This window comes from Canis lupus, chromosome X, assembly GCF_048164855.1.
Source record: "Canis lupus baileyi chromosome X, mCanLup2.hap1, whole genome shotgun sequence".
Taxonomy (NCBI): Eukaryota; Metazoa; Chordata; class Mammalia; order Carnivora; family Canidae; genus Canis; species Canis lupus.
Genome location: NC_132876.1, coordinates 90925149 through 90996207, shown reverse-complemented (window position 1 = coordinate 90996207; position 71059 = coordinate 90925149). Strand labels below are relative to the sequence as shown.

Below are 71059 nucleotides of genomic sequence, written 5' to 3'. Positions count from 1 at the left end.
ACCCCTCATAGGCAAGCACTGTTCAGACACCTGTCACCATGGAGGGAGTGCTTTTGCCTGTCCTAGAATTCTCTATAAATGGAATGACACAGTATGTACTCCTTCGAGCCTGGTTTCTTTCACTCGGTGTACTATTTTGAGGGCTCCCCCATGCCGTCATGTATATCAATAGTTTGTTTCTTTCTATTCCTGAGCAGTATCCCATTGTCTGAATACATTACAACTTATATAATCACCCGTGGATGGAAATTGGGATTGTTTCCAGTTTGGGGCTATTATGGAAAAAAAAAAAAGCTATCATGAACATCTCTCTGCAAGTCTTTGTGTGCACATAAGTCTTCATTTCTCTCGGTCAAATAGGAGTGAGATCGCTGCATGTAACGTAGGTATGTGTTTTGTTTTGTTTTGTTTTTTGGTATGCGTTTAATTGTGTAAGAAACTGCCAGTTTTCCAAAAGGGCTCTATACATCTTGCACCTCTACTATTCTCTGCATATGACTTCTGCCTCATGGTGTGATATGGCTGCTTGAACTCCAGTCATCACATCCTCATTCCAACCCAAAAGAAGGATAGTGGAGGAAATGTGCTTCTCTTGCTTTGATGGCACTCCCTGGAAGCTGCCCACAATACTTCTGCTGACATCCCATTAGCTAGAGCTTTGTACATGGTTACATCTAGCTGCAAGGGAGGCCGGGATATGTAATTTTTACTCTGGAGATTCATAAACCCAGCTAAAAATCAGGGAGTTTATTATTGGGGAAGAAGGGGATCTTGGATGTCGAGTGGCAAGAAGCGGCTTCTGCCAACACAGGTAGCTAGAAATTGGGTAGGGACCACTTCTGTCTTGCTCACAGACGCTTCTCCAGAACCCAGCCAGCCTTGGCTCACAGTATGAGCTGAGTAAATGTTTGTGAACAGGGAGAGGTGGGGGGTGGGGGTGGCCGGGGGGAGGAGGGAAGAAGAGAGAGAAAAAGTAGCCATAGGCAGCCAGCCCTACAACTTGAGAAAGTTCTCTAGGATCATTATGATCGTCTGACAAGAGGGTTGTTTTTAAAAGCCTCTCACAATTCTTCAATTTCTGAAGTTGTTTCAAAACACCTCTTGGATGCAATTAGATGCCATTGTTGAATTGTCAAGAGAGTCCTGCAGTGGCCCAGTAGGTAGGTAAGGTACGTTTTGACTTCTTTGTCGGATGGAGATAGTTGGGAGATTGTTACTCATTGTAGAGGAGGTCATGTGTGTGCCCGCATGCGCGTGCATGTGTGTTGGGGGGGCATGTGCACATGCTTGCACGCGCACAGCAAGGTTTCCTTGCACCTTTTCCTGTCTTTGTCTCACAATCTGTATAGTGATGACCGTGTTGTCATCCAGGGCTTGTGCCTTGGATATTAAAATGAGGACCAAAATCCCTAAGGGGAGGGGGAAAGGGAGCCAGGCGCAAGGTGGTTGCTGAGCAGAGCTGCAGACAGGCAGGCAGCGGGAACTTTTGCAAGAGGGGCTCGGTGTTTCCAGCCCGGTGCCCCTTCAGCAAACGAGGGGGTCACCGGGTTATGTTATTTTACGGTACAAAAGCAGATACGGTCCACTGCCTCCGCTCTACCCTGATAATTTTGTCTTCCTGGCGGGTTTGCCATCAAGGATCTGACATGCCATTAGGTTTTTATCTCTGTTGCCCAAGGAGGGGCAACGGTAAGCGAGGGTCTGCTTTTCATTAAAGTGAGACTGGTTGCACGAGCACTTCTTTGAACAAAACAACCACGGTTCACGACAAGGTTAGGGGAAGGCGGGGCGGAGGGAAGGTTATTAGTTATTACCTCTGCTTCCTTAGCCGGAGTGGGGGCTGCTCTCCTGGGGGGGGGGGGGGGCGCGTGGCTGCTGAGAGCTAATTCTGTGCTCAGGCTGTGATCCCCAGGCCGGCCTAAGAAGTGGCGTCTTCTGTCCCCTGCCCCGTCTTCCAGCTGATTCTGGAACATCAGCTGTTACCCAGGAGGGAGTCGGCTGACACCGAGGAAAGCATTTCGCTCAGCCTGGGCCTGGGTTGGAGCCGCTTTCCTAGAGGTGAGAGGCACAAATTCCCTCTGCCAGGGAGGCTCGCCCCATCCTGCCAGGGACACAGGCCTCCCACCAGCTCGGAGCTGCTGCCAGAGGTTCTCACCCCCAAGAAAAAGCGGTATCTGGGAGGGCCCGTGAGGAAGGGGGGAGGCCGGGGAAGAGGGGGCAGCCCAAACTGACTCTGCCCCTCCTGGAAGTGCCTGGTACATTCTAGGTCTTTCATCTGCATTGCTTTTCTCAGAGCAGAACAAACAAAACAAGCAGAGTCATCCATTCAGTAGCAGGTACTATGGTGGGGAGAAAAATCCTGCAAGGATTTCCATTCTTTCCTTTCAGACGCAGGAGATGATGTTGGTGTGAGGAGGGGTCCCAGCTGTTTGTGCTGCTTTCATGAACAGGCCGACTGACTAGTCATTTCTGATGAGGCCACTTTAGTCACCCCAGGTGCCCCAGGCCACCTTTTTTGGGGTTGTTCCCATCAGCAAAGTTACCCACTGGGCCGGTGATCAGTGTGGCACCTTGGCGTCCCCTGAACTTGTCATCATGGCTTAGGGAGGGTGGGATTGGAGCCCTCCTCCCCGGCCCCTGCCCCCATCCTCTCTCCTCCTCCACACTGCCACCCCACCCACTGCTGGGTGCAATTGAGAAGCACGGAAATCCCAGTAATCCCTGGGATATGCGGCTTACTTCACCCAAGAATTCCGCGAGCTGCGTCCTCTCCCTTGCAAAGTGAATTATAACACGAGCATAGAATATTGATTCCAGGCGTGTGGGATTTTAATCCTCAAGTTCCCATGAAGCGCTCCTGTCCATGGCGAATGGGCCCACCATCTGGGCACGTCCGAGCAACTGAAACAGACGAGCCCCTCCGGCCGCCGTCACTCACAGTCATTTGGGGGACCCCCGAGCGCCCCGCACCTGGCTCACATGCCTCCGCATCCCTTCTCCAGTCCTGCTGCAATTCTGGTTTGTGTTTCTGCGGCGCCCAACAGCAATGGGACGTCTTAAAATCCACCCCCCACCCCCCCACCCCCGCAGGCTGTCAGCAAAGCCCAAGCCAGGCAGCCGCCTTCAAAATGTCACCAGCCATTAACCATGAGCAGGGATGAATTACGCTCGTCGCCACCGCCAGGTGCACGGGGACGTGCAACCCGGGGCCGGGAGGGAGTTTCCAGCCCCGCCGCCCACCCCGCGCTGTCCCAGGAGCGCCAGCCGGGGGTTCCACACACACTGCAGCTCTCTTTGCAATTAGCTTGGGTTTTATCGGGTATTAAACGCCTGTGAGATTCCAGGCCTCGCACCCAGCCCCGTGATCCCAATAATTCCCCTTATTTCCTGGTTGCAGGTGACAGTTGAGAGGCTCGGAGCTGGTGGGTGCGCTGCTCAAGGTCACACGGCTTGCGCGGGGCAGGAACATGCCTGCTACAGGGATCTGCCTCCTATTTCTGACACCATCACACCCAAAAGCGTCTCTGTTGGTCTCCCGCACGGCTTTGACGGCTTGGCCCGGGCATATCACCAGGGGCCCAGCTCTTCATGATGAGAAACAGCTGGAGCCCAGAGAGGTTAAGTGACTGGCACCATAGACACGCAGCCTTGTCGTTGGAGGGACAGCGGGCCTTACACCTGGAATGCCACGGATGTTTATTGAGTGTCCGAGACCTGCCAGGTTGGCGCTGGCTTTGGGGACCCCCAGCAGAATAAGACACGGCCCCTGCCCTCCGGAGACTGACGGTCACGTGGGGCAGTCTGTGACATATGTGGTGAAATGCATTTCTAAGTGTGGAAAATGATCTTGCTGCACACGGTGTGTGAGGAAGGATCCCGGGGCTTGAGTGACAACTCCTTCATGGAGCAGGTGACATTTGAGTGGTACCAAGAGGATGAGGAACAATGAACTGGCAGCGAAGGCACTTCTCGGATGGCGCACTCGCCCGCCCCACGGGCCTTTCTGCGGGGTGGCCACTTGGCCGTATACATCATCGAGGGACCATCAAGCAGCCTGCCCCGGCCTCTAACTCAGCGCTGTCCAACAGAACTTTCTATAATCATGAACATGTTCTAGAGCTGTGCAGCCTAACATGGTGGCCCCCAGCCACATGTGCCTACTGAACACTTGACATGTGGCTGGGGAGCCTGAGGAGCTGAAGTTTTAATTCTCTTTATCTTTAATTTATATTTCAGTGTAAATAGCTACGTGTGACTAGTGGCTCCCACAGAGGCCCACCCCCAGCAAAGAGGTGGGCGTGCAGACTTGACTTTGCCAGGGGATGCCAGACCGACCTGTGAGGGCAGTCACCCGACAGTTCTCTAGCGCCTGCAGACAGAGGGGCAGACGCACGGACCGGGCCCGGCCTTCACTGGTCTGTTCTGACTGGTCAGCGTTCCCTAGGGTCATATGACCTTTGGGACTAGGCCAATTGTCACCATGTCACCTCCTCCTGGCCCTATCCTTTCCTCTGCGAAACTGAAAGACAAGGTGCTATGAGAGACCCAGTCCTCATCTCTGCTCCAGGGTGACCAGCCCCCCAAGACACTCTCCTTGGGGGAATGGGCCCCTTCCATCTGGAGGCCAGCAAGAGGGCTGGATGCCCGTCCATGGTATGAAACCCTCCTATCTGCCCTAGGAGAGGCAAGGTGGGGGTGTGGGGCCCAGCTCTGGCAGGTAACAGGGCTGCACATGGTGCCCCAAGCTCAGGGCTCCAGGAAGGCACCAACTCCGTGTTGACAACAACCCATTGAGCACCCCACCCCACCCCGGAATAAATGCACCTAGCTATGCCCACTCTTTTCCCCTACGTGTTCACTGGGGCAATGTGGAAAACACAGAAACGAGAAGGGAACGGATCCAGAACCTGATTCCTGCTTACCACCTCGACCACTGGTGCCCTGCTCTAACCATCTGTTTTCACAACAGCCTCCTGATCACTCTCCCCGCTCCTGCCCCTGCACCTCTGTAGCCCATTCTCAACAGAGCGGCCAGAGGGATTCTTGAAGCCCTAAGCCCAACCTGGGCACTCCTTCCTCATAACTCTTCAATATCTCCCATCTAGGCACAGAAGCCGACATCCTTACAACAGCCTGTTGTAGCCCATACGGTCTGCCCCACCCTCCCTGGCCTCTCTGACTTCATCTATTACTCTCCCCATCCCCTGCCACAGATCTGCCCCAGCCACGCTGGCTGGGCCTCCATGCTGTTCCTGGAACATGCCTGGTACCACCTGCCTCAGGGCCTTTGCACTGACCATCTCCCCTGCCCGGCACACCCTTCCTTCAGATAATCGCTTTATTCAAGTGCCAACTTCTCAGTGAGGTCTTCCCTGGATGTCTACTTAGATTTGCAATGTCACCCCTCCCCCAACTCCCCATCCATTTCCCCTGATCTCTTTACCTTCCTAGTCTTATCACCATCCGCCATACGAGATTTTATTTACTGGGTTCATTACCTATCTTCCTCCTCTCGAATGTGAGCTCTACGAAGGTGGAGGAGGGGCGGGTTCTGCTGTGTACTCTGCTCCACTTTCCATGTCTAGAATGGTGCCCAGTGCAACATAGACCATCAGTAAATATCTGGGAAATAAAAGAATGAAGGAATAAATGGATGAAAGCTGCCCATATTTCATCACCCAAAAATAACCACTACTAAGGGTTGGCTCTATTTCCTTCCAGACTTTCTTCTACGGAGCCTCCTTTTGAGTGAGTTAAGTAGAAGTGTTGTGGTCTCCAAGAAAGCACTGAAGAGAGAGGAGGGAGACAGCTCCGTCAGGATCTGTCGCTGCCTGTGATTGCCTTGGGGGTGGCCTAGGCCTCATTCTGGATGGTTCAGAAGTCTATCTTTTTAGTTCTCTCAGGGATAATCAGACCCACTCTAACCAGACTCATAAGAACCTAATGAATAAGACCAAGGACCACTTCATTAATCCCTACCCCTCTCCAGTGAGCCTGCCATCAAAGAACACAGAACAGTACACTGGAAATCAGAGATTTTCCCAGAGGAGGTGAGCTTTGTTGATTGCCCACAGGGCTGCATTGAGATTTCAGGGACCTCCAAGCTTTCAAAAGATTATGATGCCCAGCACCATCCTATGTGTTATTTAGAATAAAAGAAATGCTCAAAAAAAAAAAAAAGAAAAGAAAGAAAAAAGAAATGCTCAACTATAAAACAGTGAAATTGCAATGAAAACAACATTCCAATTTTCCCCCTTATGACTTCAGTGCTTTTAAATATAGATATGCATTAAAAATTGAATTACTCCTCTTAACAATCACCTGTGTTCCTCCTGTTTTGTTGGTGGCTTAGACTTATGCTTGGGATTCCTGTGGGACAGTCCAGCTCTGCTTGTCTCCCCAGCATGCTTTTTTTCTACCCAAACAGCAAAAGGACCCTGATTTTTCCTATGGAGACTCCTCCCTCATTTTTAGCCAGCTTCTTCTGTGGGGACAGACTTCCCCTCCACCTCCAGAGACAGGGACAGTGAATTGTGAGGAGAAATTTGGTGGGGTTTCTCAGAAAGCCTCCTGGGCAGTGTGATGTGAAGAAACTTAAAAATCTGGTGCTGGGGAAACATACTATTATCATAAGGGGAGTCCTGCACAAATCGGGGCCATCATGTGGGGTTGGAGCCAACATGACATAATTCAGAGAAAACAGATAAAGAGAAACCAGGTCTTTGGTGCCATGACTCGTGCTACTAGGTCAAACTTTGCCTGAAGTCCACCTTTCTGTTCAATGTTTTTTTTTTTCTTTTCCACTTACGTGAGCCAATAAATTCTGTTTTGGTTTAAGTCAGTTTGAGTTGAATTTTCTGTCACTTAAAACCAAAAGATTTCTAACAGATACACCTTGAAAACAAGAATCATAGCATAGAGAATTGAACAGACTTTAACATCTTTCTAGATGTATTAAGACTGACACATTCTTATAACTTTTCCAAATCTATGACGATTGCTTCCTTTCTGTTAAGAGTCATATCATTTTGGTTGTGTTATAATTAATTAGTCACTTTATAAACTCCATGAGAACCAAAATGTTTGCCTGTTTTGTTTATTGCAGTAACTTAAAATAATGAGGGGCCCTTAGAAGGCACTCCATGTGTATTGGTTGGGTGTCTGAATGAATGAATGAATGAATGAAGAAACAGAGAAGAGACATAGGGCTAGTCTTCAAAATAATAAGATGGAAAATTCACCATATAACTTCAGCAACATACTTATAAACATTCTTTTAAAAAAAAAAGATTTCATTTACTTATTCATGAGAGACACAGAGAGAGAGGCAGAGACAGGGGAAGCAGGTTCCATGCAAGGAGTCCAGTATGAGACTCGATCCCAGGACTCCGGGATCACGCCCTAAACCGAAGGTATATGCTCAACTGCTGAACCACCCAGGTGTCCCACTTATAAACATTCTTAATTCACAGAAGAGAATTAACATTGGCTGTGATCCTTCCTTAGGCTGGGTACAATTTGGGTGTGTTCATAGCCACAGAAGCTTTTTTTTTTTTTTTCAGAAGCTTATTATTACACATGAACTCCCCACCACAAACACACACACACACAATCAAGAGGTGAGTATTAGGGGCACCCAGGTGGCTCAGTGGTTGAGCATTTGCCTTCAGCTCAGGGCGTGATCCCAGGGTCCTGGGATCGAGTCCCACGTCGGGCTCCCTGCGAGAAGCCTGCTTCTCCCTCTGCCTGTGTCTCTGCCTCTCTCTTTGTGGGGTCTCTCATGAATGAAATCTTAAAAAAAAATAAGAAGTGGGTACTATTACTCTCATTTCACAAATGGGGAAACTGAGGCACAGGGCTTTAAGTTACATTCCCAAGATCACAAAGCTATTGCATGTTGGGAAACAGCTCAGTTGAGAGGGGTTCCAACAAGGAAAATACTTACAGGAGTGCGTGAGATGTAATAAGCTCTCAGAAAATTCTGCAGATAACCGAACTCATGTGTACTAGGTAGGTTTTTATTAGATTCTGTTTCCAGAGACCTATACTGTGATCTAGACCCTCAAATGTAAAGGAGACGACCTTCCCTGCACAAATGACACATGGTGGACGGGTGGGAGGAGAACACACAGCAGCGTTACAACTGTGGTGTCATAGTTCATGCAAGCTATGTGTTGGTACAGGAGGGTGTCAGCACGAGCACTCCATATATAAAAGTGTGTGTGTGTGTGTGTGTGTGTGTGTGTGTGTGTTTCACATAGAGCTACAGAACTATTATTTCTGCAACCTGCCCTGATACAATGTAGACACATCACAATGAAGGAAAGTGATAGAGTCTTCTGGTCACATCCAACCACCCAGATGTCTTCGTATCATGGCCATAATTTAATCAGACACCGCAATGCAATACTACTTCTCTGAACAAAAAAAAAAAAAAAGGCAGAAGAGTCTGGGCATTAATGTCTAGGGGAACTCGACATAAACCAAAACAGAAATTTGACCCTTCCACCTTCCACTCCAGAAGTGCTAATCCACACACCTTGGCCATTCTAGTTGCTTTCCTTGGCTCCCACCATGCTCATAGGGGCTTCGATTAGTAAGACTTCAAAGGGCCGTGGGGGTGACACCAAGCTCAGTTCTGTGGGACAGGCCCCACGGGGATCAGAAGGATCCCCCATGACACTTAGCCTTGGCACCCTTGGAAAAGCCTCTCAACTCTCCCCTCACACCCTGATTCAAGGAAAGGGCTGGTGGATGTGGGACGTCTAAGCAACCTCACTGCCTGGCACCAAAGCAGAAGCTTCCAGCCACAGAGATGAGAAAATACAGTGGCTGTGACTTTTCCAAGCAGCGGGGGAGACTGGGATCTGGTTGGAATCATCCTCCAAAGGGCACCTGGAAATCTGACAGCAGCCCCAGGCCTCATCCCACTTTGCAGGGAGAAACAAAAAACCCTGCGGGTGTATGTGTGTGTGTGTCCTCGTGTGCACTCCAGAGCACGTGTGCATGTGTGTATGTGTACCTTTTCTTAGCTCACGCAGGTCACGGGAAACTGAGAAAGCAAACATCTAAGAGAAAGTAAAGATTTCTCTCCTTTGTGTTTTTCCTTCTGCGGAGCCAAGTGCCCCCAGAATGTATCGGGAGAGGCGGGGCCTGGGGCCTTGGGAGGGAGCAGGGTGCTGTTAACACTCCCCTCCTGCCTTTGAAGGTGGCCTCGCCTCTCTGTAAACACAAGTGACTTCTGACTTCTCACGGCTCTAAAAATAATCAGAGTGTGGGGGTTCTAAATCAAGAACAAAGAAGAAACAAAGGGTTAATGAGAGGACACACGTCTGAAGTTTCGTTGGATAAACAGAGAGTCACTTAGGAGCAAAGGCGCCAGGGGCTGGCCTTCGAAGCTGGGAGGTAACAGGCAGAGCTTTCAGTCCTTGAAATGTCTGTGCATTGCTATTCCTTCCTCACATTTTAGAAGGGCACCTCACACTCAGCTCTTTGGACCAGCCCCTTTCAAAACCATGGCAGTGAGAAGTTGGCCCTTCCCCTCACCCTGATCAAAGCCTTACTGTAAAATCTAATTCATACTAACATGTAAAAGGTTGATACGGCCTCAGCAGCCCCAAAAGGTAGCAGCTCCCATTTACTGCAGGGCTCACTTTCTCCAAGCCCGGTGAGGGTTCTCCTTGCATTCTCATGCACCCCTGAGAGGCATCATTACCATGACGGAATTACAGAAGAGGGGATGGAGGATCACCTTAAAGTCCCCACAGCCCAGATCCAGGCAATCAGATCCCAGAATCCAAACCCTCCGCCCTCACTCCTCTGCATTTCAAGCCGGGGTGGAGGGTGGGGGTTCCCTATGAGCTGTGAGACCCATGGTCCACAATGCAGGACAGTCATTTCCCCATGCGTCTTAAAAGATCCATCACCTCAAAAGGGAATAGCTGTCATTGTCCAGTGGTAGTGAACTTTGGGGCTGTCTCCTCCCCCAGCCTGACTCCAGCTCCACAGACAGCTCCAGGCACCTTCAGGAATTCCACACACACCCCCATCTAGCTTTCAGCAGCCCAACGAGTAGGTGCCTGTCGCAGCAAATGTCACGCGTTCGCGATCCTGATGTGGGTGGGCCGTGTGTTGCCGGGTGGGGGAAGTAAGGAGAGAAAGCCTGCGGGGAGAGCCAGGTGTCTCACCACCACTGCGTGCCTCTTTCCTGATGCCACTTACCCAGGAGGTCACGGTTCCTGGTCCGGAGGAGGTTATTTGTTGAATGAATGCAGAAGGGTGTGAATGAATGAATGAACTCCCGAACAAACTGTGTCCTTTAAGATGGTGGTGGTGGTTCCTCAGCCTGCCCCTCGGTGCTGGGAGGCTGGATTCTGATGGCAGAGGTCTGAGGTGGGGCCTGGGGTTGTGTGTGTCTCACCAGCTCCCAGGTGCGGCCGCCCCCACTGCTCTGAGGGCCACAGTGTGGGTAGTAAGCTCCAGGTCTCAAAAGCAGGGACCCTCGTCCTTCCCGGGGACTACTTGAATTAAAGCTCCCCCCTCCTTTTCATCAGTGCATGTGTGTTTGTTTTGACCGTACAGTCCGGTCTGAGGTGCATGGTGCTGTGTGCAGGGACTCCACGTGAGCCGCCTTTTATCCCCGGCTCGTGCAAGGAGTGCATGTCCTGACAAGTAACGAAGCCGAACCTTCAGGATCCTCGCTCCCTTGGGCCCGGTCCCACGTCCTCAGGCACAGAGATCCGTATATTCTCACAGTTGTGCATTTTTGTATCTTTGCAAAAGTAAGGGAAGTATTGTGCATTTGTACAAATCTCAGGCTCTCCGTAAGCCAGACCTCACCCCTGCACTTGCCTTGTTCAATTTCTTAGCGTAGGTAGATCCTTTTCTCCTTCCCATGTCTCTATCAAAAAGGAAAATGAAGGAAAAGATGCCCTCGAGTTTTCAGAAAAATGTGAACGAGCGTAATTCTTGGAGGAAGGGAAAAACGCACCTGCACATTTAAATATGCGAACATCTTGTCCTGATTTATGATTTGTGCTGCCCACCTGGGCCCATGTAGGCATCTGCATTTGCAACCACTAATCCGACCTTTAGTAAAGGAAAACATCCCACCCGTCTCAGCCTCTTTTCCCAGTAAAAGTCTGTGGGCCCATCAGCCTTGGTGTCCTGGAGAAACGGGCTCCTCACCTGTTGAGCCAGGGGGCCGTGACTCTATGACTCGGTTGCACAGAGCTGCCCACCATGTCAGTGAATTGCATTTGCTCTACTGAACGGATTGTCACAGGCGAGCTACGTGGGTGACAAACCTCAGGCGAATCGGCTGCATGTGTGAAGCCACGTGGAGCCTTCTACCAGCTCTACTTACCCTTGGTGGCTCCTTGGAATCACCGGGGGACCTTTAAAGACTATTTTTGCCTGAGTCGGACCCCCAAAGATTCAGATTTTAATTGGTCCAGGGTATAGTCTGGGTTGATGACACTTTCTAAAGCTCTCCCAGGTAATTGCAAGGTGCAGCCAAGGGTGAGCATCATTGCCCTAGATCATCAGATCCAGAAAGGAGCCTCGACCCTGACTATTCACACTGTGGGCCTCAGACCAGCAGCGTCAGCATTACCTGGTGGCCTGCAACCAATACAGAATCCCAGGCCCCACCCCAGACCTACCCATTCAGAATCTGCATTTTTAACAAGACCCCAGGGAGTGGTGCATGCCCGCTAAAGTTTGAAAAACGCTGCCTTAGAAATCAGATTTTGGATCAGCCTCCTCTATTTCGTGATGCAGAAACTGGAGCCCCATCCCACCGAAGCGATCTGGTCAAGGTCCCCAGAAGCATGCTGAAGCCCCAGATCTCCCAGCTTCAACCAGACTTCCTCTTCCTCAGCTGGACTTCATGCCACCCTAGAAGGGCACTGAGAGTCCTCAGAGATCCCAGGTGTGGACAGCCCCAAGTCGAGGACATGGCTCTCGTCTCAGACTTGCAGAAAGCACACAGTTTACTGTAGAAATCTGACTTTTCCTTGCTTGGGGAAAAATATGTCTCGGTAAGATCCATTATGTATTCCGGGTATACGCAATGAGTTTGTCTTGAGACATATTTATGCCTGAGAATATTATGTATTCTCTTTATATACCATGCAAGGTTAAATTTTTTGAAAATTTATATTTGCTTTTTATCACCCAGACATATAAGCGATTTATAGCTAGGCCTGATGGATTGGAATCAGATGGAAAAACCCGGATTAACCCCATGGATCCTGGTGGTCATTGGTCAGTCCTTGCTATTAATGATATTTCCACCTGAGTGAATGCATTAAAGACTTTCCTTTGAAGATAAATATGCAGGTGGGTATCACTTTTGCAATGCAGGCACTTCCTCTTGCTGCTTAAGTTCATCCAGCATTTTTTTTAAAAGACAGACATATTGAAACAGTCATACACTGAATAATTCATGTGGAAAAATTTGGGGGAGAGCTAAATAGAGGTGACTCGTGGTATATTCTTCCTTGCGGGTGGTTAGAAGGTGGAGAGTTTCTGCATTACATAATTGCTATTCCCCACAAACGCAGTGGTTGGAGCAGCTACGGACCCTTCCCATGGCCCCCTTTGCACCAAACCATCAGCCACTCAACCAACTCTTTTAAGATTGTATTTATTTATTTATTTGAAAGAGACAGAGAGAGAGAGAAAGAGAGGGAAGGCATAAGCAGGGAGGAGGGGCAGAGGGAGAGGGAGAAGCAGACTCCCCGCTGAGCAGGGGGCCCGATGTGGGGCTCCACCCCAGGACCCTGGGATCATGACCTGAGCTGAAGGCAGACGTTTAACTGACTGAGCCTCCCAGTTGGTTGAGCCTCAACCAACTCTTGATAGTCTTCTGTGGGCAATAAAAGGCGCTCAGAGGACACTGGCCCAGCCCAGGGGAGGCCGGGGAGCCCTCTGGTAGGAGGAGCTTCCAGATGAACTCAGGACCCCATCACACCTGCAGCGCGTGGGTGCACGTACATGTGCACACAGTTTTCCGCCAAACCCGAGGAGGGTCTTTTTGTGCAAATCCCTGGCCGAGGGTGGTCCTGCACAACTGCTCAGCATTCACCCAGGTGCAAAAGGCAGCCAGAGGATGAATCATTATTATTTTTTTAATCAAGTAACAGACCCAGGTGTAGAAGCTGCCCGGCTTTCTAATATCACTGTGGCTTTGATAAATATGTCCCATTCCTTGATAACTTTTCCAAATCCTTTAATATCCTGCAGCTCAGTCCCTGATGTCTGGCTGTCGCAAAATGTGTGAAGGGAGACCAAATGTCAATAAAATCTCCCTGCCTGCCTCAACCCAGGACATAATCAGCTCCAAGGTAAATAAATGGTAAGTTAGTTATCTGCTCCAGGGAGGGGCTGGCTCTGGGCTTATCTGGCTTGCATTTTGGCCTTCCTGGGGAGCTGACCAAAACATCTTATTCCAGTGTCTTCTGGGGGAAGGTGTTGGATTCCCCCTCCCCCCATTGTTTCTTTTTCTTTCTTTCCTTCCCCTCCGAGGGACAGCGTGCTCCGCTGTTGTGAAGCGGCTGTCCGCTTTCTGCTTCACTCTCCTCAAACTCCATTAAATCACCTTTCATCACATTAAATACAGGTCTTCAGGGTGGTCAGAGAGCTTCGCTCTGAGGGATGATGTTATAATGAGGGCGACGTGTATGAAAAATCATTTTTCAGTTCAATTCCAGGCAGGCCACGGGGAAGCCTGCAGGGGAGGGGCAAGGCGCCCAGCGTTTGTCATCGTAGACAGGAGCCCCATTCCCGAGAACAGGTTTCATTCATTCGTTCGGTCGCTCATTCATTCATTCATCAAACATGGAGAGAGAGCACTACTCCGTGTCAGTCTTTGGGAAGACATCGCTGAACAAAAGAGACAAAAAGAGCCCTTCCCTCATGGAGCTTCCGTAAGTAGAAGCATTTGAAAGCCTCTTGGGGAACTCGCTTACCATGGGGACTCATAGAAAAGCCAAAGGGTGGGGGGCAATCTGAAGAGTTTCCGGAGCCCCTGCCCGTAAATTACTCCCATGCCAATGCCAAAGAGTAGTATTCTTCCAGAAGACACTCTTTCTTTTGAGCTAAATCGTCCTTTTTCCATGAGCAATTGCCCTTGGAAGGGATTAACTGTTATCACTCTCTGGCACCTTAGTGTGAATTTATTTATTGGCTCCTCTTCCTGCCTAGATAGGAGGGCCTCTGGGGCTGCCAAAGACAGGCAAATCCTGAAAAGGCAGCGGGCAAGGGAGACTGAGGACTACTGGGGCCAGCCTTCTTCCTCAGAGGCACCCCTGGAGCCACCTGTTATGAAGGGAGATGCCTCATCCCCATCTGGTCCCACTGAGTAGGGTCCCACTCCACATCCCAGAACCCCTATAAGGGGAGGGGGGTCTTCCCACCAGACACCCCAGAGACTCTAAAGGACCTCTTTAGAGAAGGTCATTGGTCAAATGACATTGAGGTTCTCCAAGTTCAGATCACTTCTAACTGCCCTTCCTAGTGGTGAAGACAGCTCCCCACTGTTCCTCAGCTGTAAGGACTGCCCTGTGCTTGGTTGGTGTCTTTAAACCCTGGCCATGCCATTGTAAAGAACCCCTTTATCAAGTACACACCTTATCTGAGCATGCCATCTGTTTACTGCTCAGACACAGGGGGCAAAAGAAGCAGAGAGATTGAGTCTAGAACTGGGACCTGGACACACATAGAGGAAGAAGGGATGCCTCCAGAACCTGATGTAAGGCAGGTACTATTTCACATGTAGTAGATGTGAGAAGGTCCAGAAAACATAGATTCCCGCCTCACAGCCCTTTCTGACCAGGCCTAGGAATGGGGGTTTCTAACAAGCATCTAAATGACGCTGAAGCATATGGCCTGTGTACCACCATTAACTACGTGTTGATTTAGTAGTTCCTAACTCAGCACGGCTACTCCTTGTACTAAAGTGACAGGCTCCTTTCTGGTTTGTCCAAACTCACTACTATCATGGTCGCTAACAATCTGAGCAATAGATGAAAAGAACGAAACTCCAGAAAGCTAAAGACCTAACAAAAAGAACTATTTGGTTTTCAAACAGAAGTCAGACAAAATGTAAAGGAGCCCAAACTTGCTGGGTTCAGATAAAAACAAACAAACAAACAAACAAAAAAAAAAACAATTCTTCATCCCTCGTCTTTTCTTGCAAAAGAGTCTCAATGTAGTAATTGACATCCAGGCCACCAGTAAAATGGTGCCTCGGGGTAAGATCAGATAGAAGCTAAAGCCATAAGACCCTTTGTTGAGTTCTCGAAGGATTTAACACAATGGCTGGTGGACCCCCTCATGTAGACAGAATGTTTTCTAAGAAGCTTATGGGTGTTGCCCTATAGCCCCGGCTTGCCACCTGAAATAGAGAAGAGCCCATCTCAGAGGAATGTGTGGATGTGGCTTCTGTCTCATGGAGTTCATCTTTAAACTTGATACAGAGGAAGCCCACTAAGCTTTGAATGGAATTACATTGGCTTGGACTGAAAGGGCAGAGATAGTAATAAACAAAAAGAGGTCTCTGAGCCTTCAGCTTCCTCAAGGGGAGAAGCAGACTTGATGGTGCTACTCAGATTTAGACATAAATACTTACGATGGAAAGGGAGAGGCGACTCGGAGGACAGAATCAGAGCTACGGGGAGCCACTCTCAGGGAGAAAGCCATACAGCTCTGACTTTTATGCTCTGGGGGAAGTCAGCTGCCACGGAAGAAATCCAGCTACCCTGTAGGCCAGCATGCTGTGGGCAAGCTCAAGCTAACCACATGAAGAGGCCACGTGTGGGAAAATTGAGGAGCCAAGCCCCCAGTGAGAACCTCGGCCCCAGACCTCCGAACCAAGTCAAGCCATTTTTTGCAGAATTCCGCCTCCTCGAGCAGGTTTTGCTGCTGCCAGGCGGTGCAGAAATGAGCTATTCTGACCAAGCCATGCTTGACTTATAGTATTGTGAGCAAATAATAAACCGTTGTCTTAAGTCACTAAGTTTGGGGATATTTGGTCGTACAGTGATAGGTAATGAACAAATGACCTTAGCATTGTACTTTCGTAAGGAGCCCTTGGGGACTGCTTGTCCTGGAGGCTGGGCCCTGCTAATGTGAATGTCTCCTCATAAATATACACTCACTGTCACAGGCATTGCCATGCACGAGGGCGTTTGAGTTGTTGCCGGAAGAGGGAAGAGCACACAAGGGGAGAAAGAAGGAAGACAAAGCTGGCTCTGACCTCTGATCTCTTGTTGGCCTCTCAGACTGAATAGAGGTATGAACCCAAAGCCAAACTCATCACACAGATAAGAGATGGTGTGAGTCTGGATGAGAGCTGAAGGCCCAGGCTACCAGAACCATCCTGAGAAATTTCAGAGCCTGACCTTTCCCGAGACCCAGAGCAGAGAGAAAGCCATGCTTATCACCCCCATATGTTCTGCTCAGCCTGGGTCCCTCCCACTACCATATGACAGGGATCCCCCATACCCACACCTAACCCTGAAGTACAAGGTGACTTTTTGTCAGCTCTTTTTGAGCTCAGAGAGGTTAAGTGACCTGCCTGAATTCACAGGCAGGTAAGTAGCAGTGGTAGAGGCAGGCTTCGAACCCAGACAGACATACTGACTCTTATCCACTGACCCAAGACCACCTATGGACTCCTTGAGAGAGACTGGTGCCCCTGTTAGTCATCAAGGATTTTTAATTCATTTCATAGGAATTTTATATGAAATTCATATGAATTTCATTCCTATTGTTTATTGCAAAATTCTTTGCGATTTTTACCCTGTCAAAGAATGAATGGTACCAAGACTGGCGCTCCTCACTTTGCCCAAGTGATTTCATGAACTGTCATGGGTCCCTTACCTACTTCAGGATGGTGTTGGCCAGGGGTAGGAAGGAAGGCCCTAGGCCGTACAGTTCCCTCCCTCCCTTGCTGTCCTTACCCGTGGACCACTCACGTTGGCTCTGCCACCAGAGTTGTTCTGTCACTTCTTGCTCCGGGCATAACAAAATACTCCAAAACCTAGCAGCTGACAACAGCAGTGGTGTCATGATGTCATTCTGTGGCCCCGGAATCTGGGCAGGTCTCAGCAAGAATGGTTTGTCTCTGCTCCAGGATGCTTGAAACCCCAGTGGAGAAGGCTTGAAGGCCAGGGGTGACTTTCACCTGTTGGAGGAAGTTCATGGAGCTTAGGCTTCCTCCCAGCGTGGCAGCCTAGGGATCATCAGACTGCCCGCCCCGCTGTTCGGGGCTCTGAGTGCAAGTGATCCGGGGACAAGCTGGAAGTTGTGTGGCCTTTCACAACTCAGCCCTGGAGGTCAGCCCCAGTCTCACTGTGTGCTATTGATTGAAGCAAGCCCCCCACCCCACATTCAAAAACATAGACCCCATCTCTCAATGGAAGGTGTGCTAAGGTCACCTTGTAGGAGATGCTGGCCACCACCTTTGGAAAATACAGTCAGCCGGCTCTCTGACCACAGCGATTCATATCTTCTTGCCTGTCCTCCCATGCCTAATCCAGGCCCCCTCTTCTAGGAAGCCTTTTCTGATCACTACAGTCCACTCTAAGCCCTATCTCCTCTCTGTCAATTCTACCTTTTATCACAGCACAGTGGAGTAGTATGGCTAATATTATGAGGCATGGAACACTTCATGTATGTTAACTCATTAAAGCCACACAGTTAATAAATGGCACAGCCAGAGCTCGAACCCACACAATCAGTCGCAGAGTTTGACTTCTTCCCGCTTCCTAGGCTTCGGGTCCGTGCCTCTGATTTACCGCAGTTGACTGTCCACCAGCTACTGTGAAGCAGTCACACTCCTTGGCGCTGCCCCAGACCCTAGCATGGTGCCAGGCTCACCCACGCTCTTGGTCTAAGGATTTCTAAATGCACGTCCGTCGATGTCAGCCACACTGAACCCCAGAACCTAACACATTTCACAAGTACCAACATGCACATTCGTGCGACTGGCCTGCTGACCCCCACCTGGGCCAGGCCAGGAGGATGCTATTGGCAGAGTTTGTAGAAGAAAATCATTCCACACCAGAGCCCCTAGAGCAGGGCAGGGCACCGGGGGCTGATGGCCAACAGGGATGTGTACCGAGATGGCAAAGGGAACTGTGTCGCTAGATGGAGGAGGAAAAATTAGATCTCAAGATGGTTTTAATTCTGGGCTCTGGGAGTCCTGGGGATGAGAGGGAGAGAGAGAGACAGAGACAGAGACAGAGACAGAGAGACAGAGAGAGAGAGATGATTTAGAAGCTCAGGGTTTTTATGACGGCAAGGCCTCTTTCAGCCGGAGCAGGCAGATTGAGAAATCCGTAAACAGCCAAGGAGCAGGCCCGAGATCGAGCGTGGTCTAATAGGCAGAGCGATAACAGCGTTCAAGCCCAGGGAGGTCCTGAGCCACATGGAAATGATTCCGGGCATGAAAGACTGCGCCCGGGCGCTTTGTATCTGAACAAAAGCATTCCACGGGCATGCAGAAGTGGCTTCAGAAAAAGAACAGGTCTTCCTGACCTGCCATTCTGGCCTATAAATCAATGCATCAGCCTTTTAGCTTGGAGCTGCCTTGGCCCTGTAAGAGCCAGTCTTGGAGGTGAAGTGGGGGGCATTGAGTATTAGCCAGAGTATCAGCAATTGTTGGCTGCTGAGTGCCTGAAAGCATGTCTTCCGTCTGTGTGATTCTGGCCAGTTTGTGTGACTCCAGAGAAGGAAAAGGCAGTGAGGGCAATGGCCTTGACCTTAGGCCATGGAAATGGGCAGAAATGCGGAGGTAGGCAGATAACTTTATCATCCTTAATGGGCCACTTACCTCCTGGGAGAAAGGGTTGAGGAGCCCCCAGTGGCTCGCCTCAGATGGCAGTGTGGGCTGCCAGATACACTGCACCCCGGGGGCTGAGTCCGGGTGCCCCCAGAAGCTGACCCCAAGACACAGAAATGAGTGCAAGTCATTTATTTGGAAAGCAAGAAACACTGGGAGGGGAGCTGGAGAGGAAGACAGGGAAGGGAAGGCAACCTGTAACAGGTGTGTCATGTGTGTCATCGTGCCAGCTGGCACAGTGGGCAAGTGGCGCTTCATCTTGCTGGGGAAACCAGGAAAGAGCAAGAACAGTGCTTCTCAGGGTGTCTGGGTCAAGGACCAGGCTGTTTGGTGTTGTCACCAATCTATTGTAGATTTCTTCTGTTAAAGACAATACAAATGTCACAGCAATGTCAGATTGCTCTCAAACTTCCTCAATGTGGATCCTTCCTTTGAGTACTTATCTGGAAGTGGATGAGTAATAAACGTTTTGCCACTTGTCGCTGGTCCAGGGAGTTACTTGGAGTAACACCGGTAGAGAAACACACCTCCGAGTTACACGTGTAATTCCACCCCACCATGGAGCAAGGCTATTTTTACATCGACTTGGGCTAGTCATTGTTTGAAGGTGCGTGTGAGGGTGGGGGGGTTCTCCACACACATGCGCAGAGTGGCAGGGAGCACTTTCTAGAAAGCCATCAAGTAAAGAGGTACTGGCAGATACTGGCAGTTGAGAGTCGGGTTGAACCCACCAGGGAACAGAGAAGGGCGTCGACAGCGTCTGCTACAGAGGGGCTCACCCTGTCTTTTCCCCCCATCTTGCCCTGGTTGGCAACACTCTGGAGTTTGCGGCAAGAGGAAGGCAGCAGTCGGATGGGAGTGCCCAGAAAGCAGGGAGCTCCAGACCCCCACATGAGGGCTTCACCACAGCTGGCTGTAAGCAGAGAGGCAGCATTGGGGGGGCCCTATTTTAGCCGCTCAGCGCAGCATCAGAATTCAGTGTCACACAAGCAGCCGAGCCACAGTTAAAAGAAAAGAAAACCCAAAGCAACCCCAGCACCCTGTATCAGTTTGGATACACCCCGAAAGGCAGAGGGGTTCTCTTCCCCTGACCCAAGGCTGTTTTGATGTGCTCCTGTGTGGAGCTTGGTTCCCCGTGCCTCTGTTGCTGCAGGCTCGTCTTCTGGGGGACCCCACACCTATTTCTGGTCCCGGGCCCAACTCTTGGTCTGCAAGTTAGAGGCAGGCGGTGACCACAGGCGTGACAGGTGAAACAGGGGACCGAAGTGTCTGTTGCGCTGCCCGGGTGTTGTCAGGGAGAAGCCTGACCAGCCTGGCCGCTCCGCAGTCTGCATGGCTCCTGGGACGGCTCGTTTCAGGGCACACAGGTGGATGAGACTAGGGGGGTGGTAAAGCAGTGAGAGATCAAGAGCGAATCCCTCCGCACTCCAGCTGGGCATTGACCTTCTGCTGGGCCCTCTATGCACACTCCCTTCCAGTTCTGGGGCCAGTGCTGGGGCGTGGGTGACAGTGACTGGGAGCAGTGGCTTAGCAATCATGCCACCTAGGTCTGGATGCTGGATTTCCCGCCACCAAGTGGCATAAGTGCGTGCGTCCCAGCCTCCTCACCTGTCAGCGGGGTTCTGGTTGCCCCCATCGAGCTGTTCATGTACCACATGAGCCGATATCTGTGATGTGCTTAGACCAGGCCGAGGTCTACAGTCAGCGCCCAGAACCCAGGAGTCCTGCGCCCACCTGGGGTAGGCCCCCGGAGCCCCCAGCTCTCCAGGGCAGTGACTGGTAGTGTGTTGCCTGGCCTTCCTGCAGCACAATTTCCCCGTGGTCACGCAGATGGCAGCCAAAGAAAGGAGTGTGACTAAAACTTTCCATTTTTGACTGTGGGCTCAGTGATGACACACAGGCCCCAGACCAAGCGCTTCTGCCAACTGCAGCTGCTGCTTCTATGATTGCCACCTGGGAAACTTCCCGTGCTCACTGCCTGCAAGGCCGGTAGGGTTTTCTCCTCAGGGGACAGACCCCGGGGTCGTGGTCGTGTCTCCTCCTCTCCGGGCTGTGTTACTCCCCCACTGTCTTCACAAGCTCAGCGGTGTAGGGTGCCCAAGGGGATGATGGGATGCAAGCCGTTCCCAGATTAGATAGGTTAAGGGTTAAAGGTTCACAGATCTGCCTTATCCAGCCCAGAGTCACACAATCCAGACCTCCATAATCATTTCCAGTTTCCTAATTAGTTCACCCTTATTTCCAACCACAGTTCAGGTTGCCAGATAAGATGCAGGACACCCAGTTAAATTTGATTTAAAGATAAGCAACGAATTTTATTTAGTATAAATATACTCCCAATAGTGCATAAGACATATTTATACCAAAAAAATGTATCCATTATTTATCCAAAATCCAAATGTGACCGGGCATCTTGTATTTATTTTCAAAATCTGACAACCCCCAACAGGGTCACAGAGAGCTCTCTCAGTATCATCAATAAACCTGGTCCCCTCCCTTGTCAGTTTGGGTGTGTCTTAGTCCATTCGTGTTGCTGTAACAGGATACCAGGGACTGGGTGACTTTTAAACTATAGATATCTATTTCTCACAGTTCACAGAGAAGTCCAAGATCGAGGCGCTGGCAGATTCAGTGTCTGGCGAGAGCCAGCTTCTTGGTTCCTAGACAGTTGAATGCTCATATGCAGGAAGAGGCAAGAGAGCTCTCTGGGATCTCTTTTATGAAAGCACTAATCCCATTCAGGAGGCTCCAGCCTCCTGACCTAATTAGTTCCCAAAGACCCCACTTCCTAATACCATCACACCAAGGGTCGGGTTTTTAGCATATGAATTTGGTGGGGGTGGGGAACGCAAACATCCAATCCATAACAGGTGCTCCCAGAAGGCAATCCCGAGGAAAAACTCAGATGCAGGTGGTGTGATCAAGAGAAGATCCGGGAAGCACAGCAAGGGAGCAGGGAAGGGAGAGAAACCCATAAAAGCTAGTTCTGTTAATGACAAAATTACCCCCTCAGGCAACTGGGACTCAACCTCCTCCCCCACCCCCAAGAACCTCCCAGAAACCATGCAAAATATGCCTTAGAATCCTCCCACCAGAGGACAGGGCGGCTGGCCATTCATCCACTGTCTGGGCTTGGGTTGCCACAATGAAATACTATACACTGAGAGGCTTCGACAGCAGACATTTATTTCTTAGGGTTCTAGAGGGTGGAAAGTCTAAGAACAAGACACCAGCATATTTGGTTGTCAGTGAGGGCCCTCCTCCTGGCCTCAGACGGCCTTCGTGGTGTGTCCTCACATGGGAGAGACCTCCGATCTCTTCTCTCCTTATAAGGACACTAATTCCATCATGGTAGCCCCAACCTCATGACCTCATTTAAACCTAATTACCTGTCAAAGATCCCACCACCAAATACCATCACATTGGAAGTTAAGGCTTCAACATATCAATTTGGGGAAGGACACAAATATTTAGTTCATAATATCTACCAACTCCCAACCTTTGTGGCTAAGGGTTGCCCTGAGGATATCAATTTCCCCATACTTCCTGGTTGCACCAATGCTCAAGTGAGCATGCTCAGGGCAGAGAAGGGGGGAGAGGCAGGTGCTGGAGGGGAAAAGCTGTCAGTGAACTAGAAACTGTCTACCACAGCTGTGGGTGAACAGCCATACACCTGAGCCGAGACAATCAGCTATGGGACATTCGAGCACTTGCTTCATTTTCCTTTGTCCAAGGCTGACCCCTCAGTTGTAGGAGGATGGAGGAACTTGCTGACTTGGCCTCCAAGGGCTGTTGTCAAGGTTAGATGAGATCACTTGTATGAGAGGCTATTATGAACTGAATATCTGTGTACTCATCCCCCACCCAAAATATTTGATATGTCGAATGCTAATACCCAATGGGATGGTCTTAGGAAGGGTCTTTGGGAGATGATGAGGTTGTGAATGAGATCTGTGCCTTATGAAAGAGATCTCGGAGAGCTCCCTTGCACCTTCGTTGTGTGAGGACACAGAACATGGCCGTCTGGGAGGAAGCAGGCACCCACCAGACACCGAATCCGGTAGTAGCTTGATCTTGGACTTGCATCCTCCAGAACAGCGAAAAATAAATTTCTGTTGATTATAAGCCAACCAGTCTATGGTATTTCTGTAGAATTATAGCAGCCCAAATGAACTAAAACAGGGGGTATTAAAAACTGTAAGATGCTACAGAAACTGAGGTGTAGTAAACATTATTTGGTTAAGAAAGAAAGAGAGTGAGCAAAAGAGAATGCAGGGGAGGAGGAGGAAGAGGAGGGGAAAAGGGAGGGAGAAAAGAAGGAAGAGAGAGAAAAATACACTGGTTGCTAACAGCATAGAATAAGGCCCAAGGAGATAAGTTCGTTTTGTGCATTTGACAAGTTTTTATTAAGCATCTTAGTTTGTTCCGGGCCCTATTCTAAGTGTCAAGAGTTCAGTGGGAACCAAATAATCCAAATTTTTCCCTTCATAGAGCCTACATTCTAGCAGGGGAGTAAAAATATATGGCAAGTTGGTAAAGTGCTGTGAAGAAAAATAAAACAGGAAGGGGGCTAATGAGCGTAGGGAACAATGGGGTTGCAGTAATAGAGTGGTCTGGGAAGGCGTCACTGAGAAGGTGACTTTTGGGTCAAGCCCTGAAGAGGAGGAGGGAGAGCGCTCCAAACAAACAAAGAGCCAGGCGAGGGCCCGAAGACAGTGTCTGGCCCACTGGGAGGCAGGCAAGGAAGTCACGAGGCCTTGGAGGCCACTTGGAGGCTTTGGCTCTACTTGGGGTGAGATTGGGGGCTGTTGGAAAGTAGCGAACAGTAAGTGATGTGTCTGACACTTTCTAAAGGAACATTTCAGGAGCCGTATTAAGAACAGGCTCTAAGGGCAGTCACTTGGAAGGCCACTGCTATAATCCAGGTGCGAGTAGGTAGTGGCCGGGGCAGAGCAGCAGCCACGGAAAGGGTGGGGGCTGGCGGCCAGATTCTGGGTCTATGTTTTAGGATACTGTGGACGACAGGACTGACAGCAAGAGTGGCTGAGAGAACAGTTAGTGATGAGCTGAGGTTTGGGACCTGAGCAGCTGGGGGACTGGAGCTGCCAAGTGGAGATACAGAAGGCTGGGCGGAGGGGCTTGATCCCCGGCCGATGCGGAGAGTGGCTCCTTGCGACATGCCTTTCGGGGTCCCAGTGGAGATGTCTACCATGCAGACAGGAATGAGGCAGTCCCCGGGTAGAGATTCAGTGCCACGAGACTGGATGAGGTCACCTGGGGAAGAGGTGTAGACAGAGAAGAGTGCTGAGTGAGTCCTGGGCACTGGGAAGGTGAGGGATTGGGGTGGGGGCCAGATGGAACTACTACAGGAGCCTGAAGAACAGCGGCCAGAGGGCTGAGCTAAACCAGGAGACGAGGGCACCCTGGGAGTTGAGTGAAGAATGGGATGACCTTAGGTTGAAGGCGTGGTGGGCTATCAGGGTAGCACAAACACAGATGCTCCCCCCAACAACAATAGAAATCCTTCCAGGGAGAGCAAACCCCTGGGGGTCTTTCTGCCTGGCTCAGCACTTTCCTGACCTCCCCTTGAAGACAAAGCTGCACTGGGGCTCCCAGCTGCCTGCTCCATGTTTCTTTCAACATCTTGGCTACTTGATCACCTTCCTGCTTCCAGGCCCGACTTCCATCCTGACCCTCTGATATCATCCCTCCTGGCATCTGGCCCAGTCCTCAGCCAAGCACCCATGAGCCCATGTGCATGTGTCCATCCCAGCTCCACTCTGGTTGTCACCTCAGTCCGAACCCCCTACACCTCCACCTCCATCCCCATATCAACACCTGCCAAGGTTGGCGCCAGCCTCATGCCACCTGGTGGCACCTTCACAGCGCCCCCTCCAGGCGTAAGAACAGTTTGTGACTTGTGCTCTGGCCAACACGTTCTGTCCATCTATGGCAAGCCTCATCCTTCTGGAAGCTCTCCAATAAGCACAATTTCTTTCCTCCCACTTGGTCAACCCCAAAGTTACCCAGCATTAAAAATACATGTAAGTAGAGCCAACTTGGTTGTGAAGAAGCACAGATGCACCCGGGCATGCACACATGCACAGGTGCACACACACACACACACACACCACCACCACCACCACCACCACCATCACCACTACTGTCCTTTGCAACCAAATTCATTGCCGAACCACTCGGCTGTCAACAGCTATTGGAATCATGACTGAAGAGGCCAAAATTGCGTGTGCACATCTCTTCTCTTCTTGCCACTCCGAGGCAGCAAGAGCCCTTAAAAACCGATTAGAACATCCTCCCCTCCTACAGAGTAAATAAATGCTGGTCTCTGAGGAAGGAGTGGGGAAGGGAGGCTGGGAGGCATTGGGTGGGTTTTTCCCTTGTTACAGCAACCTCTTCACTCATCAGAGGCTGGCTCAGAGGTTTTAGAGGGAGGCAGTGCCGTAACTCACGAGATTAAAACATGCCCGCTTCTCCTCAGACATGTATTCTATATGAAAATGTGGTTTATGGGCATCAGGTCCACAAATCTAAAGCCCAAGCAATTCTACCTATGACCATCAGTCACGGAAGTTACACTCACGGAGAATGAAAATTTACACGACCACTGTTAGCCCATAACCAGCGACAGCACGTCCCCCCCTCCCTGGGAGCCAGGTCTCCCTGACAACAACTATCTGCCCCGTTTTTACTGGCTGGTACCCAGACTAGTGGCAATGACTCTCAAATGTGAGTATTTATCATGAGACGCTCTCAAGGCCCATCTCTTCTACTTTGTAGAGAGGGGGCTAGATTAGGAATCAGAAGAAAGAGGTCGATTTCCATCTCTGCCACTTATACCACCCACGTGAAGCTCGGCCACTCACCGTCTCTATCCCAAGATCATCCTCCGCCTACCTCTGCCCTGACAACCTCATTTGCGACAGTTGTTACAAGAATTATCTTAATTCAGCATGGCACGGTGGCAAAGCCCTTAGGCTCTGGAGTCGGGCTCGCCTTTCAAATTCTGACTCTGTCACTCACTCTGCAACCTTGGATGAGTTACTCTGCCTTTCTGTGTCTCCAGTTCCTCCTGTGTAAAAGGAGGATGGTGACAATACTTGCCCAGTAGCTAAATAAGTTACATCAAAGATTCGTTCAACAAACATTTGCCAAGCACTGTATCCGTTTCCTGGGGCTACCATAACAAAGTACGGTGAATCCAGGGACTGCAGACAACAGAAATGCGCCCTCTCACGGTTCTGGAGGCCAGAAGTCCAAGATCAAGGTGTTGGCAGGGCTGGCTCCTTCTGAGGGCCTCAAGGGGAGCACCTGTTCCAGGCCTCTCTCCTCTGGCTTCCGGTGGTTTGCTGGCAGTCTTCGGTGTCCCTCGGCTGGTAGAAGCATCACCCCCATGTCTGCCTTCACGGTCACGTGGCCTTTTCCCTGCCTGTGTGTCTCTGTGTCTCAATTTCCCCTTTTTATTAGGACATCAGTCATACTGGATTCACGCCCACTGTCATGACCTCATCTTAACTCAGTGACCTCTGTAAAGAACCTACCTCCAAATAAACTCACACCGCGGGGTACCAGGATTTAGAACTGCAGCCCGTCTTTTCTGGGGGACATAACTCAGCCCATAACAAGCACCTCCTAAGGATCAAGTGCTTTGCAAGGCTTCGAGAACACCAAACTTAACGAAACGCTGGTCATGCTTTAGGGAGTTCGCATTTGAATGTGGGGAACAGACTTCCATGCATTAACTCAGTAAGTATTGCAGCAGGGAAACATACAAAATACGAAGACAAAAGGAACAGGGGCAATGGCACCAGAAGAGGGATTTCAAAAGGCTTCACATGTGTGCTAGGCCTTGAAGGATTAGCTGGGTTGACGTGCCCCAAAGGGGTAACACCCGATCAGAGCCACAGGAGCCTGGAAGCACATGGTGCTTTCTGGGGACGCAAGTCCTTGATGTGGCTGTAGCGTCAGATGGAACTCAGAGAAAGATGAATCCGGAAACATTGTTAGGACCAGATTTCAAAGGGCCTTGATTTCCAGATTTAGGAGTTTTCGTTTTATCCTCTGTGTTCTTGTCTTAGGTCAAGGTCCCCAGAAGCAGACTCAGAGACAAGTGAAAATGATTTATTAGGAGCTGTTACCAGGAAGAGCAAGAAGGGGAGTAGGTCAAAAGACAAGTCAAGGGTCCGTACCAAGTGCAGTCCCTCCAAGGGCAGCATTAGCCTGATCCTGCAGTCACTGGTCCCAGGCTGTCCCTCAAGGCACACTGGTCTGTCCACGCGTGGCACAGGTGAAGTGGCTCTGACCGCCCGGGGGCAGTCTCCCAGCAAAGAGGCACTGGCTGTCAGGAGTAAAGGCCCACTGGAAGCCGATGTCCACACAAATGAGACATGAGAGGGTGAGGCACTGCTAGTGTCCGCTATACTTCCAGAGAGTCATGTCACTGTTTCCATCAGGGAGTTAAGTGACCTGATCTCTGTGTCAGAAACCTAACTGATAATGGTGTAAACCGGTGGAATGGCAGGGAAGCAGGCTGGTGGCAAGGAAAGGACCTAGAAAACCATGCCAGTGGGCCAGGCAAGGAGCTACTGGGGACCTGAACAAGGACTGGGCAGGGGATGGGAGAGAGACTGGACTACAGAGGAGGGTTGGAGAACAACCAGCTTTGAGAGGGATAAGGGACATAAAGCAGGTCTACCGATGAAGGTGGAAGGATGGCTCTGGACACGGCGAATATCTACAGGATACCCAGCTCGAGATGCCCAGTAAGCTGGAAGCGCTATGGACCTGGACACCGGGAGAGAAGCTACAGCCGGAGCTATACATTCAGAAGGCATAGGTGCCTGGATGAAAGATGACGGGAGGAGCCGGACAGAAAGAGCAGAGTCTAGAGAAAGATCCAGAAGAGGACTCCAGAGTGAGGACCTCTGAGACATGCACGAGCAAGGCCAAGGGGAAGAAAGAACCCTAAGTTAGATTCAGAACTGGAAGGGCGGTGTAACAGGAGGTAAAGAGGGAAGAAGTGGTCAGTGACATTTAACGATGCTTAGATGTCAAAGGAGGATAAGGAATGAGCAGGAGTCATTAGATGTGACTGTCTGACACCCATGGGAGAGGGAAAGATCTCATCGTGCTGGGGCCGAAGAGGAAACAGAAGAGATGGGGGTAACGTATAGAGCAGTGCTCCCGAAAGCCTGATCCACAGACTGGCAGCGTCAGCAGCATCCGGGAGCTCGTGACAAACACGGATTCTCGGGCCTCACTCCAGACCGACTGAATCAGAAATCCTGAGGGTGGAGTCCAGGAAACTGTCTTTGACAAGTCCCCCCACCACCCCACCAGGTGGTTCCGGTGCTAGCGAAGGTTTGAAACCCTTGATGTACACGACTTTCGAGATGTTTGACCGTGAGCTGAAAGCAAGGTGGCAGCTACCCACGGAGGAGCTGGCGCCCAGGTAGGATCCAAAGTCACAGAAGGAGGTCTCGAGAGAACACAGGGACAGCCCACTGGTTTTCTAGCTAACGAATGCCATCCGGATGGCAGTTCTCACCTGGGTCCCTCACCGCATCTTAACAAGCAGACCGGTGGCCGCCTGTGGCCTTGGGTGCCCGGCGCTCATCCGACCGTCAGCCCACTCAGGAGGAACGATTAAACCTCTATGTTTCTAGAGGCAGATAAGTAGAGATGCTAAAGGAGCCCAATTACTGTCACTAGCCCCGTGTTTCCGCAGACCAGCTGGGCTCAGCCAGGAGAGTATTGGTGGCAGGCCCACGGTGGCTGACCCTGGTGCGTCCTCTCGGAAGCTGGCTTGCTCGACGTGGGTCTAGCCGTTGATGCTGGCAGTGAGCGGGGATCTCGGTGGAGGCCGGTGTCAGCAGCACATCTCCCTTGCGGCCACGCCAGGTCACCTGGGCCATCTCGTGGCACAGTGGCTGGGCTCCAAGGATCATATCCCTAGAGAGAACCAGACTGAAGCTGTGCCGCCTCTTCTGACCCAGCCGCAGAGGCCACGTAACCTCACTTCTGCTGTGCACGATTCATAGAGGCAACCGGAAGGCCCGCTCAAGTTCACGAGGAGGGGACGCAGACTCCACCTTTGCGTGGGAGGCAAGGCAAGCTTCCAGAAAAGCACGTAGGAAGGGCGGAAAGTATTGTTTTAGCCATTTGTGCAAAATAGTCTGCCACGGGGCAATAAATCCTCGATGGTCAACCCCATTATGACCTTGCTCACTCTGGCAGGTAAGCTCCAGTCCATGTCTAATTACCCATGACCAGGCTGATTCGTCATTGCGGTGACCTTCCTCCAGAGGAGGGCCATGGACCGTTGGAAGGCAGATCCTCACAAGGCCTCCATGGCCAGAAATCCTGCCCCCCACGGCCGGCCTGGAGGCTCTGGCAAAGCCCCCTCTCCCCCACCGGGAGTCCCTTCCTCCTTTAGGAGTTAACTCCGGGAAGGGTGTGGCCGCTGGAGGGACAAAAGGAATTGCTCAGCAGCCAGAATTACATCACCCCCTCTCTTTGTTCATTTTTCATTACTGTGGTTCCTTTTCCTGTGTTTAATTCCCCTCCTTCCCCACTCTCCCCTAGGACCTCCCCCTGAGAGATGGGGTTGGGGGCTTTGATTGATTGGTGCTGAAAGCAAGGGAGGTTGCAAGTAGAGAGATCACCTTACCCCAGATAGTTACCATGGCAACAGGGACAGGTTGGTGGGAGGGGCGGGCAGATAAGGGCCCCACTTTGGGGTTCGGTGCTCCGTGGAGGCTAAGGCTAGAGTGTTTACGGAAAAACAGCCTGTTCAGCTGGGTCGGGCAGTGGAAAACAGTATTCGGAGACAGCTTTGAGGCTAACCTCTGCTGACCCCTCCCCCTCCCCTCTCCCCTCATTCCTGACCCAACAACCCCAGCGGGGGCATTTGTGAGCCTGCCACCCCTGTCCTGACTTGTAGCCATGATTTCCTCCAAGAAAAGCTCTCTCCTCCTCCTGCGCTCTGCTCCCACTTCGTCACAGCAAACCCAAGTTCCAACCCACTGAGTCTTGGGTGAGGGAGACATCCCAGCTTACTGCTGCACCTTGGGTGGGGGGGTATCTCCTGGCCCACCCTCCTGCCTCCTACAACGAACGGCCTTCACCTTGGCATCTTTCCTCAGGGAGCCGGAGGTCACTGGGAAAGAAGCTGGGGGAATCATCGAAGGCCAGTCATTAGCCCCGAATACACAGGAAGCCCCTAGTGCTGGCCACCCAGGCACTGAGCACCCTGCTCTTCTCTCAGGGCGCTAATGGCCCCACGTTCAAGGCCTGTACCACACATCAGTGCTCTCTCCTTGGTTCCTTTAGCCCCCGTTGGTTTTCTCCAGTGTCCCTTCAGGAGCAACAGAAGCCTCTCAGACTGGCACATCCTACAGTAAATGCCCTTCCAGTTCCCTGCAGGAGCGTGCAGAGTATGGAAAAGCAAAACGGCACTGCTCCAGCCTGGGCTGGCAACCCAGGGGGCGCCTTGGGCCTCAGTAGGCAGGCCCAGTGACTCAGGCCGGGACTGGGACACACAAGGGCAGTGTCCAGGGAACATTTCCCTCAGGATCTTAAATGTCTCTTCCCTGCCTGGCACATGGAACAGCTTAAAAAAACACATGTTGTTCCTCGACAAGTTGAACACAGATCTACTGTGTGAGCCAGCAGTTCCACTCCCAGGCAGATACCCCCAAATTGCTGACAGCAGGGACTCGAGCAGAGGCATGTACAGGAATGTTCAGAACAGCATTATTCATAATGGCCAAAAGGTGGCAACGGCCCAAGTGTCCATCAATGGATGAACGGATGAACCAAGTATGCTCCATCCATGCAATGGAATATTATTTAGCCATGAAAAGGAATGAAATTCTGACACAGGCTACCACACGAATGAATCTCGAGAGCATTGTTTAAGTGAAAGAAGCCAGACACAAAAGACCACATTGTCTCATTCCATTGATAGGAAATGTCCGGAAGAGACAAACCTATAGAGATAGAAAGTAGATTAGTGGTAGGCCAGGGCTGGGGGTGGAGGTAGTGGGGAAATAGGCAGTGATGGCTAATGGGGCCTGGGTTTCCATTCAGGGGCATGGAAAACTTCTGGAACTAGACGGTGGTGATGGTTACAGAACACTGTGAATGTACTTATTGTCACTGAATTGTAGACTTTAAATGCTAAGGTTTTGGACATTTGTATTTAAACCACAATTTAAAAAATTCATGTTGTGGGGCACCTGGATGGCTCAGTGGTTGAGGGTCTGCCTTCGGCTCAGGGCGTGATCCCGGAGTCCTGGGATGGAGTTCTGCATCAGGCTCCCCACAGGGACCCTGCCTCTCCCTCTGCCTGTGTCTCTGCCTCTCTCTTTGTGTCTCTCGTGAATGAATAAATAAAATCTTTTAAAAATTGCACATTGCAATGATGCTGTGCCTCTCAGCAGCCAGGGCCCCAGGGACTTGGAGCTGTCTGCACTTAAGGCAAATAACCAAAAGCATACCTGTTCTCCCCCGCCCTCAATGACCTGAGGACTGAAAGCCCCTCCCCCGGGGCCCAGCGGGCAGCTCGCTGACTCTGTCTGCACTGGTGTCCTGCTTCCTCCTGTCTGTGGGTGCTGGGGCTGTCTGAGTTTCGGTCTCCTGCCCTGTGGGTGTGCCTCGAGATTAGATGGGATAACAAATAAGAACACTAATCACAGCCAACAGCTACAGAGCACTTACTATGCTGCAGGCACTGTTCCCAGCCAGAGCTTCTCGCGGGCACATGAACCCCCTCTGGGTCAGCGGGTCTGGGACTGGGCCTGAGAACCTGCATTTCTAATGAGCCCCTGGCGATGCACAAGGGGCTGGTCCGTAGACCTCACTTGGAGTGCTCCGGGTTCCAAATTCTGTACAGATGTTAGTGCATTTAATCCCCCATTTCACCCGAGTGAGGAACTCTTGGGTCCCCATTCGACAGACAGAGCCGGAGGAGAAAGGAGATTCGGTGACCCCCCAAGGTCACATAGTCGGGATCTTGCAATCAAGCCAGAATGGGAACCCAGGGCAGTGGGGCAATGGGCTGTAGCACACTGTTCCCCAGCAGCCATAATGCGGGGAAAGGATTCTGCACGAGGCCTCTATCGCGACCTTTCACAGAAGAGTAGCTATTGTTCCAAGTTACTTAGAAGCCACGTTGTCCTTGAGAAAACCAGTCATCTTTTTAGATCCATCAGGAGATTGTGCGATCTCTGTTGTCCCTCCAGCTCTCATCTCGTCTACAGGCAAAGGACAGCCCTTCCAGCCAGGGGTGCAGATGGAGTCTTCCCTCTCTTGTCTTTGCTTGTCAGTAAATTGTGCAGGACTCCCCGGGAGCAGGGACCCCCAGGGACAGGCTTCCGCTGGGCTCTGAGTCTTCATCTACACACTACAGGGAAGTGCAGACTGCCGCCTTCTCATTCGCCAGTAAGCCCTCCACCCTCCCAGGGATCAGAGATGATGACTTCCTCATATTCATCATCCCTGGTGCCCAATCCAGAGCCTGGCCCAAGTGCTCAACAGACACCAAGTACCTGTTAGCTAGCTGTGCCTGTCCAGTTGCACTTTCCCGCTCTGTAAAATGGAGGCGTTCATCCCTGCGGAGAATTCTAGACAACGGAAGAACAAAACTCTATCCCAGGAAATCAGACAATTGAAGCCTAATCATTTTCCACTGCATTGAGGAGGATCTATAATTAAATACCTAGTGTGTGTTTAAAACTATGGTATAGCAAAAGAGAAAGAGAAAGAGAGAGAGAGAGAGAGAGAGAGAAGGAGGGAGGGAGAGAGAGGGACATTGGAAACAGAAACCTCTCTGTCCCCCATCTGGCACTTTTGTGATTTCTCACAGCAGATGGTTCTAAGGGAACGGGGAATCGAGAGGCGGACTGCATAGCACAATTGAGTGCTCCTCGGTGTTCTGACCAGGGTGTGGGAGGGAGCCCAGGACGGCTCTGTGAGAAAAGGGGAGGACAGGCTTGATCTGGGTCTTGATCAAAGTCCAAGAAAATATTTGGACTTACAGAATGGAGGAGATTTCCCCAACCAGAGAAATACCAGGAGCTGACAGCTGTCACCCCGTCCCCCCGTAGGCCCTGTTCAGTCTCCCGACTGCTCTGGTCTGGGAGGGCAGATGGGAGGGCCTCCCCGGGCTGGGCTCCCTGCAATGGGTTTGTGCCAGCGGGGGCTGTCCTGAAGCGAGCCCCTCCCGGCCAGGCAGAGCCGGAGCCCCTGCAGCCTTTCCAGCCCTTGCTAACCACTCCCCCTCCAGCCCAGGCCCTCCATAGGGACAGCTTCCAGAGGTCTCCCTGAATCCATATGTGGGTTTTGGCTCTTCCTGTTTTTGGCTCTGCTCGGCGGCAGGGGATTTGAGGGGCGGTTGTGTGATTTGTACAGCTGTCATTAGGGTAATTGCATGATATTTTCCCAAATTTCTCCTGCAGCTTCGGGCTGGGTTTCCAAACTTCCTGCCCTAACAGGGGCTCTGGTGAGAGAGGGCTGGCTCTGAGCCTTCCCAGCAGCTGCCGATGGCGCCCAGGGGCAGCCCTCCCCACAAGTCCCCATGGGACCAGGCACCAGGCCATTGCTAATTGTACCCAGTGTCACCTGCCCCCCCTCTCAAAATGGAAACAGATACAAATCGACCCATGTCTTTTCTGAAACAGCAAAGATGCCGTCTCCTGATGCCAGGATTTGGAAAGTTCCTTCACCGTCCTCCAAGGAGGGTGGCAGACCAGAACCCCGCATCCTGTTTCTCAGCAGCTTATTGACTCGGCCATGACTGAGGGTCCCGAGCTGGCTGGGGCCAGTGGCCTGATAGCGTGCGTTGACGGAAAGTAGGGGGTTGAGTGTGCCTGGCACAGGTGGAGAATCCGAGCGCTCGGAGCAAGGTGAATTAATGGGTGACGGAATGACCAAAAGCCAGCGACACGTTAGGATCTGACAGGTGAAGGATCACCTCCCTCCCCTATCCGCTTCGCACTCAGCCTGACAGGTTAATACTCTGGACTGACTCCTCCAGCCTTCCAGAAAACATCGTGAGATGCAGCCCCTTTTCTCTGCGTGTATGAGGGAGCTAGGGGTGCAAGGAAGCCAGTCCGAAGCCAGTCCACATTCTTCCAGAAAGGAAAAAAGCACTGGGGATAAGGCTCCCCAGACCCGGTTTCCCGGACCACCCAGGAAAGATTCTCTGCTGTGGGTCCTCTGAGGCCGGAACAGCCAGAGAGAGCCTGGGGCATCTCTGCTGGCTTCAGGCCCCGGGGCTCATGTTCCTTCTGACCTGCCGGCTGACGAGGGGGACACACCGCGGAGAGCCTCGTCACTTAGCATCGCGTCTGCTCCAACACGATGCCTCCGAGTAATGTGATTTATATTTCATGCACAATTGAAGCAGCTAATGGTGTAATTCTCCAAGGGGGAAACAAGTTGTTATAGTGTTAATTACATTGCAGGCATGTTCCTTCTCCTTTGGCCCCCAAGTGCTCCAAGGGAAGATACCAGGTAGCAACTGAATGGGTGTCTAAGACACTGCCTTTGATGGGCTCCACTCGTGTTAGGGCTGGGCAGTGGCCAGAGGGCCAAGAGCATCTTCTTCTTCCCTGCCCAGGGCAGGAGGAGGTCCTGGGGGTCAGACTTGGCTTCCACTGCCTGGTGGTCTGGGTTTCCTTGTCCAGCCTGACAGTGGAATCTTGTGGGGTTGGGGATTTTCTTTCTGTTCATGGGGACACTCACTGCTAGGAAGGGGAAAGTACTGATGATCCATTCAGGAGGGAGAGGAGGGAAGACACAACAAGACCAAACCAAATCCAGCTTCAAAGTTGAGGAAGACACCATAGAGTGTGGTAGTGGTAGTGGTAGCACTTGGCCTCCGAGGGCCACCCTCGGGGATCCGAATCCCAGCTCTGTCATTTGTAATCTGGGAAAATCCCAAGGGAGATGGCTTGACCTTCGTGTTCCTCAATGTTCCCAACTGTAGAATGGAGATGATGAATCACTGGCCTCATAGGGTTGCAGTGAGGATTCAATGAGTCGGTATGTATGTGGTGCGTGGGACCCCAGCACGCAGCCTGTGCTCAGTGGATGGAAGTTATTAGGGCATGAGGAAGTAAATGGAGTTAAACTGCTAGAAGGTTCTGTTAGTTTCTCTGAAGTGGTCAAAGTACATATTTTTTCTACATTCGTGGAAGCTAAATCTACTGAAAAAGAACAAATGTCTTGCTTTTCAAAAAAAAAGGGAGAAATGTAGATTTGAGGAATTATAGAACCATACAATTGGAAATGATTCCTAGAAAAAAAAATTTAAGTCGACTGTTAAAGAGGTGGTTTTTTAATTCCTGGCAAAAGAAAGAAGGAGGCAGGGGCAGACGAAGGGAGGGAGGGAGGGAGGACCATTGAGACCCAGCATGGATTCATTATATACAAGTAAAGCCAAACTTACTCTATATCTTTTTATAGATAAATCAGAGTAAGTCACCCAGTAGATCAGGGAAAAGTAATACACACAATGATTCTTAATTTATGCAAAGCATTTTACAAAATCTCACAGCTTATCCTTATGGAAAATGTGGACAAAAGTGGGTTGGTTCGTAGTATAGTTTGCTGAACCGTAGCTGATTGAATAACCATATGCCCGTGTGGATTTGAATCCCACTTTTGGTACCCATTCCGGTATCATTCAGGGTAGGCCTCACTGCAACAAACACCCCCAAGTCTCACTGGCTCAAGCAACAAAATTGCTTGTTCACATCAGAGCACAGTGTAATCAGCAGGAGGGGCTTTGCCCCCCACCCCTACCCCCACGCCAGAGTCATCTGAACACGTGGATCCTTCTGTCTTATGATGCTGCCATCTTTAATTTCTGGCCTCCAAGGCTTCCGGGGAAGGGGAAGACAGAAGAATCTTGTGTGGGAGAATTTTGCAAGCCAGGACTAGAAATGGGATGTCTCATCTCCACCCACATTCCACTGGCCAGAATTCAGTCACATGGGACCATCTGACAGCAAGGGGCTGGGAGATGGGATTTAGTCCTATAGCCCGGAAAAAGAGGATAAGGTGGATGCCTGCCGGTGAGGGCTAGCAGCGTCTTCCACAGGTATGGATATGCATTGAGGCCAGTCTTCAGGAAAGCCTCTGGTGATGAGCCAAACTCCATCTCATGCTCGGCCCTAAGCGACATTACTTTTTCCAGTGACGTGGGTGAAGACCTAGAAGGAACCTTATTACCCTTTGGCACGTAACTCTCTCAGGTGACCTTATGCAAAGGCAGCTCGCTGAGGGTGTCCAGGAAGAGAGAACCATGTGGCCAGATCTCACGCTGACTGGATTATTGCTTGAATAAAAGCATTCGACACATCTGTGGGGGCTGGTTATCACATAGACCATCTTGTCTCCCACAGGCAGCAGGGGTTCACGGATCTCCACTCGATGCCGTCTTATTCGTGACTCAACCACTCTCCCGGACTCGAATGTCCTTCCCCTTCCTCTCCCCCCACCAGGCGAACAGTTCTCTAGCCCGCTCTAATACTCTAGCACATCTAATTTGTTCAGGGAAGGCTTGTGATCCCTGCTTACTCAGAGGGTGAGCTTTTCACGCCAGATCCCCTTAGAGGCATTTGGGCAGTATGGGACTTGGCTGACTCTGGACAGGAAATCAGGCTTGTTTAGCAAGTTTCCAGGTAAAACAGAACTGGAAATAAAAGCTATTATGATGGATGAAAAACTAAGCCTCGAAAAGATTTCACTGGACGGGAGTGAGGAGCTGAAGTCGAGAAAATTAAACTATATCTGTCAGGGACCCAGCGGGAACAAAGCACATACTCAGAAGGTTTAATTGAAGACAGCGTAACCAAGGGGCTCCTTACAGACGTGGAGGAAGGGCTAAGGGAGCTCATACTGAATGGTGACGCCCCCAGGGGCCAGCAAGAGCAAGATGCTGGGACCACTCCTGGGCCTGGGCTGTAGACTGCATATTGGTGTCCCCCCAAAATGCATGATATTAGGAAGCGGGGCTCCCAGGAAGTGATCCATCAGGCCAGGAGAGTGGAACCCTCATGAACGGGGTTAGTGCCCTGATAAAAAGACACAAGGGAGCTTGCTCTCTCATGCTGTGCTCTCTACCGTGTGAGGATACGAGAAGACAGCCATCTGCAGACCAGGAAGCCGGCCTCACCAGACACGAGATCTGCCAACGCCCTGATCCTGGCCTTCCCAGCCTCCACCACCGTGAGAAATAAATGCCCGCTGCTTAACCAGCCCAGATCGACTAAGACAGCCTCAAAGGGCAAGGAGAATGAGTGGTTTGCCACAGTTCAGCATGGCAACCATGGCAGAAGGGCCACAGGACACAACAGCTGTGTCCATAGGTAGAAGAATGCGGCCACTGCCAATAATGTGACCTGGAAGAGAGACTTGGGGGTGCGATAAATACCTAAGCTCACCCCCTTCCCCACTCTAAGCTCCCACGGGTGCCTCCAATTGGCCATAACTAACAGGGAGCCAGAGGACCAGGGAGCCCAGTGACGACATTGATAGAGGTCAGCCTCCTGCAAAAACAGAACAGAGCAAAGATCAAAGAATGGATATGGCGGGGGAGGAGAATAACTAGCACAAAGAGGAACAGAAATACATGTACAGTGTTGCATTCAGTTTAGAAAGTCAGTTGGATAAAAATGAGATGGGACATATTGCAATGTGAAATGAGACCCGTTTCACGTAGAAAAGTTTCAGAAGCGTGACTAGCTCTCTGTTCTGTGAGAAACAACTGTGGATGCATTAAGAGGAGCAGGGGGTCTCATTCAGGGGAAGTTATGGGAGGGGAAATGTGCCCACTGCTCTCTGCTTGGATCAGACCATTTGGGGTTCTGAGCTAGGATGAGTCTTACACTTTAGGGGGAACATTTACAAACCTGTTTTCAGAGAGGCACCCAACATGCTGAGGGGTCTGAAAATCAAGTCTAATGGGGAAAGGCTGAAGAGGATGGGGAGCAACACTTTGGCTGAAGAGAAGATGCCTTAAGGAAAAGACTATAACTTTCTTCAAGTATTGGAAGGGCAGAAGGAGGACTCCATTTCGAGACAGGCCCTCCAACCGTCAATGCCCCGAGATCATATGCACCACTTCTATGAGCTCCCACAGTTTACTGATTTTTCACAGACTTTTCCCACCCAAATTGTCCATTCACTAGTCTGCCTTTCCTACTGAGGACAGATACCTTTTCATCATTACACCCCAGTACCTACTGCTTGGCTCCTGAGTGGTGCTCTGAGTCTTTGTTCAACGAATGAAAGTGCTCCAATGGGAGCCGGACGATACCCTGCAGGAATGTGGAGAAGGGAATACATGTGGGGAGGATCCCTTCCAGCATGAAAGCCCACGACTTAGACATGTCTGGACAGTTATGGGCTTTCTCGAAACCTCAGCTCTCTCGCTGCCTCTCAGGGTGCTTTGGAGCCTCCAGGGGCTAGCATATTTGTGAAGAGCTCAGGACTTGACAGGTGCTCTGAAAATGGCTGTTGCTGTTATCATTCTTTGAACAACTCAGGCTGGTGTCATTGTCTTAGGACAGATTCCTCAGAAGCAGAGCCTGAGACAAGGGTTCATGTCAGGTGCCTTCTTAGTGAATGTTCTCAGTAAAACCCCGGAGGGAATTAAGGAAGTGAGACGTGGGACTAGAGAAAGAGCCAAACAAAGGTGTGATGTCAGGTGAAGTCCCCTGGAGGCTAACTTTGGGGACAGGAAGGGTCACACTTCATCCCCACCAGGAGCACGGGAGCTGGAGGACTTACCTCACCCTCACACACACCCATCAGTTCCTGGGCAAGGGGTGTCCTAGGGGGACAGATTCTCTGGAACTTTTGCTTTCCTTGCCCACAGGGGCCTAGAGAAGCTGCTGAGAGCAGGTTGGGCTCCTGTGGGGCAGTACTCCCTGAACTGATTTTTCTGAAGCCATTTCTTTCTTTTTCTCATCCTACATGTGCGAGGGGATGATACCTCTGGATCCAGTCCCATCCCTACCCCTCTGATTACATGTGACACACTCCTCTGGACCCTGGGGCAGGGCTGGTGGTCCTGGGAAAAAGCAAGAAATCATCAGGACACTGCCACCCCCACTAGCTGAGGTTCTTTAAGATGGTTTCTGAATTTAGGAGGCCACACAGCTTTTGCTCTGGAGTCCCCTACTTTGGTGAGAGGGGAAGAAAAAAACCAGCATTCCCAGAATTCAGGCAACCTGCACCCCAAGGAACATTGATCCAGACCCTTGAGCTGCCTCCAGCAATCTCAGGGCCCTGAAAGATGTGTGTTATGGACTAAACGTGTGTGCCCCCAGAACTGGTACTTTGAAACCCTGACCTCCAACATGATGGTATTTGGAGATGGGGCCTTGGGGAGGTCATTAGGTTTAGATGAGGTCATGAGGGTGGAGCCCCCATGATGGGATCAGTGTCCTTATAAGATGAGACACTGGTGTTCTCTCTCCCAGTCCTGTGAGGACACAGGAAGAAGGTGGCCATCTGCAGGATGAGATTAACCCTCATCAGATCCCGGTTCTACCAGCAACTTGGTGTTGGACTTCCAGCCTCCAGAACCGTGAGAAATAAATTTCTGTTGTATAAGCCACCCAGTGTGTGGCATTTTGTTACCAGTCCAAGCAAACTAAGACAATGTGTAAAGTGGGAAGAATGCCTCCTGCTTTCAGGGGGGCTCAGGATTTCTGAGGTGCCATGCACTGAGGTCACTTGATACCCCACAGGTATCTAAAATTTCACCTTCCACTTCCTTTCCCACGTGTGGTTGGAGCAGGAATCCCCAACAGCCACACAGACTTTATAATCTACCTTCCCTTGTACTTAACACCCAAAAAGCGCTTAGGACAGCACCTGACCCACAGTGAGGCCTGCCAATAGTGTGACCTGGGAGAGAGACTTGGGGGTGCTGCTGGAAGAGAGACTTGGTGGTGGTGGTGTGCTGCTGCCACCAGGGACGTGTGGGCCAGGAGTACTCAACCATCGGCGGACACCAGAACCCCCCGCAGGGCTGGTTCCAGCTTTCGGTGCTGGGCCCCACCCCCTAGAGCATCTGATGCAGCAAGTCCAGGGCCAGGCCCCCAGATTGGCTTTTCCAGCAAGGTCCCACGTGATGTTCATGCTGTTGTCCCCAGGAAGGACAGTCTGAGGCTCTGTGAAGCCAGGGTGACTGGAGCCCTGTGGGTGAGCCGGAGTGCCCGCCAGAGGTGGAACATGAGTCTGAAGATGTCCACGGGGGCCAGATCATGCAGTGCAACTGCCCCACATTTGGTGTTCAGTCCGAAAGTGATAGGAAGCCGTTGGAGGTTTATAAGTACGTCAGCGCTATGGCTATATTTGTATGGCTCTCGCTGCTTTGCAAAGAAGGGTATGAGTGGATACCAGGAAGCCAGTTACACAGCCCCAGGCTTACAAATGCCCTGATGAGTTTTTTTTTGTCCACTCCCTGGTTCTGTCACCAAGCAAGTTGACTAGGTCCCATATCCCTACCCTTTGCCCGCAGAGGCAAAAGCTTTTGTTGCCGTGGTTGGCTCTAGGGTGCAGGTTTTTCTCAGGGGCTAGGCTTACAGAGAAGGCATGGCCTCTCTCCTTAAAGGGTCTCATTTTGTGCTGTGCCATTTGGCATCTGTCCCAAAAAGTAGCAAATTGAAGCCCAGAGGCTGTGAAATGTAGGCTTTTGAAAACATGAAAACCACTGCAAAAATCAGTACAAGTTGACATTCAGAGTTGATTTCTAAAAATGGAGTGTTTGGGGAGGGATGAAAGTCAGTGATTCTAATGCTGGGGGATGGGGATCACTTCCACGTGTTCCAGACCACATGTTGGAGGATATTGGGCATAGCATAATGGTTATGAATGGGAAATCTGGAGTCAGTGTTCCTGGGTTCAGATCCAGGCTCTACCCCTTACTCACAGTGTTCCCTGGGGAAACAGCCCTGTCTCTGCCTCGGGTTTTCCTATCTGCAAAACCAGGGTCCTCTTGTACAACCAGGTGGAAGCTGCCTTCCAAGGACCTTGCCTGAGATCATGCCTTCACCTGCGTCCTCTCCTTCCTTTTCCTGTAACCACCCCCTTCACAGTCTCCTGGAGCACTTCCTTCATAAATTTCTTTTTCTTAAAGACTTTATTTATTTATTTGAGAGAGAGAGACAGAGAGAGACAGAGAGAGCACAAACTGGGAGGAGAGGGAGAAGCAGGCTCTCCACTGTGCAGAGAGCCCGACATGGGGCTTGATCACGGGACCCCCGGATCATGATCTGAGCTGAAGGCATACACTTAACTGTCTGAGCCACCCCAATGCCCCCCTTCATAAACTTCTTACATGTGAATCTTCATTTCATGGTTTGTTAAGGGGTGGGGGTGCTATGCGTGTAACCTCACCCAAAACAATTAACTTTTTAGAAAGGGGAACCAGGATGAGAATTACCAGGCCATCCAGTCTGGATCAAGGGGGGTCATGTGTGCATTACATGGGTAGACACCAGTGCTCTCAGGTTACATAACTACAGGAGGCAGGAGGAAAGAATCCAGTCCCCACAGCAGAGAAATGGGCAGCGCAGCTCCGGGAGGCGTTGCCTCTGGGCAGGCTCATACAGGTGCCTGTCTCTGACCTGCTTAGAGAACTGACTCCTCACTGCCTGGCTGGGGGCGGGGTGGTGTGGCTGGGGGGTGCAGGGTGGGAGGCAGGAGGGTCTGAGTGAGCTGCCTAGAAAAAGAGAACACAGCGCTGGGTCGGCTGGTTCCACAGTCTGCTCAGGACCCCCTCTCAGGCTGTGCGCTGCCACAGGGTCCGAGACAGACCGAGAAAAAGCGAGAGAGATGGAGAAATGGAAGGAAAGAAAAACAGGCAAGGAGACTGGCAGAGAGGCAGAGAGACAGAGAGGAATGGTGGGAGGGACGAGGAGAGCCAGACAGGGATGGGGGAATAAGACAGGGAAAAAAAGACAGCAAGAGAAAGACAGAAGGGATTAGAAACAGGGAGACAGGGGATCCCTGGGTGGCTCAGTGGTTTAGCGCCGCCTTCAGTCCAGGGCATGATCCTTGGGTCCTGGGATCGAGTCCCACAGCGGGCTCCCTGCATGGAGCCTGCTTCTCCCTCTGCCTGTGTCTCTGCCTCTCTCTCTCTCTCTCTCTCTCTCTCTCTGTCTCTCATGAATAAATAAATAAAATCTTAAAAAAAAAGAAACAGGGAGAGAGAGAGAGAGAGAGAGAAGTAGGAGATACAGAGAGAGAGACCAGAAGTAGGAATCACAGAGGGAGAGAGACGGAGTGAGATAGAGATGGAGAGACACACAGAGGCCAAGCACTGTGAGCACACACAGATGGAAGCAGAGTAACCCAGAGACAAAAGGAAGAACAGAAAGAACTAGAAAAGCAGACAGAAGAGGGGAGCCAGCCACCAAGGAGATAACCAGAAGGCCACAGAAGGACACCCAGAAATGCTCTCAAGGGCTCAGGAGGGGTGTGAACAGCCCCAGGGCTGGGTGTGGTGACTGCTCCCAGCCTCCCCCCGCCCCCGACCCCTGGCCAAGGGACAAGAGGACTCCGTTGTGGCTCCCTTGGAATCAAAGGGGAGGGTCCCAACATCCACGAAAATCCGTCAGGGCCCGAAGGACAGACTCCACCAGGGGCTCAGAGGCCCCCACGGGCAGTGCCCCACGAGGCACAGAAGTGCAGGGAGTGCAACCTCCCGCTAGTAAAGGCCTCCTTAGCACTGGGGTGAGCGGCGGAGAGAGGCCAGTGGGCCGGCCAATTGTCAGGGAGCTTGTTTTCCCAGGAGCCGTGGCTGTTCAGATGTGCCATGAGCAATTGCCACTCTGCGCGCCTTCCCCTGGCAAATTATTCCGTTGGAGTTTCTTCCGGCATTCGGAGCTGCGCTGCTGTAAATGCCAGAAATCATGTACATGAAGCCCAGAGTGACGGCAGGCTTATGGATGGATTTACCTTCAGACAGAGGCCGCTGAGGCGCCCGGCGTGGGGGGCAGCACTTTATGGATGTCGCTCTCTGCTTGCCGAGGCCTTAAGCGGTCAACTTGGCCATGTAACCAATTTCTCATGTAGGCCTGGCTGTGGGCCACAAGGTCCCAGGCAGGGGTTTGGGATGTTGCCCCTCTATCCACATCCCCCCCTCCCTGAGACCTTGGCCTCTCCTCATCAGGAGATGGCCTGCCCCGGGTGCTGGTAGCAGGGGGCCACACTGGAAGAGTGACACCAAGCCAATTTGGGCAAATGCCACATTCCAGGGCCTGCCATCCCTCCTCAGAGCTCTTTCCCCAGTGCCCCTTTGCAAGGGTGGCAGCCATTGTCAAGGCTGACTCCTCATTCACAGCCCAGCCCCCACTCTTTTGCCCCCTCCCTGTTCCAGAGCTGGGCCCGGGCTCTCCATAGGGCAGCGTGAGCTCAGCCACTGTTTGGCCTCTCTGATCTGTGAGGCTTGGGTCACGGGTTTTGCTGTCCTATCACTTGGCTCATCCAGCCTCTTGGGACCCCTCCCCTCACTGCCTTCCTCCAGCCTTGACCTCCCAGGGCTCCTGCTCTAGGCAAGTCTCCATTCAGTACCCAGTTAGCATTGCTGGGTAGTCCTTTTGGGCAGCCAGGTGGCGGAGGTGTAATTATTGGGGACACAGCCTGGGTCAAGAGACCCCTGTAGGGCTCTCACACTGCCCTGGAGCCCCTGCCATATCCCATCTGTGGCATATTGTATTTTCTGAGAATGACTCTAATTGGAGACTTGGACATTCCTTCAGTGGAGAAGTGAGGTCTATGTTCCCTTACCTTAATAACCATGGTGGAGATGACCCTGTATGACTTCTGAGACTAGGTCATAAAAAACAATATGGGGACACCTGGGTGGCTCAGCGGTTGGGCGCCTGCCTTCGGCTCAGGTTGTGATCCTGGGATTCGGGATCAAGTCCCGCATCGGGCTCCCTGTGAGGATCCTGCTTCTCCCTCTGCCTGTGTCTCTGCCTCTCTCTCTCTCTGTGTCTCTCATGAACAAATAAATAAATAAATCTTTAAAAAAAAAAAAACAATACTTCTGTTGGGCTCAACAGGACACTTGGGCCCCAAGTGCCAAGCCACCTGTGTCTCGCTAGCCTGAGGCTGCCATACTGGAAGGAAGGCCCAACCAGCCCATGCTAAATGACTATGCGGAGAGGCCCCAGACTACAGGCAAAGAGAGAAATGCCTGCTCAGCCCCCTGTTATCAGGTGTTAGTTCCCTTCCAGCTGCGGCCACATCAGAGACCTTGGGCACAACCACCCGGCTGAGCCCTTCCTGAGGTCCTCACCCACAGAAACCCTCAGAGATCATAAAATAGCTAGGTTTATTGTAGCCCACTAAGTTTCTGTGTCCACAAAACCGGTTTTCCAAGGTCAATGAGTCTAAATACAATAAAAATAGAAGACATACAGTAATTACCAAGACAAGATTAAATGACCCAATCTTTCTTTGATCTTCGAAAGGCATTCAGAGAGCTGTGGAGCATGGCATATGAAGTGTCCACTCTCTCTGCCCATTGGAGGGCTGTCTAGGTTGTGGTGGCTCCCAGATCCTACCTGGATTTATACACTGTCGATTTATATGCTTCACCCCTGGGAACTAATGAACAAGCAAATGACAAAAAGGCAAGAATCGCTCTGGAAAGTAATGCCAAAGGCCCACATATAATCCATTCAGCATTTCTAGATGTTCTCTCTGGTGCCAAGAACTATGTCTTCTACCAACTGCAGGGCTTTTGGTAACTAGTAATCTGGGACATGGGGTATCCTTTTTTTTTTTTTTTTAACATGTGGAGTAGATTTCCCCAGGATCTGGTGCTCTGCGATACAGCCTTTCCAGAACTCCACTCCTACATGGGGCTTAGCTTTACATTTTCTTCTGCAAGGCAATTACAGACCCTGTAGTCGAGTGGGTATGATTAGGGCTGCCACTTTCGGCATAAATTACACGAAGCAAGTGACCTAGCTCCTCTGTACCTTGGTTTGCCCCTCTGTAAAGTAGGAAAAATAGTGACTTTCCCCATCAGGCACCATCAGGGTTAATGAGTTCATACATGTAAAGAACTCAGAACAGGACCTGCACAGAGTAAGTGCTTTATTATTATTATTATTATTATTATTATTATTATTATTATTTGCATCATTTGGGGATTGTAGGTTACTGGCACTAACAGATTCTGTTCAATTCATTGGCAGTGACATAACTACCAGCTGAGAAACTTAGCATTGCTTACACTATCCCCCTCTTCGATGTCAAGCTCTCCCCCTAACGTGTGCGTGCACACACATGCATGCGCGTATGTGCACCTACCCACACTCAGTAATCAGTGCTGGCTTGCCACAGGCCACACCATGGTAAAGTAGTAGAGCAGGAAGAAACAAGCCGCTTTATCTTCCTCTCCAGGCACAAGCACGTGCGCAGAAGACGGATGCAGAGCATCTGCCTCCATCAGCAGAGGAAACCAGGTCGCGCCTGGCTCGGCAGCCTCCGGAGAAGCAGGGCAGAGGCTGCCTCCAGGGGCTGGACCTCCGGAGTCCTGAGGTCGCCGCTACTTTTCTCCTAATGGGAAGCCCAGTCCCCTGGCTTCCAAAGCCCCCTCCCTCATCCGGCTGTTGTGTCTGCTGCACGCTTTCTGCACACACTGTCTAAAGGGATGACGTGCTGCCTGGGGGGCAGAGGGGCAGGGAATGGAGCGTGCCACAGTGATGAAAGACAGACGGGCCTTTCCCTCTAGAAGCAAGAAAGCCTCCGCTCGGATTCCTGTCTCGTGGCAGATCTGACCCCAAGGTGGCTCTGCTGGACCAAGGCTCTCCCCAGAGAGGTAATCCTGCAGAGCTGAGTAGCCCACAACCAGCAGAAAAGGCCCCAGCCTCTCACCCCGGAGGACTTCCATGGAGGGCCGCACCAGGCCCTGGCCATTTTTGCAAAAAGAGCTTAATGGCACAGAAGGGAAAAGTTTCAGAAATAAAGGAATCAATCTCATTTTGAGGGTACATTGAGCAAAAGGAAAACAAACACTTCAGGACCGAAGGATCTGGCTTCTACTTGTACAGTCAGTCAACAAATATTTATAGAGTGGCAACTACATGGGAGGTGCTGCAATTGGCTTGGGGCCCCTGTCCCGACAGAGTTCAAGGTCTTTCCCCTTCCAGTAGGCAACTTAGTGGAAAGCCTCACCTCACAGCCCTCCAACGCCGGGAAAGAAACCACACCAGGGCCCCCGCCCCTGAGCTCTGAAATCTAGCCAGCGCTGGGCCAAGGCTGAGCCACGCCTCCCACCTGCGGGCCCCAGCCACTGACCCAGTGACACTTGGCACTAAGGTGGCCGTGTTCCTGCAAGAAACGGGACTTCTCTGATTGCTGACTGATTTGAGGACATTCCGTCAGCCTTGTTGAACCTTCCAGAGACCTCAGGACAGTCCAGGCTTCTGTCCACCTCACTGCCCTCTCTCTCAGGTCAGAGGGCATCACTGGCTCTCAGCGGCTCTTGCCCAGTTCTTCCCTGTTTCTTGCCCAGAAATGTCCCCCAATAAAATCCTTGTACATTTTATCCTCTCTGGCACCTGCTTCTTAGAGGACCAGGACTACCCCAGAAGCATTGCCATGTCCTCCTCCCCTTCCTCCACCCTCTGCTCAGCCCTCCCAGATGGACCGTTCTGCCTCTAGCCAATATGGACCCCTTGCAGACACCCAAATTGGCTCATTCCTTAGGAGTCTCTTTAGAATGTGGCATCTCCCTGGTAAGTTCTAAGTTCCGCAAGAACTTAGGACATCCTTAAGGCTCCTGACTTTGGTGGTCCTGAGAGGTGTTGCCGACCCATGGCAGGTAGGTCCTTGCCACTAAGTTCCTACATCATATTCAAGATGCCTCTCTGATTTATTAATATAAGCCACAGTAACCATTGCACGATGAGCCCACAGCACAACAATGAGCTTTTTGCATGCATTACCTCATTTAGTGCCTCCCTCCGCATCCCCCGCCCCCACCCAGAGAACGCCCCTTCTTCGAAGACAGCTCCATGACTTACTCTCACTCAGCAGTGCCGCCTCCTCTGTGAATCCAGACCAAGACATCTGTAGGCAGAACACAGAGATCTGATCTTATAAAGTGTGAGCATTTTGCACGAGACAACCGATACTCGGGTTGAGCGATTCCGGGCACATGGCTTAGTAACAAAGTCCAGCTTGGCCCAGGCTAACGGATGATATAGTCCACGCCTCTGTTTGATCCTGTCCTGCTTTATGTACCCCAGCCACTTCTTTCATCTGTGCGCCTTGGCTTCTCAATGCCCCAAAACAAGGCCTCTGGGCTCACACGCAGGACACACCCCAGGCCTTTTCTGACCCTCTGAGCTTGATCTGTTCCCCCCCAACACACACATCCACAAATGTTCTCGAACTCAGCCCGAAAAACAGCCCTACATACAAAACAGAAAGCCCAGAAAGCCGTGGGCTGGCCGGCCGGCGGGAACCTCACACAAGGTACTTGGCATCTGTGAGCCTCGCTTCCCTCGGCTCTAAAACAGGATCATTGTGAGGACTAAAAGAGAGAATGAGTTTGAAGATTGCAGTGCATCCTTACTACTTAAAGTGTGGTCCTCGGACAGGCAGGGGCAGCGTCCGCAGAGCCTCAGACCCCACCCAGATGCGCTTAGTCAGAACCGCTGGGCTCTTGGCACCCTTTTCCTCCCAGGGGATGCGTGTGCATACTGAGGTGGGCAGGCTTGCTCTCCAGCTGTAGACGTTCACCATTCTTCTCCCTTCCTGGTGAGTACCCCAAGGAGGGAGCTCTGAGCCCATCCCTCTGCCTTTGCCCAAGCCTCCTGGCTCCTTAGGGCAATCCTCGTCTTTCTCCCCCCTCCTATTCCCCTCCCCAGCCCCTTCCTTGTGGAGCCCTCCTCTCCACTCTGTTCCATGGCTTCCTCTCCTTTGGTCAATGGCACAGTCGGCACTCCCCAAACCCACGGTTTCTACTGCCTCAGCAAACTAGGGAGCACAGGAGGACACTTGGCCATATACACGTGCTGGGAGGGGGCCACTCATCACAGCTTCATGGCCTACAAGGCATAGAGGGAGGCCCAGAAATGCACAAAGGGGCCCAGCCAGGGATAAAACCCAGGGCCAGCTGATGCATCTATTCACCCCGGATTCCAGGCCCCACTGGGTGGTGAATTGCCCCCATTCCGTGTGCCTGATGTGTAATATCTTTTCTGTAATTATGGTGATGCCGTCTGTGTATATGTGAAATGACTATAGCAGTTAATTATTTGTGGGTAAACAAGGGATGCCTCTTGGCCCCAGGAGAGCCTGAAAGACACCCGCTTAAAGAACCACAAGATCAAAGAGAAAGGGAGGGGGCAAGTAGGAAGAAAAGTCATTCTTCCCCTGGGAGCTTCTGGGAGGGAGGGAGGGAGGGAGGGAGGGAGGGAGGGAGCTGATTTGGCCTTTAAGTGGCCTTATAGCAAGAGCTAGCTATCCTTGCGGATCTAAACCGAGGGGGAGAGATGAGGGATGAGGGGTGATCGCCAAAGACTGGCAGGAGTGCCCCCAAATGCCAGACAGTCCACACACAGCCTCTGCCCTCCCTGGGGCTCCAAACTGCTCCGGATAGTTTTGTGGAGGGTGGGGAGCCACACATCCAGAGCCTGCTAGATGTTGCAAAGATCCATCTTCCTCTTTTCCCCGAAATATAAAATCCTGTTTTGCACTGGATATGTGCCCATCTACCCCAGTAAAGACTATACGTCCCAGCCTCGGCTTGCAGCCATGCGTGGCCATGTGACCAAGTCTGGCCGATGGGATCCAAGCAGAAGCAACTTCTGGAATGTGATCCGGAAAAAAAAGAAAAAGAGAGAGAGAGAGCATGTCCCTCTTTGCTCTCTCCTCCTTCTTGCATGCTAGGAAAGAGATACAATGGGGAGCTTGAGCAGCCATCTTGAACCACGAGGTAACTCTGGGTCCAAAAGCCATGTTGTGCCGGCAACAACATCAAAGGATCCTGAGTTACTCCCACTTAGTCCTCACGCCAGCCATCTTACCAGCCTGGGACTTCCAACCTCTAGACTTGTATGTGAGAAATCGACTTCTGGCATATTTAGGTCACTGGTCACTGTTATTTTGGAAGTTTTGTTATCCACACACTACCAAAATCAGACGAGAAACATAGGTAACATGGTGTCTTAAATCAAGTTCTCCAGGAAGCAGACTTTGAGATGGACATTTGCATGGAAGGGTGCCTGGGTGGCTCAGTCACTGAAGCTCCAGACTCTTGGTTTCGGCTCAGGTCATGACCTCTGGGTCATGGGATTGAGTCTAGAGTGGGACTCTGCATTCAGTGTGGAGTCTGCTGGAAGATTCTTGCCCTCTGCTCCTCCTCCCACTCGGACACTCTCTCTCTCAAATAAATAAATGTTTTAAAAAAAGAAATTTGGATGGAGGAAGGTTGTGGTCTCAAGATCAACACTTGCATGCACACGAGGGGAAAAGATTGAGCAGGGGAAAAGCTGACTGGCAGTGTGGTCACAACAGCAGCCTTGGTGGATCCCACAGTGACGTCAGGAGTAGAGGGGGCCCTTCAGACTTCAGAACTGAAACAAGAGGGCTGAGCCTTTGGACCCTTCCAGGCTTTGGTTTTCTTATCTTTAAAGTAAGTGTGTTACTGATCTTGCTTTTGTACTGAGGATAAGAAAAAAAAAATATGTGTGCAGGGCCAAACTCACAGGTGAACAACCGTGAGACTTGAAGAAGACTTGGAGAAGACTTGAGAAGTTTGTCCATGTCCTCTGGGGGCCCATGTCTATGTCTCAACCAACTGACAACCGGGGAAGTGTCACTTCTCCAGAAACTTCTCTAACACTGTCACCTTCTCCAGCTGGGACAACACAATCTCCTGTGCTTAATACCATCAGGGCTCTTACCACATTGGACATGGATGCTCTCTTGGGGCTCTGAGCTCTGAGATCACTTCTGTATCTCCAGCTTCCAAGCCCAATGCCAGGCGAGCAGAAGATGCCCGATGTACAACTGTTCAATCCATGAGCTTCACTGAGGAGGCCCAAATCCTGGTCATGCCAAGAAGACAAAGACTATTTCCCTGAAGCCAGGAGATTTACTTATTGCCTCCCAAGCCCCAGTGTTCTCATCCATATCATGAGAATAATAATAACAACAAATGACAAAAATGTTGAAATGATCTCTTAATTTAAAAACTGCAGACCACGATGTAGATGTTGTGGTATTGGGCAGGGAGTGCAGGAGGCTTTCATCAGTTGAGTCTAAGGGACTCTGAGGGATTGTTTTCAGCGTGTACAGTCTGGCTACAGAGTTCTGCAAATTAGGCAGCCACCAAAGTGTAGAACCAGGGACAATTGGCCACCTCCCAAGGGTAGCCCTACCACCAGCCTCTCTTGCCTAGAAATGCAACTTGTTCAGCCACCCAGGCCACCGAGTGAAGGCTCTCCAGTGGGGCAGGGCCCTGGAAGTACAGATTCAAAGGGGCAGCTAAGACAGGGCAGTTAGATTGGACATCAGGGATCGGGGCCTCTTCGCACCCCACCCCTGATGACAAGGAGGCCCTGGGCATAATGCACACAGGACTAGGGGAAGGCCAAGCTCTCTCAGGGGATGGTCCAGTCCTAAGCTGGGCTCTCTGGCTGTTCCACAGCATGCTCAGGTGAGGGGCCCAGCATAAATCCAGGACAGTTGAGATACACTTACCTGTACCAGTCTGGTGGGAAAAGGAATTCTCATCCCAAGTAGGAGGAAATCAAAGCTCCCTGGAGGAACTGGAAAAACAGTGATAAAGCAGTAGCACATGTAAGAGGTGGTAGGGCAGGGCAGTTAGGAACAAGCATTCTGGAGCAAGCCAGCCAAGAGTCAGATCTTGCCTCTACAACTCATTAACTATGTTTACCTGGGTGGTGTTCTATGACTTTTCCCTGCCTCAGTTTCCTGAGCAGCAGAACGGGGACAGGCATCATTCCCATCTCAGATGATAGTAAGGACCAAGCTGGCATAGGTAAAGCACTTAGGGCCTGGCCTGTAGCAACCATTCCCGGAAGGCTGGGAACTGTAAGGTGGCTGTGGCGGGAGGTCATCTGCCATTTTGTCAGTAATGATCACCTACGGGCCACGCTGGTGGCACATGACAGACAGGTGCCACCGGCCTCCAGCACCCACGATGCTGAATCGTGGCCCAGTGAAGGGTAATAGAAGCAAGGGTCTAGAGTTCTCAACAGAGAGGGGTTTCTCAGGGCTGAGGCAAACAGGACTCTTGCTTCTAAGGCAGAGAAATGCCGCTCAAACTGGCTCAATACAAAAAAAAAAAAAAAGATTGGCTCAGGAAGCCAACATGTTAAAAAGTACTTGGCTTCAGGCGTGGCTGATTCCAGGCACTTATCCCAAGTGATGACAAGATGTCCATGAGCAGTTTAAGACTTACATTTTATTAGTAGAGTAATCATGATTTAGAGTGGGTGCCTTGTCCCCACTTTTGTTCCAGAAAAATCCCCAGGGCTGCTGCTGCCTGGCTGCAATTGGCCAGTTTGGGCCATGGTCCACCCCAGGACCCTGGGAGCATGGCTGTCTTCACTTAAACCATGGGGGCTGAGGAGAAGATGGAAGGTGGATAGTGGCCGCTCGTCAGAATATCAGATCTCCCCTCAGAAGATCTCCCCTCAGAAGGCTTCGCTAGACAGGTGAGACCTGACTGCCCCCCCACCCCTCCTACTCTTGTCGTTGAAATACTAACCAGCATTTGTTCAAAGCCACAAATTGCAAGGGCCTGGCACCCACACCATTTACTGTCAACTCACTGGAATCAATTCTAGGCCCAGGGGGATGAGGAAGGATCTGGGCCCCTGGCAGGAGGTAGAATCTTCTAGCAGCTGTGTGTAGGAGGGCTCAAAGGTCAAGAGCCCAGTGGGGGTGGAGGGCATTGTTCTCAGCCTGAGGGGATGGGGCCCATTCCTGTCTCTTTCCAGTTCAACAGTAGAGTCCCAGGGTGGCCAGGCGGGGGGGACGAGGAGAGGGAGGGACAGAGGACTTGTACAAGGACCTGCTCCAGCAGGCTTTGAGGGACAGGTGGGCGAGGCAAACAGGATTCTAAAGTGTGGGCTGACTGAATAGTGACACATGTCGCTGACACCAATGGGGAACCCTGTTGGAGGAAAGAGGGTGATTTGGTTTGATTCATTTGAATCAATAGCGCTACAAGAGCACCCAGGTGAAGGTGACAGCAGGCTGAGGACGGAGCTGTGCATTTCAGGGTCCCAAAGTCACCATGTGGCACTCAGTGACCTGCTGCTGGGGGATTGCTGGAGCAGAGGGGGCAGAGGGGAGGCCGAGAAGCAAGCCTTGGGAGATGCCCACATTTAGGGGATCGGGCAAGGGTGTGCTTCGCAGGTGACAGTGGGAGCTTGGCAGAAGTAATGCCAGCGGCAGCAGAGCCCAGCACGGCCAGGGTAGGGCCACACGTGGGAGGGCCTAGTGGTGCAGAGTGAATGCCTTCCCAGCCCCAGCCATCCCGGGTCCTTGGAACGAGGCAGCTGCTGGGCTTCCTGCTCTCACGACCACTGGGAGGACCATGGCTCAAATGACTGCAATGAGGACATCTGAGATCAACAGAATCCGTACAGGCCTGGAGGAGGGGGCAGAAAGGGGTTTCATCAATGCTTTAGTGATAATGAGAGCAAGGGAGAAAAGGAGGGCACATAATGAAGGGAGAAACGGGAGGAAGAGAGGAGCTGTGGCGCTTCTATACACACATACACACACACATTCATATACCACATACACACACCCATACAAACATGCACACACACACACTCATACAGAGACGCACGCCCCATACACACAGCCATACAAACAGGTGCACGCATTCTGGCGCGTGCGCGTACACACACACACACAGGCTTGAGAAGGTAGAGAAATGATTTCTATTCTCAGAGAATTCCTTGGAGAATCCTCCCCAGACGCCATCTTCTCCTGAAACAAGGCTCTCCCACACGGGTGTGCGTGCACACGCTCGCAGTCACACAGAGGTCCACGTGTCACTGGTGGGAGAATGACAGGGCGGTGCGCGGGGAACGGGAAGAGGCCGGCTGGGAGGGGGGCCCACCGTGTGTCGAGGCCTGGGCCCGGGCGGCTGTGAGTGTGGGTAGACGGGCGCTCCGTCCTCCCTGCTGGCAGGCCTGGGCAGGCGCCGTCCCCAGATGTCAGCGCTAATGCCTTGATAAACAGGGAGCTTGCTGGAATGTGGCTGTTAATTGGGGAAAGAGCCGCAGCCTTTAGCTCGGGGAGCAGTGGTTAATGACGGGCCCGCTGGGGAAGCCGCACACTGTTGCCACTGTTCGCGTTCTGTCCTCTCCGCGCTTTAAACAGCAGTTTATCTCCAATTGAAAACACTTTCCTGGGAATAATTATTTCTTGGAAGCTACAGGAGTGCTCTCAGATTCCACAGCCTGCTGTCGGGTCGACCTTCCAGAGGCCAGGGGGCAGCTGCCTTTGGGGGTAGGGGACAGCTTTGCTTCTGCTCTTCCCTCTCCCCTCCTCCCGTCTCTTGCCCGAGTCCCCACGGTACAGCCACTGTGGGCATGTTGGAAGGGGCTCTGGGACTAATTTGGGGCTGAGTGGGAGGCCCACTGAGTCAAGGGGGGCCTCCGAAGGATGATGCCTCTAGCGTTGTCAAAACCCACCTGGAAGGGGATCCCTGGGTGGCTCAGCAGTTTAGCGCCTGCCTTTGGCCCAGGGCGCCGTCCTGGAGTCCCGGGATCGAGTCCCACGTCGGGCTCCCTACATGGAGCCTGCTTCTCCCTCCGCCTGTGTCTCTGCCTCTCTCTGTCTCTGTGTGTCTATCATAAAATAAATAAATAAATCTTTAAAAAAAAAAAACCCACCTGGAAGCCTCGGGGTGTCTGTGTTGGCCTCCCCACTTAGGCGTGCCCTGGTCTGCCGGGAGGCAGAGCGTCAGGGTAAAAGGGCCTGTGGTGGCCAAGAGACCCGTCCCGTCCTCAGAAGCCGTTTCCAAAACGGGGAGCGCGCAGCAGGCGGCCCGGCAGAGCGAGGTCCGCGGACGGCGCCCCTGGGCCAGAGCGGGCCTCGCCGTGCACAGCCGGGTCCAGGAGCAGCGCCCCGGGAGGTGACGTGGGACAGGGGTGGCAACCTGTGCCAACAGCTACCCCGCGCGTGCGTCCTCCCGGGGTCAGCCCAGGCCAGACGGCGGCGGGGCCTGGGCCTGGAAACCTGGCAGCGGGCGGCGCTCTCCTTGAACGCCCAGGGCAGGGACACAGACGCTCAACTCACCGCGCTGGCCACGGGCCAGACCCCCGCTTGGCAGTTACACGCCGTCTCCCTCCGCCTCTCCCCGTCGCCCCATCACCTCCCTGTCAGGCGGCTTTACTGCCGCTCGCCTCTTCCTGTCAGCAAATGTTTGTGTGTGGCGTTGCCGGGCGACAGCTGAACGGGCCTGCGTGTTCCCGGCCCCGGGGCCCCTGGCGGAGCCTCCCCTCTGAGGCCTTTGTGGGTCTTTAAGTGTCAGCCCAGCGTGAGCCGCGGCTCCCAGAAGCCGAGGCCCGGCTCCGGGAGAAAGGGCTGCTCCGGCCAGATGGGCTGAGGATCCCTGCAAGGTGGAGCCAGGCCTTTCTCATGCTCCCAGCTCCTCGGGGAACTGTTCTCTTAGTCCCCTTCACGGGCACATCTGAGGAGACTGGATTCCTTTTGCCAAATGCCGATAAAGACAGGAGCCACCACTCCACCCCTAAGTGAGGTCACGTGTGGCCCCCTGCCCGTGGGAATCTGGACGGCAGGATGGACCACCACGCATTCTGCAAACACCTCGTGTTGAGGGAGACACGCGGAGGGTTCGAGGCCAACTTAGCTTCCGAGGCCGCCTCTGCCCACCACCCTCTGTGTGGCCTCGGCCTTCGCACACCGCCTCTCTGGGCCTCCGCTTGCTTATCCGCACGTGGGGTGGTCCCAATAAGCCCTACCTACTTTGTTCAGAACCAGTGGGGCTTCTTTCTCACTGTGTGTCCTGAGAAGCCACCGTGGGAATGCCAGAGTGGGACAGAACTCTCTATACAAATAGGGAAAATGCAGGGAGATCTGTGAGCCAGGGTATTCAGAAGGAAACAGCACGAAAAAGGAAACCATATAATGCAAAATGTTTCTCTGCGTTGGGGGTGGGGCCTGAGAGACTGGCACCTAATGGGAGAAAATGCTGGGGAAAGGCCGGGTGCTGTGAAGCAACAGAGAGAACTAGAGCGACAACAAAGGCAATTTAACGGTACAGCTTCCATACAGACAGGACTGCTGGAATGGGTGTCAGTGCCGTGCCCACGTCCACTCGCCCCTGTGCACGAAGGTGGCCAGTGAACACCAGGGCTCATCTTCTGGCCACAGGAGCCCCCTGGCCCATGTACAAAGGCAGCTGGAAGTGCCAGGGACTTAATGCCCTCAAAAGCAGCTCTGACCGGTGATGGTCAGGCAGTAGATAGATAAATGCCCCAGCTCCCTCATTCTCGAGTGGCTACCTTAAAAGTATGTTTCACACTATCTTCCAGAGATCCCCAACAGGATTCAGCCTCCGATGCCCCAAGGGTAACTGACTCAATACTCTAGCCATCATTGGCCTCTCCCTCATCCCTGCCTCACTTCCCCACTCCCCTACATGTGCTCCCGGTGATCATCTTACAAATAAACTACTTACAACCAAACCCTTGTCTCAGGATCTCCTTCTAGGGACACAAATCAAAACAAATAGTGAGGCTTCAGGTCTGGCTAGTTCTAGGTACTTAAGCAATAGCCTCAGGAATGCATTCTTCTCCAGCTCTCAGCTCAGCTTTTCTGCTTACCCCCATCCCTGAGGAGGATAAGACATATTCAAAGTGTTTACAGAAAGACGAATATAAATCTATTTCAGCCCTGGGGTAGAGACAGGGCATCCTCCAGAACAAGACCTGGAAAGGGAAGACAGCCAGCCAGGAAGGAGACAGAAATGAAGGGTTAGGCAGAGGGCTAGGGTGGCCAGATTCTCCCTCCAACACCTGGCTTGAGGAAACACACCAGGCCCCTGTAAGGCACCAGGCAGGGGGCAGGAGCATTTGAACTCATAAAGAGCTAGTTATAGGAGGGCAACATAATCATAGCCTAGGGACAGTTGTGAAAATGCAGTGTGCCTGTGTGTGTTTAATGGGAGCAGAAGATGCCCTGCGAGCTGGCACATGCTCCCTGAAGAATGCAGATTCGGAGCAGGTCCGAGCCAGCCTACCGACATGGAGCAAACACACTGAAAGAGAACACGATGCAACATCCAAGATATTTTAAGGGAAATGCCTGTGTATCTAACAAAATTTTAAATGTCCTTACCTTTTGAACCAGAAACTCTACCCCTACGAGCCTTTCTTCCAGAAATACCCATGCTCACACCCCAAAATATATGCACGAGGAGCTCTATCACAGCCTCACGTGTCACCTTGAAAAATCAACAGCCCCATGATTATCCAATAACAGGACTGTAATAAGGAAATGGTTAAGGAAATCATGGCATATCCATACTGTGGCATGCTCAACACTTAATAAACAGCAAAAGGTGTTTCTCAATTGTCATAGTTTCGGTTCTTACAGAAATCTACCCTGAGACAAGCATTAGAGGGCAAGTTATTTTTTCAGGAGGCAGCAGAAACATGGGAGAGGCGTTTGTTAAGTGGGAGGTAGAGAAAGTAGGGAAGGGAGCAGGGCAGGGAAGGCAGGCAAGAGGAGGTGTGCTCTCCGGGGGTGCTTGGGCGGTGGGTTAAACATTGAACTCTTGATTTCAGCTCAGGCCGTGATCTCAGGGTCATGAAATCGAGCCCCATGTCCGGCTCCACGCTCAGCAAGGAGCCTACTTGAGATTCTCTCGGGCCTTCTGCGACTCCCGACTCCCTCCCCACCTGCGTGCAAGCACATGCTCACTCTCTCTCTCTCTAAAATAAATAATTTTTTTTTTAAAGAAGATGTGCTCTGGATCTCAAGCTGGTTATCCCTATGGACAACTGGAGCTCATTCCTGCAGCGGGGTCTCGAGGAAATGCCTCCAAGCTATCGCCCAAGAGCAGGGTTGCTGGCAGGACTATTCACCAACTCCTGAGAGTCCTTGGTTGAGGGCTGCTTCCTGAGCTGTTAATTCCCTGGCGCTTCCAGCCTTCCCTGCTTTTGGCATTGGAGACAGCCCTCGAGCCCAAGGACGTGGACGCTGGCAGCTAGACGGCACACCTGCAAGTAGGAAGTTCCAGGGATACAGCAGGGCACCAACAGCCTCTGCCAAACGTTTAAGTGTTGCTGTGCGGTTTTTCCCAGATACGCTGTTTATGTGGGGGTGGTGCAGGGAGGCTCTGCAAAGAGTGATTGTGCTTTTATTATTAAAATGTGGGGGCACCTGGGTGGCTCAGTCAGTTAAGCAGCTGCCTTCAGCTCAGGTCATGATCCCGGGGTCCCAGGATCAAGCTCTGCATTGGGCTCCCTGCTCAGTGGGGAGTCTGCTTCTCCCTCTCCCTCTATGCTCTCTCTCGCTCGCTCTCTCATAAATAAATAAATAAATAAATAAATAAATAAATAAACAAACAAACAAACAAATTAAAAAAATGTGTGTGCCCACATGCATTTCAGGATACACTCTACACGTGTAGAAAAGAAAAGAAAAAGGCAATAGGCAATACAGACACAGAGCCAGGACGAGGAGCAGACACGGGGGTCCCCTACTTCCATAGCCTAAAATTTTCCACACAAGTTTTACCTTTTTAATTAACAATAATTACAGTTAGGATTATTCTTTGCCAGGAAGGGGAAAATTTTTTAGAAAGTGGAACGCATCATCTCCAAGAGGAGAAGGAGATAAAAGTCCCTAACCTGTCCTGGACCCCTCAGGCCCGATGAGTCTCTGGATTGAGAAGTTCTTGTGCATTAGGATGGTAAGACGTGCAGAAAGCAGGTCTTCTGAAACATCCCCTGGCGGGTAATCAGACACATTAATATCGCCGTGCCAGAACATATGAAGAGTCATACAAAGTGGAATAAATAATGACTATAAAAAGCCTCCCAGCAGTTCAAACCAGGTTTTGCTGCCAAATGCCTTTGTGCCAAACTTAACACAAAATCTTCGGATTTCTGTGGCAGAGAGGCGATTATGCAGATGGGTAGTAAGAAAGGGACAGTTTCTAACACCAGAGGTGAGGGTGATGGGGTTGAGCAGACGGGATGACTAAGACCTCACAAGATAATACAGCCGTGGGTCCTTCTGTGCAGCTGCCACCCCGAGTGCCTCTGGGGGCCCCTGCTTCCTGACCAAGTACCTACTGCCACCTTAGCACGCCTCTTGGTGTCACAGCCTAAACACTATGGATACATGAGTCCTCTAGGGATCTGGTGACAAGGCAGGTTCCAATTCAGTGTGTCTGGGATGGGGCCCAAACATCTGTTTCTTTCTTTCTTTCTTTCTTTCTTTCTTTCTTTCTTTCTTTCTTTCTTTCTTTCTTTCTTTCTTTCTTGAAATACCTCATGGAAGGAGTTCACTTTTTTTTTAGATTTTATTTATTTATTCATGAGAGACACAGAGAGAGGCAGAGACATAGGCAGAGGCAGAAGCAGGCTCCTCATGGGGAGCCCAATGCGGGACTTGATCCCAGGACCCCAGGATCATGACCTGAGCCAAAGGAAGATGCTCAACCCCTGAACCACCCAGATGCCTGCATCTGCGTTTCTAGCACATTCCCAGATGGGGCTGATGTCACTGGTCTGAAGACCTCACTTTGAGCATCTCCATCATAAAGTCAGTCTGATTGAACCAGGGTGGGTCTCCATGCCCCTTGCACACATCAGTCATGGTGGCCACAAAGAGCATGTCAAATCGTATAAGTTGTCAAGTTCCTTTGATTGGTGCTGGCAGGGAGAACGTGACCAGGCAGGGCAGTGGAGATAGGAGGGGATAGGCACCCTCCCAGGGAAACCGTGCTCCTTTAGGAACACAAAGAAGCCTTGAGAGATAGGGAGGCCAGAACCAGCAAGGAAACAGTCTGTGTAAGAGAAGAGGAGGACCAGTTAGCTGGCCAGGTGTGCCTAATGCTATTTTTTTAAATTTTTTTAAAGATTTATATTTTTATTTATCTATGATAGAGAGAGAGAGAGAGAGGCAGAGACACAGGAGGAGGGAGAAGCAGGCTCCACGCTGGGAGCCCGATGCGGGACTCGATCCCGGGACTCCAGGATCATGCCCTGGGCCAAAGGCAGGGGCTAAACCGCTGAGCCACCCAGGGATCCCGCCTAATGCTATTTTATGACCTGGTGCCAGGAGGTTTGGGCTATGCAGGTGATTGGGTGCTGCTGAGTTCTGATCAAGCTCAGCAGGAAAGTTCAAGTTTGGTCACTCCTCTACCCTACCCTGGATACCGCAACCTTGTCTCCTAGCTCTCCTCCTGCCTGGATACAGTAGACAGGGAAAGGGAAGTGTTACCCCAAAATACCAGGCAGAGCAGAGGCCCGAGGCATAGGTGCCATTCAGAAGAATCTGGGTGACCTGAGAAAACCTGCTGCCACAATGGTGGCAGAGGCGAGACTCACGGTTACTTCTGGGCCTGAGTGTCAGTAGAATACAGGCAAGGGGGACCCTTCTGGGTGGGAGTAGGGGGCCCGAAAATGTTCTCTAACTGGATCTGAGTGGTGGTTACATGGAAGCAAGACGTAAAGAGTCATTGAGCCTCACGTTGCAAATGTGTGAACTTGACCATGTGATCGTCACACCATAGTTAAAATTAGGAAAAGGTGAAAATGAACCTCGGCCCTGGGATGAAACAGAGGAGCCAGTCCTGGGCCCTCTCAGAGCTTTGCCCAAGAGGCTGCTGGGCCACAGGGGATGACAAACAGCCTCGGAGGCCATAGGAGGGGAATATGTGCCTTTACCCAAGCTGAACTGATGACCTGACGCAACTCCACATCAGGTATGATAATTCAGCAAATAAGACATGTGCAAAGATGTCTCATGATTTCACCATCACATAATGTGTTTGTGAAAGACCTCATTTGGCAAAGATCCCAACATCCATTCTGCTCCCCCTCCTTAGTCAGAAAATTTATTAGAATATCAACATGCCCAGCTTTTCCTGAGCCACCCGAGCAGGTAGGTGTGTTCTGTACCCAGAAGTATGGCTAATTTCAGACCAACGAGATGTCAGCAGGAGTGAGTGAGACTACTGGAAGGCCTCCTTGAAGAGAAAGATCATTCCTTCTTCTCCTTTTCCCCCATATTGTGGCCTGCAGATGTGACGGGTGAAGCTCTAGCAGCCTTCTAAGACCCTGAGGATGAGGGAGGTTGTCTGAGGGTGGTAGGCATCGGTGAGCTAGAAGAAGCCTCGGTCTCTGATGATTTCATCAAGGGTCTTAAACTGCCTGTTGAACCTGAGAGAACTTTCTATCTTGGTTAAACCCACTGTTATTTTTGGATTCTTTTTTGCTGTCATACACACCCCAGACATGGTCCCTTTGCCTGTGTGTAACGGTACCCCAAATCTCTCACAGAGTAGTGCTCAACGGTCCCATGCTGCCTGCGTGCCCTGGATTGTAGGGCAGAGAGGAAGAGCATGAGGGAAATGTACACCAATGAAGAAGTGGAATGGAAAGGCGGGGAATCGAGAGTGGTAGATGACAAAAATGACTACAGAGGATTTCCCTCCTGATATCCTTGTGCCTACAAAGTGACTTCATAGCTCCTCCCAACAAGGATTAGAGGCTATTTCCCTACCCCTTCATCTGGATTAGCCACGTGGCTTACTTTGGCCAATGACATAGGAATACGAGAGACCCAGGCAAGGGTCTGAGAAACACTGAAGCATTGGGACTTGCCCTCCTGTTGCTGTTGGAACCCTATGATGGCCATGTGAACAAGCCCTGGCTAGCCTGGCAGTGGGTGAGAGAAGCCCCTGTCAACATACCAGCCTGCTGGGTGTATGAACAAGCCCAGTGGAAACCTAGAGCTCAGCCCAGACCAGAAGAAGCATCTGGCCAAGCCACAGACTAATGAGAAATAATAAATGGTCCTTGTTTGAGGTCACTAAATCTTGGGGTATTTTGTTAGACAGTGACAGCTCAATGATATAGAGTTTGAGGCCCTTGCATGGCGATATTCCCACCACCTTAGCCAGGGGTGATGGCAGGTGATACACATCTGGAAAATACAAGACCTCCCAGCCCCGTCTTACCCCCAGGATTCCTCCCCTTGCCCTTGACTGCTCCCATCTCTCAGCTAGGCACTTACCTCCTCCAGGAGCACAGAGACCAGTCCTGGCTGACCTCTCCATTCCCAGAGTGGGAATAGCAGGTGGCCACAGGAGGACCGCCACAGAAGCATCGCTTTCCTAGGGCAGAAGGAAATCTCAGCTCTGGGAGCCGAGAAAGGAGTGGGGGTGGAGAAAGACGCAGCCCTTGGGGCTAGTTTATGCCTTTAAAACATGCGGACGTACAGAGAGAACGAACGAGTCTTTTCTATTATAAAAGATGTGCTTAGCATATTTATGTAATAGTTTCACCACGTGCACTGAATCAAGTTACTGCATTAAAGGAAGGAGGTTTTCCTCGCTGGTTTTGACAGACTTTGGTATCTCCACAGCCTTTACGCAGGTGGTCTTCATACACAAAGGAACCCTGGTGGCTGGTGGGGGGGGGGCCGGGGGAGGACCAGGGGTGGGGGAAGTGGTCCACAAACCACACCCGGCTTCTAGCTCCACTTTGACAGCTTCTTGTATGTTGTTCCTATGAAATGCACATGCAGGGATGTGTTTTCTGCATGGAGCCCCATGTAGGCACTGGGGGGTGGCCCCAGAAAGATGGGGTGCTAGAAAAAAACTGGTTTCCGGAGGAGCTGAGGCCAAAGGATCTGAGATGCGGGGCTCAGTCAGCAGAAAAGACCAACCTGGATGACATGTTTAGCCTTGTCCCCCCTTCTCCCCCACAAAATCCCTTCCAGTTTTCCTCCCTCTTTTACCACTTCTTCCACTTTCCTTTTCTCCTCTCTTGCAATCTCTTCCCCCTTAACTTTTTCTATCTTAATTGGCCATAACTTGGAAGCGAAATTCTTTTTATTATCTACTATATTTATTGAATACAGTTTTATGTTCCTTGCTCTTAATTTTTAAAGTGGATGAGCTGAACACTTTATGGTTTTCTTTCAAAAAATTTTATATCACGGCGGTAGTCATTAGGGCTGTTCACAAATATTCCGGTTCTCCTTTTGGGCACGCGGCTGGACCGCAAGGTCCTCCCACTACTTCCAATTTGGCCGTGTGACTTGTTTGGGCCAATTAACTCCAGCACTCCTGGGTGGAGGAGTGACTGCCAGTGAGCTCTGGAGCCACCTGGTTTTCCTGCCTCCATGGCAACTTAGGGGGAGATGAAGACTTTCTCAGTCCCGATGTGTGAGTGACTGCTGTGGGACATATTCCGGTCGGCCTGTTCTGGGTTCAGATTGTGAGTACAGACTAAACTCTTTAAAAAAATATTTTATTTATTTATTCATGAGAGACACAGAGAGAAAGGCAGAGACACAGGCAGAGGGAGAAGCAGGCTCCCCACGGGGAGCCCAATGCAGGACTCGATCCCCGGACCTGCCCTGAAGGCAGACACTCAACCACTGAGCCACCCAGGTGCCCCCAAGCTCCTTTATAGTAAGCCACTGAAGTTGTTACCAAGGCATGCTCTTACCTATGCTGACTGATGAAACCATTTTACTACAAATCCTCTTCTTTGAGTCTCTTCTCTAATAACAAAGCATTTACTGTGAAGGTAAGATCATTAATTGTGCCATTGGTTTCTCTGTCTTTTGAGAGGGGGGACATCGGGATGCCTCTGAGAATCTGGAGAAGCAATGAGCTCGCTTGTCCCCAGAAAAGTACACGTGCCAAGTACTTAACCATCACCGCTCCCGCTGGGCATCCTCAGTCTGCGATGCCGACTGGGGTGAAGTCTTCCTTCCTCCTTGTCCACGCTGCTGCCTGCTGTCCTGAAACCACTGCAGGCCCAGGAGTCTGCTGGTTCTAGCAGCGTCCTCATGACAAGAAGCCATGCATCATTTCAACCGCCGGAGCCATGGCAATCATTGGAATATGGCTAACTAGGTTTCCACAGACGTTCCCTATGGTGGGAATGAACATCAACAGGCAGCAGAGAGGGATCTGGGCACTTCTGGGGCTGCACTCCAGAAACTATCCCCACTGCCCCTGTGAAGGTAGAACTGAAAATAAAGGGTAGCAAGGGAGTGGGGAGGGGGTGGCAGGGTTCAGTGACAAAGCACTTGACCATGACCCTGCATGATTGTCCCCATGATTTCTCTATATGGAGAGCGCTTCCTTGATCTGTGACACTGTGCTCCACATCTAGAAGAATTACTTGTTTTTCATTATGACCCACGTGACACCTTTTGCCTTCCTGAATGTCACTTTTGTCAGTTGCACAACCTAAATGGCTAAAAAATAAATAAATAAACTCATGGGGCACGTGCGTGGTTCAGTCGGTTAAGCGTCTGACTCTTGATTTCAGTTCATGATCTCAGGGTCGTGAGAAAGAGCCCCACATCGGGCTCTCTGCTCAGTGGGGAAGTGTGTTTCAGATTCTCTCTCCTTCTGTCCCCGCCCCCATCAAATTCACTTTCTGTCTGGTTGTTCAGAACTGCGAGCAAATGTCCCCCGTGAAATCAGTGTTTAAAATGATGGTCAGTCTCCTTAAACAAGTTACGGAAGTCCATGGAAATGCATCTGAACATAAGAAAATGTTGGAAGCCAAAGGTAGGAGTCTCTGCAAGGTGGTAGCAGAGAGGAAATCTGCCTTTGGGGCATCCTCTTATCCATTCTTTCTCTTCTCCCTCCTACTGTTCCTTCCCTCCGGTCCTCCATCTCTGCAAGCCTCTTCCCATCCCCAAGGCACACTGTTGCTAAAATCACCCCTCTTTCTTGCCCCACATCTCCCCAAATCTCACTGTCTCAGTTTAGCTGAACCCACGAAGGTGTTCAGAGGAAATTGTATTGGACTAATTCTCACTAAACGGTGAGTGACTGGCACCCCTCCATCCTCTCACAAGTGTTCATATTTTTTCAAGACGACTCTCAGAAATCCAATTGGATGCCTAACTGGTAGACCATGTATCAAAGTAAAAGAAAAATTGTCAAGAGCAGTGAAGGAATTTCTTCTGGGAGCTTACGTCCTGGGATCAAATCCCCAAAGCACAGCTCTCAATTGGTGGAGCTTCTTTCTGTCTTTCCACCAGCCCACACAGTCTCTAAAACAAAAGTATTTCTCAAGCTAATTCTTAAGGTCACCATATTGAGGCTTTACGTACGTGTGCATGTGTGCACGTAGGGGGGTGCGGTGAGGGGGCATTACAGGCAGGAAGAGTCCCCCATAACAAGTGAGTGGCATTGTCTGCGAAGCAATCTGGTGTCGTGGGAAGGGGAAACCCTTATTTGAGGTAGTGGGCGGCTGGGGGTGGGAAGGATAGATTTTTCATTCCTCAAAATCCACTCGCAGAATATAAAATGAGTCACAGCCCCTTGATACCGGGAACAGAAATCAAATTCACGTGGCAGCTGATTTTGCCTAAAAACAGCGCTCTCTGAGCCACGGGGCTATGTCCAGAGCCCTGACAGATGACATGGTCTTTGTTCCCTCCCACGGGGGTGGGGGCAGTTTCACCCCTTCCTTCATTCAGCCGCTTCGTCTGCAAGATTGGGGAAAGGCTAGTTGGTATATTTCGAGGGAGCAAATAATTAGTTCTCTTGGAATCTCGTTTTAGATTTGAATTCTTAGTCTTGGAGCCAAACTATAGGAGCAGAAATTTCTATCTGTGGCAGGCGGGATTCAGTTTCGGCACACTAAAAAAAGGCCCTGCTTTGGAGGCATTTTTTCATGCATGAATCAAATTATTCCAGCTGGGTTTTACCAACACGTAGGCAATCAAAACCTACTTTAACTTGCGATTTTATTCTTTATTTACTAGTTCTATAAATACTATGATGGGTGTGCTTTTATATCGGGCTGGGGGTGCAAGCAGGAAGAACGGCAGCTGTTTGCAGCCAGGGGTCACGTGTCGGTCTGGGGCGTGCGGGGAGCCAGGCCTGCCGCCGTGGGCGAACGCATCTCCTGCCCGCTCCGGTCTTGTGCTCGTGAGGGTGGCCACGAGGCCTCCACTTGTCAGGCCCGTACGGAAATCCTTCGCCGCCCTCCCTTCCTTCCCTGGGATGACAAGGCCAACCTGATTTTTCAGAAAGGGCATCCGAGTCTGGCAAGGAAAATAAGAATAAAATGCTATTCAAACCCACAAGAAGCAGACAAGTGCAGCGGCAGACAATCCGGGCCAAGGCTGGTGCATCTGGAAGTGGCATCGGGAGCAGGAGAGGGAACTTAAGATGAGGGGTTGGCCTGGGTGGCCTCCAGCTCTGATAGCTGATGATTTGATGAATTATACTTGTGCGCTGGGCCCCAGTGGATAAACCAGGATTAAGGGGTGAAGTGCCAGGGAGGCAGATTCTGACTCAGCATCGGGACGAATTTGATAAAGATTAGACTTGTCTAAAATGAATTGGGCTGCCTTGGGGGCAGCAGGTGCCCTGTGTCTGCAATTTTTTCAAGCACGGGGTGACCCTGAAAAGCAGCCATGGAGAGGGGACTCAAAGCTCCGGGGAAGGTTTGATTTGGTGGCAGTTCATGTCACTTCCGACTCAGGAATGCCAGAGCTTCTGCCTCAGGGGGCTGTATGCTACCAAAGGGGCTGCCGGTGCTCCTCGGACTCCCTGCCACCTTTTCTGCGTGGACATAGTGCCCTCTGCCCGCAGAGAACAGAGATCCTCGTTGGATAGCCAGAGTGGGGGCACATAGGCAGTGCAAGGCCACGAGGTCGCTGCAAGGGCCAATACAAGATGCCAGGGGTGGAAAAGCTCTCTCTGAAGGATGGAAATGTGGAAGGCCAGGATGGATCCATGCCTGACATCTGAGACGCAGGCTCTCTGGGCCCCTGAGGAGGTCCTCAAACTGGTCAGAGCCTCATCACACACACTGTCTGCGTGCCCCCTCTCCCCATCCCAGAGATTCATTCTCAAGGCACTGGAGGTCTTCAGGAACCCTTGCCATGTGGCAGCTGTTTTTCACCTTGTCGGGACAGATGTCCACTGTCAACACCAGCCTGGAGTCAGACACAGGCTGCCAGAGCTGTGGGGCCAGGTGACAGTGTGCCCTGTCCAGCACGGGGCAGAGTGCCCAGTGTCTCACATCAGCCTTGTGGAGGTGGAGTGGGTAGAGGGGGGAACCAGGCCCACCCTCCATCCTCGCCCACTGATGATGAACTCAGCCTCCCATGGCTCTGTCTCTGTCACCCCTGGAGAACCCTGAGCTCCCACCTGCCTGCCCCGGCCCCTCCCAGGCTAGCAGGGACTTGGAGGTGGTCCTCGGTGCAGCCTGATGGGACCTTGAACTAGCCATCCGGGACACGCACCTGATGAACCAGCGAGGCAGGGTTCACCTGCCATGGGTCATGCCCTGGATTGAATAGTGTCCCCCACCCTCCACCCCCCACCAAAAATCATATCCACCCAGACCCTCAGAATATGACCTTATTTGGAAACCGGGTCTTTGCAGGTGTAATCATGTTAAGAGGAGGTCCTAGTGGATCAGGGTGGGTCCTGCATGCATTGTCTGCTGTCTGTGCTTGTAAAGAGAGGAAGATCTGGAGAGCCACAGACCAGCGTGGGGAAGGTGGGCATGTGAGGCTGAGGCACAGATGGGGGGGGGGGGGTGTATCTACAAGCTGAGGAATGCGCAGGAGTGCCGGCAGCCACCAAGAGCGACAAGAGGTAAGGAAGGATCCCCGCTAAGAGCCTGCAGAAGGAACGTGGCCCTGTGATGGACACCTTGATTGCAGACCTCTGGCCTCCAGAATTGCGAGAGAATGGATTTCTGTTGTTTCAAGCCGCCCAGTGTGGTGGCCCCAGGAAACTAACACAGCCGGCCTGGCTATCCCCCAGCTCCGGTGAGTTCCGCCCAGGCAGCGGGGGCTCTGTGTGCACCCCCTTCCTGGCAACTCTCTGGACTGAATGAGATTTCAGTGCGTTCAACATTACTTTGAGGGAAGCAGGCAGCACCACTTCATGGGAGCAGACCCAGGAAAAGGCAATGACCCAAGCCAGAAGCAAAGCAGGTCTTCCCCTTTGTTCTCAGAGGGCCTCCATCTGGACCCCCATGCCCTCCCCAGTCCTCCGGCCCTGTGACATTAGCCCTGCCACCTGGACCAGGTCTATGTGTCTCGAAGTTGTCAGTCTTAGGAAGAACTGAGCATCCCACATTGAAGGACACTATCCCCAATGAAAATGCGGAGAAGCAGGTGTGAGCCAGGGGGCCACACTCCATATCTGGCCTCCACAGCATTGTAACAAATGTGAATTAGCAGCTAATGTTTCAAAAAATGGAAAGCTGTCATATTAAAATTTTTTTCCCCATCTCTTTTGCTACATTCGAAAATCTGGCCTCAGAAGCTGAAGCAGAGAAGCCAATGCCCCCTTTTTAGATTTGGACATGTGTATCCCGCCTTTCACACCCCACAGCACCCCCTACTAGTCTCTGCCATTGAGGCCAGGTACCAGTTGCCATAAATCATTTATTTTCATTTTGTGGGTCTGGTGCGCAGTGTCGTTAAAAGGAGAGTGAAATATTCCTCACCCCGCGTCTCCGTTGAAAGTACGGGAAGGAAAGGGCTGTGTCTTTAAAGGAAAGTGGGAGCGAACATATATCTTGGTGGAAGTAGAGATTCTCCTTATGTGATTACTATGCAAAGTGTTTCTGCGTCTAACACAACAAAGCTGAAGACACCATTATGGGGAAAAGGAAAAAAAAGAGAGAGAGGGAGAAAGCCAGCCTGCTCACTCCCTTATATCACCTGCTCTAGCCCTGTAGGGCGCTGGCTAAAATTCATGCTGGAAAGGTAGCTCAGTGCATTGCCCTTCCCCGGCTTCCAAGAGCATAGCCACTTCCGCTGCCCGGCTCGCCTCACTGAGCCCGCTCTCCCAACTTACACCTTTGTGCTTCCAGTAAGCTTTTCCTTCCATCCCGAATGCCTTTTCCTCTGGAGTTGAGGTCACGCGCGCCCCATCAGCTCATCCAACTCAGAAGCTTAGTTCATGGCCGGCTCCCCCAGAAGCCTCATGTGCACGTGGACCTCCCTGGAAAGATGACTTCCCGAATTTGGCGTGTTTCATTATGTCACCCTGGGGGACTTACTGGACTCCTCTAAACATAGAAGCTCGCCAACACTTGACCCGTCCCCTGGGAGCAGAGCAAGGACTCCCCGGAGGCACAGCTCTCCCTCACCCACTCAGCATGGGCAGCTGAAGAGCACGAGTCCTGGCAGATCTTCCATCTGAACCCAGCACTGGGGTTCTGGGCCCTGGGCCCTGGGAAACTGAGCTATGCTAGTTGGGAGTCTCAGAGTTTTCTAATCGCTCAAAGATCAAACCACATCATTTCAGTGGTAATTACTTGAAGAGAAAAAAAGATCCTTAGACCTCAGTGGCAGTACAGACCTGTGAAGTACAGAGATCTTTGCGGGCAGTCTGGAGCACAAACCAGAATGCTGGCTTGTCGGGGGCCTGGTGCAGAGATAACAGCTGTGGGAATTTTATGGACAGGGGAGGGGGCTGTGTGCCTCTGGAATGATCGCCCAAACCCCTAACACTGGACCATCTCATCTCCATCTGCCAACAAACTCCTACTCACCAGCTCTACCCCACTTGGAATGCCCTCTCTTCTGGAAGGCTGCCCAGAACCACTTCCCTTTTCCTGTCCTACAACCTGATGACTTCCATAGTGCTTTCCCTATCACCAACTCTGTGCAGTGAGCACCCACCCCACCCCACAGTCCTTACTCTCCAACTCCTTGCCTCCACAAATCACCCTGGGCTTTACTTTCTCAATGGCTCACTTGTGTTTCTCGTTTCTGTGCCAGCCCTTTGATAAAAAGCCGGTTCTCCTCAGCTGTTCTCTGCTTTGGACTAGTTACTTTGGACTTTCTGGAACAAACTTGCTTCAGCCCAGGCACACACACTCAATTCCTTTTGCTCCGTGCCCTGCAGCTGTGGGCCAGCTGGGCTACTCCCACGCACAGTCCTGGCTCCCAGAACTGCAGCTTGGGCGGAGCTTCAGGACCTCGGCTGCACAGTGTGGGAGGACAGACATCCCAGCAATGAGAGCCGCATTCCCACCTCTGTGCTCCTGCTGTTCCTGTCCTGTGTCTCGTGGATAGCACCCTCTCGCCTCTTTGTCTCTCTTGTCAATCTGTGCTTCTCAGAGGCTGAGACCCTGCTGTATCTCACTGGGTCTCTCCAGAACTTCACGTCCGGGCCTGACACCAAACAGGTTTTGATAGATAACATTATTTGTCCACAATTCTTTCTTTACTCCTTGCCTCTGACACTGTATCCTGTGGACAGAGTACATCTCCCCACCCTCTAACTTGAAGCTTGGCCATGTGAATTACTTTGGCCAAGGAAACGTGGGTGAAATTGACAGCGTGTCAATTATAAGCTAAAGCTAGAAGCTTCCGCCAGCCCTCTTGAAGCTTCTGTCCCTCCATTATGAAAAGAGCATGTCCCAGATAACCACCGCTTCTTGGTCCTGGGTCATAGAGTGAATCCGTGTGGGGCAACCACAGACCCAGACGGAAGCCTGGACTCCAATCCAGCCTACCGTTAACCATATTGCCAACCTCCAGAGCTGCAAGCATTAGATAAACATCTGCGATTGTGAGGTCACCGCGATTCGGGGGATCGTCTGTTACACAGCATGATCACACACAAAACTAACGAATACACAGTCCCTCGGGATATTTTTGAGGGATAAACGGCGATGGGGGAGGAATGAGCAGAAGCCACAACTCATTCTCAATTCAGCCCAGCCCCAGATACAGTTCACAGTAACTCAGTGGTTCTGCACGTGTGCTCCCGAGAGCAGCAACGTCTGCATCAGCTGGGAACTTTTTAGAAATGCAAATTCTTGGGCCTAGCCCTGGACCTACTGAGTCAGAAACTCTGGGGTGGCGGTGGGGCTGGTGGTGGCAAGGGGCAACAATCTGTGTTTTCACAAGCCCTGCAGGTGATTCTGATGCACAGCTGGCTCTGGAAAGCACTTCAGGCACGCTGAAATAGAACAGCCTCCTTCAATCTAGGAACCATTCATTCCCTTCAATGCAGGCACTCCAGCATTTTAAATGCTCAAGCCCAATTAGCCAAATACCTTGACCGGCACAAACACCGTTGTCCCACTTCATCTAAGGTGCCCTGAAGCATTCCATCGAGGCATAGAACTTTCTCATCCAGCAGCTCTCAACTCTGGTTGTATAATAGAATCTCGGAAGCTTTCAAAAATCCCGATGCCCGGGCCACACCCAGACCAATTAAAACAGAATCCCTGGGGGTGAGATCCAAGCACCAGGATTTTTAAAAGCTTCTCCAGGTTATTTCAAATGTGCAGCTGAGGTTGAGAATTAACTTTCCTTTTCTAAGGGACCGGGGCTGGCCCAGCACTGCTTCCCCTGTCACCACCTGCTTTTCCCCTGCCAGCGTGCAAAGCCAGGTGCATGGCCTCCCCATGTCAGCTCTTAAGAGCCTAAAAGCTGGGATGCCTGCGTGGCTCAGTGGTTGAGCGTCTGCCTTCAGCTCAGGGCGTGATCCCGGAGTCCCAGGATCGAGCCCCATATCAGGCTCTCTGCAGGGAGCCTGCTTCTCCCTCTGCCAATGTCTCTGCCTCTCTCTCTGTATCTCTTATGAATAAATAAGTAAAATCTTTAAAAAAAAAAAAAAAGAGTAAAAAGAACCTAAAGGCTTGTTAAATGTCCTAGGTCTTGGCGTATCCACAGCACATCTGACCAGGCGGGCCTCCAGAAGTGTATTGAATGGGCAGTAAGAGCTCAGAGGGACTCCACGTAGCCCTTCATTCATTCAGCCTATTCGGGGTGCCTTCTGCGTGCCAGGCAGCACGCCGAACATTCGCAAGTCTCACCAGTGTCCAGACTGAGCCGGGCAGCCGCAGGGAGTGAGGGCCTGTGTCTGGCTGAGAGGCCGTCGGACAGAGGCTTGTGCTTTGGAGCGCCGCCGGCAGT

General features: G+C 51.5%; 2 long non-coding RNA genes across 4 annotated transcripts; both read right to left on the bottom strand.

The window, feature by feature from the left end:
• Positions 1-23228: 23228 nt before the first annotated feature.
• On the bottom strand, positions 23229-61372 carry LOC140627375 (uncharacterized). Of its 3 annotated transcripts, none has more exons than XR_012026159.1 (5): positions 61187-61372; positions 53602-53757; positions 50624-50691; positions 46936-46981; positions 23229-24124 (listed from the first exon to the last, which is right to left on the bottom strand). It is a non-coding gene; the product is annotated as an uncharacterized lncRNA (long non-coding RNA). The 3 variants fall into 3 exon arrangements; XR_012026158.1 differs by lacking the exon at positions 61187-61372 and adding an exon at positions 54209-54510; XR_012026157.1 differs by lacking the exon at positions 61187-61372 and having other exon boundaries at positions 53602-54178.
• Positions 51331-53589, bottom strand: LOC140627376 (uncharacterized). Its single transcript, XR_012026160.1, has 2 exons — positions 53025-53589; positions 51331-52544 (listed from the first exon to the last, which is right to left on the bottom strand). It is a non-coding gene; the product is annotated as an uncharacterized lncRNA (long non-coding RNA).
• Positions 61373-71059: the final 9687 nt, after the last annotated feature.